The sequence below is a fragment of the Seriola aureovittata genome, chromosome 13, assembly GCF_021018895.1.
Source record: "Seriola aureovittata isolate HTS-2021-v1 ecotype China chromosome 13, ASM2101889v1, whole genome shotgun sequence".
Lineage (NCBI taxonomy): Eukaryota > Metazoa > Chordata > Actinopteri > Carangiformes > Carangidae > Seriola > Seriola aureovittata.
Window position 1 is genome coordinate 14,822,622 of NC_079376.1, and position 72,089 is coordinate 14,894,710.

Consider the following 72,089-nt stretch of genomic DNA (forward strand, 5'->3'; position numbering starts at 1 on the left):
TTGTTATTCTAGTGCACAAAGTTGCAGGTTTGCCTGAAACGGTAACTCTTGCTGGTAAAAGTGAAACCTTTAACTAATAACTATTGTTATTTTGGCTAGATGAAATATTTAACTTTAAACTCATCAATGTGTATTGGGTAGAATTAGGCCCATTAGCACGGTCTGTGTTGACATGACGACATGACAGACTTGTCTCAAGTTTTTGTTTGCTATCACTCATGATGTGTGTGTCTCAGTGTGTGGTAGCCACTGTTTGTATGTCTCCAGTGCAGGTACAGTATATTTGCAGGTTGACTCAGTTTATTTGTACAGGTGTTTGTAGTGTAACCTTCATTGTGTTCATGTTTGTATTTGGGATGCTTTGTGTCTATTGTGGCTAAATGGACAGAGTGTTTTTGCTGTTTGCAAGTGTCTTTCCTGTATTTAACGGACTATTCCATTGTCTTGGTGCTCATGTCTTTTGTAGGCGCACCCAGGCTATTGTACTGCCACTGGACTCAGCGCTGGCATCGCTGCTGATGTAGAGCTTATTGAAAGTGATTGTTGTTGCACAGATGAGCATTCATCTCCTCTGGGGTCTCAACAAAGCATTCAGACGTAGAGAGGGCTCTTTACCTGCTTCCGCCAGATGCCTGTGAGAGATAAGGTCACCTTAGGACCCTGTGTGGACCCCCTCCACCTTCATAGCATCCTCATCCTCCTTAGCCTGCACAACCTCACCCCTCTAAAACAAACCAAACAATGGAGGCAGATATGTGAGGGATTAGAGGTCAGAGGGTTGGGGAATGCGACATCTCCATTTCCAGGATCTATCTTCAACCGCTTAGTAATCTCTGGCCCCAGGCCCTGCATACCTCCAGTGGTCTGTCTGGTTGAGCGCTGGCATTGCCAGGCAGTAGAAGCTGGTACTCCTTCTGGGTGTGGGGAGCTGATTGGAAAGTGGGGGGTGGGGCTGTAACCTGATAGTGTGGAATGATGGAAGAGCAGAGGGAAGAGCGACAATAAGTCCTTCCCCTGTATCGCCTCACCTCAACAAACCTCACCTTAATCCTCACTGCCATGTGTAAATTCATGTGTATGTGTGTTTGCGCGTGTGAAATATTAGTCAATGTGCATGAAAATGCATCACCGTGCATCTCCGTGCTTTGTATGCGCACATATTTGTAAAGTTTTTTTTAATCTGTAAATTTGTAAATGTGAAATAACTTTGAGTTCTTCAGAGCAAACTGAATATTATCCCCAAGTTCCCGTTGTTATCTTGTGTACACACATTTGTTTATTTGATACAGCCCCTCTCCACTATGGCACTTCTGTATATCAAAGACAGCAGTGCAGAGCGTAATTGAAAATGGCTACCGTGGAGAAAGGTCTCTCTCTGCTTTGACTGCGAAGAGGCAGAAAAAACCCTATTCTCCGCTCCCTTCTTAGATCTATTTAAATAATTGAGGAGTAAACTGACAAATTAGGCACCTTTATGGACGCCCCTGGGCTCTCTCTGGGGTCCTTCAGTTTCCCCAATACAAGAAAGCGCCACCAGGCACAGGATAATATCTCTGTATGCTTTGAGAGGGGGGTGGGGGGGTGGAGGAGAAGGGAAGGAGGGTAGTGGGCCAGGAGGGGTTTCGCCAATCAAGCAGGCCACACTTCCTCCCCCAGGTTCTAATTTTGTGCCACATTAAAGAGCTCGGCCTCCATTTAGGACACAGAGAGGCATTTTCATAATTTGCCGGGTCTCTTGACTAGCTCGGGGTGCCTTTTTTCCTCTCTCTCCTCCCTCTCTCTCCCTCTCTCTCCCTCTCTCTCCGTGTCTGAATGGAAGGCCTGGGGAGGAAGAGGGGTAATTCATTCGCCTCCTTTCAACCAACCGGCGTCAGTTCTGCATAATGTTGCTGCTAGGTGTGTATAGCGGCTAATATTTATCTCTTTAATAATTCTCTATTAGACCTGAATAGTATATGCTGTATAAAAGCTAACACTGCTTATTGTCAGCCAATAGGAAATGGTCTCATTCACGTTTTGTTGACTCATTAAGGCTGATTCACATGCCTTTATTTAGCATCCTAAGTACAGCTAAAGACTATGGTGGATCTAATCTGACCATGCAGCCGTACAGCTGTGCTGCCTACATTGATAAAAATCTGTGATCCAGCATATATACAGTACATAATCTAGGTTAAAGTTGTTTCATTTCTTCTTCCTGACACCATCCATTCATGCAGTACGGCATGTGTAAGCATTGATTCATATGTGATTGGTCACATAATTCACAGTCTCAGGGGGCATTTCATCGCTGACAGACAAGCTAATCTAAAATCCCCCAATTTACAAATGAAAATCCCACCATCCAATTGAGCTAATAGAGGGACTTGAATGGGATAATAAGATGTGGTGTAATACTGTGTAAAAAGCCTGTAATGTTGTGTTGGTGTAAGAGCCTGTGTGACTGGATGTTTGACTGTTTGCAGTGATTACAGGGGCCTGCGGGCCTGGCGGCGGCTCCGTGGCTGGGACAGGGAGCTTCTCCCTGGGCAAGGAGATATGCTTGTCTGCCCCTTCTGCTGGAGCTACAGGGACCAGGATGTCAGGAGGGAGAGTGCACCCTGTGAGCTCCCTCTCTCTCTCTCTCTCTCTCTCTCTCTCTCCCTCTGTCTCTCTCTCTCTCTCTCTCCCTCTTTCCCTCTCTCTGTCTTTCTGTCTCTTTCTGTCTGTCTCTCTCTCCCTCTCATCTCGCTGTGTCTGTACTATTGCAGTGCTTGCAGATGTGCACAAACAAGGGAGGATTAAAGCAAAACGAATCTAAACAGACAAATGGAATTAGAGTGATGGGTGTCGGTGGGCTGGTTCACAGTGATAAACATAATGATGCTCTGTGAGTGTGTGTGTGTGTTTGTGTGTGAGTGTGTGTGTTCCTGTGTCTAGGGGATTATCGGTGGTTAGGTGTGTGGTGTGTATGGCTGGGTGACTGCTTCTGGGTGTCTTTGTGTGTTTGCCTATCTGTCTATGTTTTTGTAATTATGTGTGTGTATATTTACTCGGCCTCTACTTGTGTGTGTGATAAATGTGTTATTCCATATTGCCTCACAAAAACAAGTCTCTGCGCCCTCTGCATGCGTGTGGATATGTTTCTATGTTGTTCGGGGTCATACTTCCTTATTGTCTTTCATAGTGTCTGTTTGTATTTGTGCACTGGTGCTACCTATGCCTGTATGTCTCTAATGCACATGAAAAAAAAACTCTTCACCCAGTATTGACATACACCTAGAATGATAAGAGAAGGTTTGTGGAATATGAAGGCCTCAAACACCAAATTTTCATAGCAGTCTGCAGTTTATTTGCAGATGTTTGTGTTTTCTTGTGGCAGGGGTCTGTTTGTATGTGTGCTGAGGAGGTCAGGAGTTTGGTGGAGCCAGCAGGGGGGCGGTGATCAACAGTCTGGGGCTCCCCTGCCGAGGGGCTCTGGGATTAGGGCTAAACCCTGCCCTGCCAGATGGGCACAACACATCCTCAACATCGTGCACCAGCACCTTTAGGACTGCACTCACCCTGCCCCCCTTCTTCTGTGGAAACAAGTCGACTGGAACCAGGGTGATACTCACTGGTAGGCTTCTCCACTTGCTCAGAAGTCAATAAAGCAGTGCTGACATGATCACAACACATTCTAAATAAGTTGTACCCAATATTTGAAAAAAAAACTACCTTTTTTTGCATTTAGATAATATCATACACAACCAAATCATATCGGTGTTAATATAGGAAATAATCAATGGGTGGGTGGGTAACTAAATGAGACACATTTGTTCAGAACAGCCATGTTAGTACAGGTATCGTCCGTCATATCTTCTCAGGACCACACAGAGCGGCAGCAGGAGAGACGATTGAGATGAGGTACTCTTCAAAGTTCCAGCTAGTGGACAATATGACCAGTCAGCAGGTTCAAGGGTATCGGAAATGAAACTTGCAGGTTGTTTTGATGTGCTGTATTTCAGAGCCACAGGCAACACTGAAATGATAAAGTGTGTGCAGGTATGTGTGTGTGCGGGTAGATTGGTGGCTTGGGCATCAGCAGTGTGCTGATTGCTTCCTGCTTGACTTTCATCGCACAAAACTGGCACTAAATAGTCTCACATGTGGTTCATGAATCACTAGAGTTGCATTCCTTTCTTTTGTTTATTTATACGTACTTTCATTGATTCCTGAAATAAAATTTGTCTGGGTTGATGACCGTTTGCCTGCGGTTACAGGGGCATAAACTAGGATTTTAATATCAGTAGAAGGTCTTATATTTACTATGTTAACTAGTTGTTGCCTGATACCATTTCAGCTTAGCTATTATTATTCGTTTAGTAATAAAGTGAACAGGTGTTTAAAAGCCCTACAATAATCCAAAGAGGCTATGCGGCTTCTTATATGTAAAAAAGTAATTGAAACTAATCAAGCAAGGGACTGATTGACATTGCCATGCTTCAAGTCCCACACCTTAAACAATTAACATATGTGTCTACATTTTAAAATTCAGTAGTATGCAGTGTCAAGTCTTTGTGCTACTACCCCACCTGGATATATTATCCACTGGTTCCCCAGCATGACTTAGGAAATCGTCTCTGTATTACTAGAAAGCAGATTACACGAGACAAGTGTACAAACAAATAAAAGATTACAGGCTGTGAACATGTTTCAGTCTAATGCCCTTTCAACAAGCAGTGCTCAACACAATGATTTTCTCTCCCCAAGCTAAATTTGGATTTCCCCTCTGATGTGAAGGCCTGCTGGCCAGCAATGTCTTCCACCAAGTGCACAACCTCTGTAATGACAGTGTTCCACACGACTGGCCTGTCTCCTCTGCTGGTATTAGTTAGGCTTTGGAGTTCAAGTGACTACGGGGTTTAAACACGGATTTTTTAAAAAAAGGGGGGAAGAAAGACTCGCTGTTGTTCTTGAAAAGCTGTGTTTATCCAGGATTAGAGACACCAACATGTTAATAATTGTTTCTCACAGAACTGCAAAGAAGCACTTTCCTGTAATCCCCTAATCAGGCATTACACCTCTGAGCGAAGCCACAACGCAGGCGCGTGGTGTGTGTGACGCAGCACGCCCACACTGTGTAATACGCCCGCATCTTCCTCAACACCACACCCACTATGTACAAAAGCACCTGCTCTTTTCATTTCCTTTTAAATCTACTTCCCTGCACCCAGCGCATCCATCCACTACCCAACATCAGTTGTTACAATAATACATTTTCCCTCCAGTGCTGTTTTTATGATCAAGCATGGTCTGTGAATATTAGAACTCAGATGTATAAAACTTGTGGCAAGCATTTAGCTTTGTTGTTATTGTTCAGCATAGTAACAGAACATGTAGGTGTTTTAACACATAACAATGTGTTGACATTTACAAAGGTAGAAAAACTTGCTCACCAAGTTTGTTGATATCTTCTTGCGCCCCAGAGGTAGCGAGAAAGTAATGTCTTTTGCTTTGGAAGATGATTTTATGGCCAATTCATGGTTTCTTTTAGAATAAAAAAAAAAAACTGGGTTGTTTTTTTCTCAGACCAGTTTCAAAGTAATATCTGCGCCCTGCTTGTGTGATACGGTGAGGAGGTGGAATGCATCGCCTCTTGTGATGCTGCCAAGGTCACATAGTTTGCTAGTAGTTGGTCAGCGTGTCAGCTGTCCTCTGTAGTACAGTGGCACAGGGTCAGACATAAGGTCACTGTACACGCTGAGATGATGACAGGTCTGAGCCTGGTGCTGATGAGCACTTGGTCACCACACAGTCCTGGGAATGTGAGGGCACATGGTAGGCTTTCGACCACGGAGTTGTTGGTTAGCTTTAATATGTAGTTTCAGTAAAGCCTTTAATCAGCTGCAACTTTACATTTTTTTTCTCAAAATGATTTCATATCATCTAAAGGAATATATAGGGTGAAGATGATGCACCACGAGTTTCTTTGCATTAATCTGCACGTTTGTCCGGTGATGTTTGTGTGTCCTGCCTCACAGTTTGTCCACATATTTGCTTGTTGAAAACACCCCCACCCTGTGCAGCGATTCAGTCTTTTCATTGTCACATCCAGCCTCCCCTTTTTGTTTTCGTTTTTTTTTTGTTTGTGCCCATTGTTAATGCTGAATGTTTGTTTGTTGTTCCCCCGGTCTCTGCCCCGTATCTCCTTGCAGGGCCTGGTTGGAGAGTGCGATGAGGGGATCGGCAGGGATTAACCTGGGGAATTTAATTAGTGGAGCTGTTGTCCCTGCCCTTAACATTTCAATCTCACTGGGCTGGCTGGTGGTGCTGGGGCTGGACCTGTGATGGCCAGCAGCTGGGGAGGGAGAGAAGGAGGGATGTGGGGGTGCGGGTGTGTGTTTGTGTGGGTGGTTGTGTGTGTGTGTGTGTGTGTGTGGTGTGGGGGGGGGGGGGGGTGCGGTGGACGGTACGTAGGGTGCAGAGACGAGACACGCGTTTGACAAACAGATTAGTCTAGCACCCTAGTGGAGTGTTCCTGGCTGAGAGAGGTGATGGATAAGGGAGAAGGATGGAGCACAGAAGAGCTGAAAAAGCACAAAGACTCCCTTTTGGCCTAAACACACCTAGGAGAAGGAGCATCATTAATATAACTAAACATCTTCATTTTGAAGAATCACAATTACCAACTATGAACATAAGCGAGAGCGCATGTTTTTTTTATCACTTATATAAACTCAGCGACTCATAGCTTGAGATTTTAGGACAGCACTGTTTATTTCATTCCATTTTTGATGAATGCATGTTTTGTAGTATACATCTGTTTTTTAAGGTCAAAAACATGTTGGAAATTTTAATTATTTTTTGACAAACTGTCAATGTATAATATTTTTTGTGATCATTTTGTCCAAAAGTGTCTTATTTGTACATACTACCACACCCAGCGGTAGAGTTGGTGAGCAGTAGAAGGGCATAGCCAGTGTGAGCTTGGGGTAATCACTACTCAATCCATAGCCACACTGTTGCATTGTAATCCTGATGCTAAACTCCCCATTAACCCATCTGGGACCCTACACCCCCCGCCCCCACCCCCCTCCAACCTGCCCTGCAAACACACACACTCAAAGTGACTGTGGCTGTATGTTAGAAGTGGTATCTGGGGGGTGGGGGTGCGCGGTCATGTCCAGCAAATTAAAAAATCTGCTGTAGGAATGTGGCCAAGTCCCACAGGAGCAACCAGCACCCGTCCCTCTTCCAGCGCTGACCCACTGGTCACTGGTGAATCCCCTGTTTGTATTCCACACACACACCCGGCTCTGGGGAGCGGTCCCAGAAGCCTCCTGTGGGAGTCCTGATAATTTAAGTCAAACATTATGTCCCTGCTTGTTTGACACCCATTTAAAGCTTTTCAATCACACGTGTTTGCAACAGTACATTGCCTAGCCTCGGAGTGCTATCCATGTCACACCCTTTCAAAGACTTAATCAATTTTGTTTGATCAAGTTCCTCGTGTCAAAACAATTGATTTTCCTCTGAATCACTTTGGTGGACTGATAATTCAGAGTAGATATCCTTAGATGTCCCTTTTGACTTTTTTGAAAACATCCATTTTTATAAAAGTGGGCTTGTGGACTTCATGCCCCTCCCCCAGTGTGCATCCCCCTCTTCCCAGCATGCCCCTCCCAGTCTGTGGCCTGTCAGTGCCAGTGTGCCACTAATTAAGGACTCTTAAAGAGCTATGGAGCAGACTCATTAACGAACTGTAGCATCCTTACTGTCCATGGAGTGAGAGAGGAAGGGAGGGAGGGGCTGATTCAGTCTGAGGGTCTGCTGGCCTTGAGACTCACAGTTCAGTTGCAGTCCAGAAGGTCAGGGACCTATTGAGATAAAAAAATAATGATATGTTAAGCTATTTTTTTCTTGTGGATTTTTTGACAAATGTTTAGAGAGATGTTTGTATTTAATTAGTCAGAGCTTTATTTTATTCTATAGTGGCTAACTTTACTAAATTTTAGGTGGCATGTTGTTTGCGACTCGTTCTTATATGTTCTCACATATTTTTGCTATTGTTTGTGTTTTTATAACTTTTCTAGAATAACTATTTATTATGTGCTTAGATGTTGTTCTACTCGGCCATATACCGCCCCATTTAAAAAAAACAAAAAAAAACAAACAAAAAAAAACCTGCTCCAACTGCCCCCCCGCCCCCCTCACTAACATTTGTTTATTCCATTTTCATGGAAATGCAAAACAAAACAAATGGCTGTGTTTGTCTTTATGAAAGTAGGCCAAACAACCGCTGACAAACAAGAGGGGGAGTTGTAGGTCAGGGCGCCACAAGCCATGTGTAACCGTGCCTGTCGAGAGAGCATGACACGCTGTAGTAAGCCACAATAGACACAATAACATACAAACACCCCTGCCAGAATGATGTAACATTGTCTAGACTACACAAACCATACACATGAATAAATATTTTTTTAGATGTAGGCATACAAGGAGTGGACAAAATAACAGGAACACCACATCACTGTTTAACTTAAACGTTAGAACACTCACAAAAGATGCTTTAAAAACCAGTTCAACTTTATTTTGTACACTGATTTTCCACGTCATCTTTGACTGGTTTAATAAACTGATTTAGGTTTTAAAGCAATCTTTATTTAATAGAGATCCAAAGAAACCAAATAGGATTGCAGGTTGCCTTTAAACCTTCAACACTACAATATAAGTGTAGTAAAAGGAGTTTTTTTTAATGGAATACCATGTTTATTCAAGACCAACACACACAAAATTGGGACCTCTAGACAATCAAAAAGTAATTACAGGAAACATTCAGACATTTTTTTTTTTTTTAACACAGATCTACTGATCGTCCCTTTGTCAAACATTAAATAAGATGGTGCATCTGTGGTCATGTGATAATGCCCTCCTGAACATGCAGTCAGAATTAAAACTCCTTCCACAGGATCAACACATCATTGGTCATTACAGGAAGTTATGGAGCGCAAGCTATTGAAACAAAGAGCCGGTAGCCTGTTACATACAGTTCAGAGCTTGTGTGGCAGCATTATAAGGAGGATTAAAGTTGTCTAATACCTTTTATAGGTATGTGATGGTCGCATTTCGGTAGAGGAGTATGTCTCTGTTCATATTAGTCACATTTGTCATGATCAACAGAGAGAGATTGTCTTTGTGGAAGAAGTTGTCAGTTCAGCTTAAACATGTGAGATGTAAAAGCCAGAAAACAAGATGAGAAGACATCATGGTTTTAAAAGACCACCAGCCACCGTCCTTGTTGCCCGTCACAGTTTGAATCGTGTGTTATGTTACTTCATTTTCCCCGTTGACCCGGAGGTCAAGATCCACACAGCCTGGACAGGCTCGACTTGACCTGACCTCGGTAACCTTGCTGACCTGGCCCCAACACCCCTGCTGTGTCACCGCGTTGCTCTCCACTGGAGTTCATAAATCACACAGCAGCACAGTCAGTGGGGAACTAGGAGTCTGATGGGAGCGGCTAATCATTGCTTGCTTGAACTGGTCAATTTTATTGATCTGTGAACCGATATGTGTGAGCAGAGACTGTAGCAAGTGCTGACCGAGACGAAATGCAGTCAGACGTCTTTGACCTTCTTTGTAAGAAAGCTTAGAGATTGTTGAATTTTTTCTAGAGTACTGAAGGGATTTTTATGGATTTTTTATTTTGGCCTTGATTGAGCTGTTACACTGTTGTTCATTATATTGCACTTGAATACTGATTGTCATAAAGTAGCATTTTTCTTGCATTTTAAAATAAGATAAATTCATACATTATGAAATAAAAGCGTGTAAGTAGTCCAGTATGAATTTCAATTAGCAGCAGAAGTTGACCTGTTATTGGTTAGACCACAATGTATTCAAGTGTAGACCTCATTTAATTATAATGGATGCAATTGTTGTTAAGTACCCCCCGCTGCCTCTCTCGCACAAACATGCATAACACACACACGTACGTCATTTTCTTTGTTTCCTGCCACTTCGTCTGGCATAATATCTCAGGTTAGACACACGCACACACACACACACAACAGATGCCCCCTGACGCTCTTTCATATAAAGCGGGCACGTGATCGGCGGCCCCAAGTCTACAGGCCTGCCAGCCTCATGGCATTGTGTTCCCCTTGGGCAGGCAGCCGGCCTCCCTAAATACCCTTTTGTCTTGGGTGGGATAACAAAGCAGTGGCCAAGCCGCTGGTGTGGCACGCGCACAGCCACTCATCCCCCTGGTCTGTGACCCAAACAGGTGGATAGGAGGGAAGGGAAGGGCTGGTTGTGGCGGGTGGACGGGGGGGGGGGGGGGGGGGGTTAGGGGGAGGGGAGAGAAGAGGCTGCATCTGTCCCCACACTCAACGACTCCCTGGGTCAGCCACAGCTCCATATGCTCTCAGGAGAGAGGGAGACACGCATGCAAAGCCAGACTAACAGGTGGAGGGGGGAAAGGGGGATTAAGAGAGGTAAAATTGATCAGATGATGGAGGATAGAGGGATTTTGAAACTGTCAAATTAGCCGTCTAAGGAGAAAGAGAGAGATTTGACTATCCCTGGAAGATTTCACTTAGAGGAGATTGTTAACCCTTAAGCCATATTAAATGTTTGGCCATCAGCAGGAGAGGCAAGTTTTTGCCTCTGCCTAACGGCCATTGTGGTTCTCAGGCTCGGGAGCATCATCTCTGCAACAGGCAACTGTTGCTATGTTTGTGTGTTCATGCAGATGGTTCTGTTTTCAAACCAGAACCTCATCTGTGCGATAACATGTGAGGCTCTCTTCATGGCCTCGTACCATGTTGTGTTCTCAGGCACTGTGTCGTGTGTTGTGTTGCATCTCTGTTAATCTGGTAAATTTAAGCAAAAAGTTATTTTCTGAGGTCTTTTAAAGAGAACATGGTGCTGCTCTATAGGTTTGTTTGATGTGACTCACAGAGTATGAATATGACTCTCCACATGCTGTTCAATCATTTTCACCTGCTGATAGACAGTTGTTATGGGCCACTGTTATTGTTATCATGCTTTAGAAAGCTTTGACAAATCAAATTCTCAGATATTGTAGGTTACTATAGTTTCAGACTCTTCTCTCTTGTATGAAACACTACCATTAAGACAAATGTACATCAGGACAGGAGATCATAACGTGTGATGCGGCATATAGAGGTACTGTGTCGCAGGTGTGTGATGGCAGCCGCACCAACTCTGTAAAAAAACAAAATCAGGATCCTCAGATTATAATAGTAAAGACATGAGAGGATACAGTGTGCATACTGAGAGTGGCATTATGACACACAGCAGTATAATATGAGGATAAGTATATAATGTGTACTTAGTGTGGAAGTGAGACACCACTCACTGTATGCCTTCTGTCTGTGCTTCGTCATTTCATTGACATCCACTGTATTTTAATGCTCAACAGTGTTGGGATCATTTTTATAACCAGTGACAAAACCCACCTCTGAGTGATTCTCTCAGACATTTAATTGAACGAACAGTATTTAACCACTATGAAAAGTTTCTGTGCTGCTCAGCTCCCTGGATGTGCTGTTTCCAGAAGTTGATGTATGTCTTGAACTTGTGTGATGGAGACGCCTGCTTTCATGTATTCAAGGCACGTTGGACGAAGGCATACACTTGCAGGCCATGAATTCAAAAGGCTTAGCTTTTGCGCGATGACACCCTGAAACAGTTCATTGATGTATAACACTCAATGAAATATTGAAATAAGCAAAGAAGAGATTCTGCCTCTGGAGCTGATTTGCCTTTCCTCCCTCTCTGCACTGCAGTCTAACTAACTGCTGTCCATCTGGGAGGGTGTGTGTGTGTGTGTGTGTGTGGGGGGGGTCTCCAAGCTCTAATCTGTTGGATGCAGATAATTAATTTTTTGTTCTTCCTATAGGCCCGCTGTCTCACAAGAGAACGGTGTTTGTGGGAGATTAGAAGATAGAGTGTTTGTTAGAAAGGTGTAAATTATCAGTGAGGCCTCATCACATGCACCTGTTTTAATTGTTATAATGAGGAGTCTCATGGGCTCAGCGGCCTGGTGAGGAGGAGAGAAGTGGGTCTTTCACAGGTAACTACGGTTGTGGCTTAGTGGAAACGGGGGAACCAAATGTACTAATGTAGTCTAAACAAATGCTAAAGAAAAATCAGACATCACTTGCTTATTATGTCCCCGGTAATGGTGAATTACTCTTGGAGAAGGCTTTTCTTTTATGAATTAATTCATTGACATTGCTGAATTCATGGGGCCAGGGATTAATGCGAAATTGTTGCACTACTTTTTCTCTTTTGAGATATACTGTCGCTGTTTTTGATATACCGTGCAGCCTGTGGTGAGAATACTGGGAAAATGGAGAGAAATTGGCTCCGTTCACCATGAAGTCATTAAATTTGTAAGCTATTTGTGATCAAAAGGTGTGTTTCAGGCCATTAACTATGGAGTTTGATCATGGCTTACATGTAATGTCAAATGTCAGTTGTTCCTGCTATTTCTCCCAATTTCAGTTGAAAGTAAGTATTAAGCCAGAGGAGAATATCAAAAGCCGACTATGTAAATGTTAAATACCACTACTGAAGTTTATTATATAGTGTATTGTTTCTGACTCACGTTTGATGCTGGGAATCCTCACTTTGCTTGCACTCTGTGGGTTTTCAGATGGGTGCTACAGTGAGTTATGTCCATCAGTTCTTTGGCTCAGACGTCACGCTCTGGTATTGTACATCTTATGGACTAAACCACGTAGAAATATTTTCAGTTTGAAGGTTCATTCTTGACCTTGGAAGCGGCAGCCTGACAAAAAAAAATCTTATATTTCGAGTTGAATAAAATGCTGTTTTGTTAACAGGAGTGTTTTCTACATATTTTCATTGCAAAAATAATATTTATTAAGTAGGTCTATGGATTTGGATCTGTGATATGGCAGAATATTTCTCTTAAGTCGTGGCCCTACATGCTGTGTATGTAGAACAGAAACCTATAATAATAATAATAATAATAAAAATAATAATGATAATGAAAACTCCAAAGGCTCCATTCTTGGACTTCAGCGTAGTCAACAGTCAGGGCAACTAAACATGTGATATTTCAGCCCTTTACTCGTGCTGCTGTGTGTGCGACGTCACCATCAGGACGATGTATAATCCACTATGAAAATATTTCCATTTGTCTCATAAAGAGATTTTTATTAATGGCCGAGGACCATTAAATGCAAAACCTGCAATCTTAGTACTTTACCACCAAATGTCACCATTTGAATGTTTTTACTATCTCAAACGATACTTTGGTTTATACTGATGATCATGAAACATTTGTTTATTAACTATATCTGTAATGTTTTTCTAATATTTGCAAAAAAAAAGTTGATTTATGGCATTTGTGGTGGCATTGCCCAAGCCATCACAATAAAACATAAATTCTTCAGCAAAAATATCCTTTTAAGTGGACAGCCTCTTTAGTCCTAACTAAGTGAGCTTTAACTAACTAGGTATTAACTCGACCCATAAGCATAGTAATAATGTGTTTTTTAACATATGCTGAGATCTGGTAATCTTCTTATGGGTTTGAAGGTTTTTTTTTCCTGCCCCTCTGAATAGCTTAACAAAATATGCCTCAGTAATGGATGGTTGTATCCTCATCCATCGCCCTCCTCCCACCTACTATAACTTGAAATAGGCCATCAAGTGGCTAATGAACTGATAAGCCCTCTGTGTCCTTTGGGGCTTATGAACATCATAAGCCAAATGTTTAGGCATATTTGGTGAGACAGTTTTTTTTGTTTTTTGTTTTTTTAAAAGAGCACTTATGTAGGCAAAAGACCCTGCTGAAAAAATAATGTCTCTACAGTTGCCACAGTGTGAACATGTCCCTTCATGTGGACGTGTTTTCCTACAGGAAATAGTCGTCCAGTCGTGGGACAAACGGAATAAATCACTGCAGGTTATGAAGGAAACTGAAATAGTTTGAGTTTTGTTTTTAGGTTAACTTGTTAGTTCTCTGATTCTTGCTGCCGTGGAAAGAATGTGTGGCCCTTCGCTGTATCAGACCTCCAGCTAGTCAAGCTGTTAGTATCATTATCAGTTTTGGATCTCTGTAAATCCATGGATTTGTGTGAGCAGTCTGAGAAATTAAAATAACATGCTTTTTACTGCGCTTACTTCAAATCTCTTTAGACTTCATTTTTTAAAACATCTAAATCTGTTATTATGTAGGCTATACAAAACCCTTTTAATTTAATCTTTGACAAGATTATCAAATTCATTGATGATGTCACAAACTTAAATAATTACAGAAAATGTCGACTAAGCCTGGATAAGCACTTTCAAGGGGATACTGCTGGATTAGCTTAAAAAATTATTTATTTTTGTTTTTTATTAGTTGTTGGCACATTTTTCCACATCATTATGTTATTGCTTTTATTTTTATTTTCATTACAATGTTTAGCAATAAATACACATGCATACTGTATATATAAAGCAGCCACCATGCACACCATTAAACAAGTTGTAAGAGCTAATAGCAGTTGGCTATGATAATTTCTATCCAAATGACAGAGCTGAGAGACATCAATTAATTTTTGCAATTTTAACTGCCCCACATTCCTGGGCACTTCTTAGAATCGCTCTCTGTCTGTCTGTCTGTCTCTTTTTTTTTTTTAATGATAGACTATTTTCTTTGCCTTTTCATGACAGACACTTGTGTGTTAATTTAAAGTTCCAGTAAGTGAATTGTTTCGTTTAGTGTGAAAACACCTGCAGGCTTTTGCAGGGAAAACCATAAGATAGCCTTGCTCTCATAATCACACCATCCGATAATTGGCTTTTGATTTTTTTTAGTTTTTTTTTTTTTTTTAGTTTTGTAAATAAGATGGCTGGTTCAACCTACTCACATATCATTTTCATAATTGCTGGTCAGACCACAGGCCCCAGTGAATAATCACTCGCTCCTCTTGCGGGCGTTGCGGCCTTAACCACCAACTTTGCGCAGGCCGATGCTCGCAGAGGATGAACTCGTGTTTGTGACCGACCGGACAGCGACCAGACCAGGGGACAAGGGGCGCAGAGCAGCCCGCTGTTAGACAAAAAACCAAGAGGGATTAATGCAGCGTCTGTTGGTCCCATATGCTCCTTAGCACTGCTTTGGTCTTGATTAAAACTCATTGTATGTATGAAGTATTGTGGAGGCCGGATGTCTAATCCTCCTCATGACTTGTGCACTTTGAAGACACGAGGCTCCAAGGTTACAATAACAAGCGGGACGAGGCCATTGTGTGTGAGTTGATGCTGGCTGTATCAGAGAGCACTGATCGGAGCCGTGTATAAGTCTAATGTTTAGACTGGAGAGTCAAATTGACAAGTTTGGTGACTCTGTTACATCTTTATATGATTTGGCTGTACAGGGGCCACATCGCCCATATGAATACTTTCTATGGTAGATATTATAACATACTCACAATTAAGTTGTGAAGTTTGTATCGGCTGTTGTTTTCCATGGAGGTCTGATGAGCATTTCAAGAATAGCTGCTGTTATTGGTTCAATCAGCCGAATTTATTCAGATAAATTCGATAAAAGTCTTTTGCTGGAGTCTAGATGATTCCCGTCCCACTCTTATCTTCTCCTCCTCAAACTTCCTCGTGTCAGTCAGTCATTGCTTCATGCACATTGCTTTTTTTTTTTTTGTTCCTGCAGCTGACATTTCAAAGTGACCCTGCAGTCTGAGACACTTTGTTTCTCTCCCTCCTTTACTTCAGCATTCTGGATGGAGGAGTTGTTGACACTGAGAGGAGATGCACCTCATGAATATTCAGGCTTCTGCACAGCCCATTGTTTCCAAGTTCAATTGTTTCATTGTTTATCTCCATAGCGATGTATATGTGTGTTGTTCAACTTGGCGTTGCATTGCACGATGTTATAACTGATTTTTGAATATTATAAATTATAAGTGATAAATTAATATAGTATATGTGGATCTGAACAGTTATTCCTACTTCACCCTTGAATAAGTTATGGATAGGGGCTATTGTATAATTAAGTCTTTCAAAAAAAAAAATTACAGCCAAACCTCCTAAAACAGACAGACACACACACACACACACACACACACACACACACACACACACACACACACACACACACACACACACACACACACACACACACACACACACACACACACACACACCTATTTCTTTGTCCAGGCAGGAGTGGAATCAAAGTCGCTCTTCTCTTTAACGCTTCGATTATTTCAAGCAACGCTTTTAATTAGTCTGCTCCTTTAGCGGAGACTCCAATGAAAGAGAGATTATTGGCAATGTCAAGGATGCTAATTGAATGTTGGACTTCTAACAATTAGCCCACTGCAGAGCCATGTCGACTCATTACAGATCCCATAGCCGCTCTGACTTTTTTCTTTTTCTTTTCTTTTCTTTTTTTTTTGTCTCATGTCGCCAAGTTGACGGTGACGCTGGACCAGAGAGAGTTGGAGCAACAAAGGTAAATAAAAAACAGCACCGTATTTTAAAAGCAGCTCTAACCGTCTGACTCCTCACGTGTATTTTTAGAAGCTGTAACATCTCCTGTGCACTTCAGTGGAGATACAGTACAACTCCATTACCCTTACGAGAAATAAATAATTTCAGAAGGATGCCCTCTAGATAAAGCCTTTCTTTTAGATATGTAACGTCATCCACACACTTGATAACCCATATAATAATTATACATAAATATTATGGAGTTCAGGTTTAAAAATACAGCACACAACGTTGCTTTAAGCAGTAACAGCTTTTTCGCCTCTTTACTATCTGATACCATTTTTTTCTTTATAACCCAGAATCGTATTTACAGAAATGATGAGCTGCACTGTCAACTACAAAAATGATCAGCAGATAAAACTGCAGTGTTTTTTTTTTTTTTTTTACTCTAGTAGGCTCCTTTTCCTAAGGATTTAAAGATCCATATAGTCCTGTACACGACTTGTGATTAAAACAAATCAGAGCGGTTTCTTGATAGATTAATAAAAATGTTTCTGTGTGTTTACCGTGTTTTTTTTTTCTTGTTAGATGAATTATTAGGCTTCATATTAAAGCGCACATTTGGGGATCAGGCATGTAAGCCCATGCGGTGGGTTTGAATGGGACCACTGCTGCCCTGCACCCCAGAGAAACCCCCGCCGGTAAAATATTGGGATTAACATCTCTTGGAGGCCGGGATTAAACACTGCTTTCTCAAACTGCACACCCTCTTTGTTGAGACTGCCTGAACTGAACCACCGGAAACCAAGAAAACAAAAAAAAAACACAACACCACCTGAGCAGCATTAGTTTGTCGTTTTGTTTTTCGTTAAAAGATCTGCTTCATATTTTAAAGAAGTTTTAGTTCATGTATCTTGGCTCTAAAACTGTATGAATCCATGTTAAAATAGTTGATGAGCTTCGATATGTGTTGATGCATGAGGAAGCATTTATGTTTACTACTCACTAAGACGGTATTGACCTAATGTTAAACAGCTGCACTCATATATTCGCATTAAATCCGTGTGTAATTCTTAATCCCCCTCCTATAGCTAAATGTTAACATTATTAATTTATTTTTAAATCTAGAATATCCTCAAACATATTGAGTCATCTTATTGTGTTATGGGCTCTTTGTTTGGAAAATGGCACCAAATGATTTCGTTTCAAAGTTAATATCTAACATGGAAATAAATGGAAATATTCCTGCAACCAAAATAAATCAAGTAGGGGGAAAAAAAATACCCACAGTTACTTTTGCACACGTTGCCTGACTGTCACTTTGTTCATTCTCCATTTTCTCTCTCCAACACGCGCACACACACACACACATGCACGCACACACACACACACATGCACGCACACACAGATCGTTCCTTGATGAAAGAGTAAGCTCACAGGACCTTTATTCATGTCTTTTCAGCGGTGAGGTCACACCATCTTTGGAGCCAATAAAGGATCCACAATCACCGTGTGTTGAGATCAATGGAGGGGAGCAAGTGTGGAGCTCTCAGCAGCCGAGAGTCTTTTCCAGTATGGCTAACCCTTGATTATTATTACTACCACCGTGTGCTTGGAAAGTCTCGTCTCTCTTTGTGATGCCGGTGATTTAACCATTAGCATCTTTCGTTGTTCAAAAAAGTTAGAAATCTATTAAAATCACAGCAGAGAGTCTGATGCGAGGGGGGCTCACAAATTGCATACAATACAACAGATCACAGTTTCGAAGGCTAGCACAGATAAAAAAAAAACACATATGTACCATTTATATAAGACACACACTGATTGTCTCTTAGAAACTACATATTGATTCCTTATAAACACTTTTTTTCTTAAATAAAGTAGTGCATCCATGTCCACACACCATCCTCATGTCCCTCTGCCAGCAGGTCGGCAAAGTTGTGTAAGAAGCTTAAAGGAGGTCTGTCCATCCCGAGCACTTCACCAGAAGAATGAACTTGAGTTTTGTCCTTGGATAAACATTAGTTCCGTGGCTGAGGTGTTCTTTTCTCTCAGAGTTCACTCTGTGTTTCCTCAACAGGTGTTTTTTACGCATAGAGGCACGCACTGACAGACATGGATGAGGGGCTACAACCTGTGAATGAACGGAAAAAAAAAATCTCTTTGCCAGTGCTAAAATAAATTAAACCTCTCCTCTAGGAGGACCAGAGACCATCATGCCAAAAAAAACACTCGAGGCCCCCGGGAGCCCTGCCTCGCCGAGCCCGGCTCACATTTTAACCAGTCTGATGTGTTTTATTGAGGGATGGCAGCACTGTGTCTGATGTGATCGTCACTGTTTGTGCACTTTTTCTTGACAAGCGGATTGCTCTGTTCACAGGACCTGGAATTTCCACGAGGAAGTTTGATCCTTATAATCCAAGCAATCGGCATTGAAGTTCAGCTTCCACGACGCCGCCGCTTGGTCCTTATAATCCAAGCAGTCTGCTGTGGAGTTGAAGCCCAGGCCGGACGTCCCGTAGCCCTGGGTGGAGAGGGACGCCGGGGACTGGTTCAGATGGCTTGTGACCGCGTTCGTGCTCATCGGACTGAGTGTCGAGCCCGGGCCTGACAACTGGTGGTGCATGGGAGTGAGGTAAGAACCGCAGTCCATGCCGCCGAAGTAGGACGTCGAGCCGGCGTAGCCCTGGCTGTAGCCTGAGGCCTGGGTGTAGGTCATGGGGTAGGACCTCTGCATGCAGGAGGAGGAGGTAGACAGGGGGTCTGAGAGCGGAGAGATGGACGCTGGGCTCCAGATGGACACTGGGGCGGTGCTGGTCGAGATGGCGGGGACTGTGGTGGTGCTGGTGGGGGGCGTGAACTGGCCGCTGGCCCCGCTCTCTGAGCTCACTTCCCTGGTGGGGGAACTTTTCTTTTTGGCAGGTCGCACCTTGTTCTGGCCCCCGTTCTGCTGCTGCTGCTGCTGCTGGCGACACTTTGCCCGCCGGTTCTTAAACCACACCTGGAAGAAGCACATATTGGTGCATGTTACTCAAAAAAAAAATCCCTTCATTACAGCTTAAAAGCAACAAAATGCAGAACACACGTCAATAATTTACCTTCTACAAGTAATATCCTCTTTATTTAAAAAAAAAAAAAAAAACATCAGGTGAAAAAAGGCTGCATTGGTTTTCAATCGCGATAAAGACTTTTTCTCGAATGAAGTTATAGTATTTCGGTACCACTGGACTGATCCGTCTCGTTGTATTGCCTAAATTCTCGAAACAATTATCTGTCACTGTGATCTCAGCCCGCTGGCAGAACTTCTCCTCTTGCTTTAGGGAAGACTAAATATTCAACTTCGGTCACGGGTTAATAATAGTGTTTCCTGCTGTGCAGATATAAACTAGACCTTTGAAAAGTTGAATTTGAGCTATTTTTGTTAATATTTATCTCCCCGTAAATGAGCTCAAGCTATATGTGTGTTTTCAATCTTGTTAAATTTTCAGTACACTGTTCAATTAAAGTCATTTGTTTAAAAAAAATGAACCGAGGTTCCACTTCTGCTGCGGTGGTTCACAAATAATTAAATAGCACAGCATCGGTTCATTTTTTATTAATTCCAAAAATATGTGACGATATTCTTCAAGTTTTCAAATATGGCAGATCATCTGGTTAACTTACCTGCACGCGGGACTCAGGTAGATTGATTTTCAGCGCCACCTCTTCGCGCATGAATATGTCCGGATACCGAGTTTTGGCGAACAACGCCTCCAAAACGTCCAGCTGTGCGCGCGTAAAAGTAGTCCTTTCTCTCCTCTGCTTCCGTGGCGTTGCTGTGAGAAAAAGAAAAATGTAAATCAAATCAAATATTTCACTCGTGTGTCAAAAAAAAAACTATTTGTAAAAGCAAGTACAAAGATTAAAAGTCATCAAAAGCAGATATGTAACTCCCAATATATGTTTTTGTTGTTTGCGTATTTACGCACGAGTCCTTTGAGACTTAAACGCCCTCGGCAAATTGTAGCACTTCACGTACTTTACAGTCTAATTGGCCTAAAATTTAATGCAATTTGAAGAAAAATCAAATCAATTTTCCTATGATTCAGTCGGAAGACACATCTAAAAATAAAATCACACAAGAGGAGAACTACTTTACTAAGTTGTGTTGCGTCCGCGCAAGAGGTTTGGTGTGTGTGTGTGTGTTTGACTGATTGACCAACCAAAATATTTACATTCATGACTTGTGTTCCCTGTATATTCCAAATATCAGAAATCATTATTAGGTTTAAAAAGCTTGAAATAGGTGCTGTAACACACTCTAACACACCCACTCCATTTTGCTTTTAGCCTCAAGCCATCAATGTTCTGCCAGTGCTCCTCATTTATTCTTCACAAAGTTTAAACCCACCTGGATAGCCCACTGATGGATGCAAAAGGTCCATTCCGGAAGTAGTTAAGCTGAGGCCATTGACTGTGTAAGGTGGTTGCTTTAGATACGACATCATGCTAATATTCGTTTGAGGGCTGAAGTTGGAGAAAATTTTGAAAATTGATGGAGCTCCCGAGGTGCACTGGGTGTCCTCTGTTCGCCGTGCGGTCCGTGTGAGACAGGACACCTGTTCCAAAAATGACAAAGAAAAAGAAGACATCGATCAAAATGCACCTTGCTAAAGAGATACAGCAGTGGATCTGTTTACACGGCGCTGTCGCTTAAATGAGCCCTCTCCAAAAGACACGGCGCTCCTCAAAAAACATCCCCAGCTGTCCTCCTCTCTAACCCCTCCACCCCCCACCCCCCACCCCTCCTACGAACAGAAAGCAATGCACAGCCACTATAATTGCAACAAGTCACTTGAAAGTTCAATTAAAGTCACTGGTTCCTGTTTGCAATAATATTAAATACAAGAACCTTTAACTGCCACGAGCTGAAACAAAGGCTTTTAAAAAATTTTAGGTGAAAAACAAATAACACTCATTAAACCTCCCTTACCAAAGTGAACATGAGCCATTTCACTTCATTTTCACCTTGTTTCTGTTTCTTTTCTATATATATATTTTAATATAATTAATGTATTTAGTCTTTAATGTAAAGTTTGCTCTTTGAATATAAACAGAAAATCATTGGGATTGTGAAATAAGCAACTGAATTGATGTTCTGGAAAATTATTATATAAAGCAATCTACATAAATAATCATCTCTCAGAGTCATTTCTGATTTAAGATGATAAACCTATTTTCATTAAGTAATTTTTATTGTCATTTTTAAAAGAAGACTGATGTGGATTTTCACGACAATTTAGAGTAAAAAAATATTTTAAATTTAATTTTCAAAACACGAGATTATTTGATGCAGATAAAACTTTCATTCCATAAAAAATAACACATACTGACGTGTAATTGTTTTTTTAGTTCTTTAAACAGAAACACACGTGCTGATTGGTAAATGTGTGATTGCTGTCACTTCAACCTCAGTGACACTCACCCGTTATTCCCACTGTGCGTCTTGATTAGTTGCATTTTTTTTTCAATATCCAACGGTTTTAACCCCCTCATCCCAATCTGTCACACTTAAAACACACCCGTCTAACAGTTGCACACACCCGCTCAATAATTATTACCCTGTCCAAGAATTGATTATGATAAAGTATTTTTTTTTTCTGTTGATGAATTAACGAGATAATCCGAGTGGCATGTAGCTGGAGCTGCAGTTTGGTATCGACAAAGTCCAAAGTGCTTCAGGCTCCTCAAAAATGATGCTGCAAATCAAACGCGATTCTCGCTTCAATAATGTGCACATTGACGTGAGTGAATTGCAGCCATATTACATATATAAATATATATTTTAGTCTGACTTGAATAACCATCAGCAGTTTGCAGAAAAAAAAATTAAACTCCAGGGGAGAAATTAAATTCTTACATGTAAATTTAATCGAGCTAAACTCCCAATTTAAAGCTTGAACACAATCTGTCACTAAAACACAGTAAATATATATTATATATGACGTGTTGGTTTATTGTCCTCTAAATTATTCATCCCTGGAAGCAGAGGAGACCCAGCAGAGAGAAAAGGCCCCCAAACATTTTTCCATAGCAGGCCTAAATGTTCTGTCTTTATGCCAGTGCAGCTTTCAGGTTCACGCCTCCACATTTATCCCTTTGTGTTGCACTGGCTGTTATTTCGTTAGTAAATTCACACCGAGGAGAAGTCTGTGTGAAAATATGAGGCTTCGTTTTAGACTGAAACTTCACCGACTGAACGTGGAGTCGGTGAACTGGGTTGCGGGTTCTGGCTTCAGTCAGTGAGAGGTTTGAAACTGGTCAAATGTGACTTCCTGGAATCCTACAGTTGTGAAAAAGGCAATAATAATAATAATAATAATAATAATAATAATGTCAGAGAATCTTGAATTTAGCTTTGAATCAGCTTTCGTTTCCACCAGATCATCATGATGTAACTTCATCAGTTTGCTTCTGTAATTACCATTGTCTTTATATGTGCATTTACATCATTTAGCTCTTTCAGATTCATGTCGGTGTGAGAGGGTTTGGTGAAGAGACACACACTTATTGTCTCCGTAAAACAGGCTGAGTTTAAGACGCTTTACCCTCCATCTGCAGTTTGATGTCACTGAACAGCCTAAAGCTTCTCACTGCTGTTTCTCTGAGTCTCTGTGGCTTTTAATTCAGCAGCAGCGACACGGTCACACGTTTTCCTCACTATTTTAAACAGTATGATATTGTAAGCTTTTTAGATGGGACTTTATTACAGGTGTAATTTCCTATAAACTTCTTATTTTCGACTTCTTTGACTTTAATGCAATTGATTATTTCGATACTGAGTAATAATAATAATAATGATAATAATAATAATGATAATAATAAAAATGATAATAAAAAAATGATAATAATAATAATAGTGAACGCTAAACTTACCCTGGTATCGACGAGTGTAAAGTTCTTTGTCTACTTGGTTTCCTCCAGCAGAAATAGCCTAATAAAAGACAGTACAGATCAACGACGTCCCGGCGGATAAAACACACAAAACCAACCAAAAGCAGGAGCAGGAGCAGTCGCGTTCAGAGGCAGAGCAACAGTGCGGATAAAAGTTCAACGTTGAGCGCCTGCATCAGGTTTTGAAGCGGTGCGACAGCGGCGGAGGGATGGAGGAGGCTGCATGTACGCCTTTCGGATTTGTTGGTGTGTTGTGAGTGAAGTGGTTTGAGTTGGATTTTGTACAAACTGCCAGCCAATAGGAGCCGCAGGACTGAGCTGAGGTCTGTCTCTGTCTCCGTCTCTCACACTGGTGGGGAGGATTTTTTTTCTTTCTTTCTTTTTTTTTCTTTTTTTTTTTTTTCTGGGAAACAAATGTCTCCAGCTACTTTTTTGACGCACAGTCCTCAGCCAATGGCAGCGAGAGGGCGACTGACAACATCCCCATCCCACCGCAGAGAGGGCACATTGATAATAAATAAGCGGTATGCCGCCGCTGGATGACGAGAAGTGGAGTTTAAAGTCGGTCTACTCATCTTTTCTTACATTTTATATTAAAACTCGCTGTTATCCAACGGAAGCATTAAAGAGAAAGATATTATAGGCTAAAGGCTGAGAGGGGGAGGGGGGGTATATGCGCAAATAAAAATGTAATGTATTTACAGCATATTAGTGGCACATACTTCAAAACATTTTTCTTGTGCATCAAGTCTAAAAAACACCCAAAATGTTTTTTCCTGTAATACAAAATGAAATTTAATCGACGAACATTAAAAAAAGTTCCAGATAATTGCAAATAAATTGCATATTTACTTCATGAGGCATCTCAAAAAGAAAAACGTGAAGCTTTTACTGTTGTAAACAAGAGTTGTAAATGGAAGTTTAAAAAGAATAAATCTGTGACAAAAAGAACGTAAGAAAAAAAAAAAAAAAACCCGCCTGGACTAAAGCAGGGCTCTCCATGTGAAGGCTGCACCGTCCTCTCACATTCCAGCGCGTCGCAAAAAGGGGGATTTAGAGCGACTTATTTCCTTAAAACTGTCCTCCCATCCACAGAGCCAGCCAGTCTGCTCCCATCAGCCTCATACAGGCCTGCACCAAAAAAATTCACCCACTATATTTCCAGGGGAATTCCCACCGAGAGACACCGAGCAGCCGAGGACTTGCAGGCTATGCCGGACCTGCAGTGTGCACACACTCAGGAAGGAGGATAAATGCAAGAAGAAGAAAAAAAAAAAAAGGCAGATACACACAGGCCTGTGGTGCAGCTGGAGACAAGACGAGCGACTTTCACCTATTTCAGCTGAAACGATTTCTGCAAGAAGAAGACGTGACAGAGGATGAGAGACTTCTGGATATGAAGGTTGGCCTGTTTTATTTTATATTTAATTCAGAAGAGAAGTCCCTTTTTATAGGTTTTGTCTTGTGGTATTGTAATAGCGTGTAATTATAATATATAGTAATAATAATAATAATAATATTATAATAATTATTGTTATTCTTATAAAAGCCATTCGGTTCAGTGTATTAGTCTTATATGATATTTTATGGAGGTCCTGCGAGCTGCAAGGGACAAATAAGCCTCCTCTACGTCACTTGAATTTTGAACCTGCGTGCCCATCTCAAAATAATATGCCGAGGGTTTTTGTCACGGCTTGGTAAATGTATCATCTTAAGAGGCTTTGTGGAACACCTACACACACTCACACTCACACTCACACAGTCACACACACACATACACACACACACACACACACGCACACACACACACACACACACACAGTCACACACACACTGCGCGCTTGCACGGACACACCCGCTCACTTCAAACAGATTTGAATATTGATTTAGATTTATAAACACAGGCAGACCGTGGGCTTTATGAATCGTCATTCGCCTCTCTCCGTGGCTCGTGTGGAAGGCCAGAGTCAAAGGTGCAGTGACAGCTGCTGCTGGGGGAAACTGGTTTTCACTCAGAGCTGCAGCCTGCTGAGGCTCACACACACTGATACACTGCACGCTATATCAACTTTACAAACTCAGTGACATCTCTTTTGACAGATTCTGATCAGAGGAAGCGGCTGTGTTGGATCATAACCCTGGATTTCTTTTAACAACCGACCTGAGATCTGATAGAGCAAAAGTTTTGCCTGTTTGGAGGACAGGAGCTGCACCACACTCAGGTATTCCTGTTTGTTTGTTTTTTCTGTTAGAAAAAAAAAATGTTTATTTACTGTACAGACAGATAACACTCTAAAGAATTATCTCATCTAATATAGTGGAAAAAGTGGAGTGAATTAACATAAATCACCTTTTTGTGTGAACTAAAATAAATTCATGTCAGAGGGCATCTTCAGATGGATGTGGGAATCATTTCTTGAGTTATGGATTTTTTTTTTTGTTTGCTTTCTGTCCATTTCAGAAGTCACAGTTTAGTCCTGTCTCATGTTCTTCCACCAGACTCCATACAAAAATCATCACGTTTAACGCAGCATATAAAATGTAAACTCATAGACCTGCAGCTCCTTGAAAACCTGTGGTATTATTTTACATGGACGCCCTAAGATGTCAGGCCTTTGTAACTTTTATTGTATCTAAAAATAACACAAAAATAATCAGCCTGCTGCTAAAATATAATTTGGAAAAAAAAAAAAAAAAAAAAGAAGTGAATTTTTCGTCATATTTAGCAGCTGCATGGTAATGTTACTTAACGCGAGACTTTCAAAATGCTGCGTGGAAAATCATGACGTCTGATGCTGTTATCTGCTGGATCTCACCGTTTAAATTGCTAAATAATTTATTAAATTGTAAAGCCAGGGCCTCCGCAGGGACTTTGTATCTTAAAAGGACGTTTAAAGGGAGAAGGAGTTAAACGCCTCTGGCGAGCAGCGCTCCCACTGACTCCCGGCTAATTGACGACGACGGCTTTTATCTCCGCCTCTTCTACACTCAACCTGAGGGTGAGGATTTCACCAGGCCTGCTCCAACCTGTGATTTCTACCAGTTAATGCGTAGCCTATACATCTTTTCAAAAAAAAAAAAAGTGCACAGGCCTGGATGTTTAACCCCTCTTTGATAGCCTTGAAAAGAAAATGTAGCCTATGTCAAGACTGGATAATTAACAGGCAGGCTGCCCCCTTCTCTCCCTGCTCTGCACTTTATCCAGCCATAAGAAATAATCAACAAATTATATAATCAATAAAAATGTTTATTTTATTTTTTAAATGAAGTAGAACAGATAAAAACGCAGCAGACTGAGAATTTAATGTTGGCCCTTTTGCAAAACAAATCACAGATGTTGTTTGTTGAGTTATCTGAATTTAAAGCTGCTTATTTACATATTCATTTATATACATCTTCTAACTATCCAGGCAGTTTTCCTCTCCTCTCTTCTGCCTCTTTCCCTCCTTGTTTGATATCCGCATGGCTGAATATGGGGAATGTGTTGGTGGAATTCACTCAGAGCTTTAAAAAAAGAGATAGCAAAAAGGAATAAAATCCAATAAAGCCAATTTATATAGAAATGCAGATAATCTGTAATGTCAAGAAAAGCTTTTCCCTCTGCATGTGGGATTAAAATTTACCTCACTACTTATTGCCTTATTGCAATAAACAACCAGAAGTCACTTTAATCAGATTTATTTTTTTCAGTTGTATTTTTATTAACTTTGATTATTTTTTGTCTTTTTATCCTGAAACGGCAAAGTTATTATCAACATTACAACTATTAGCTGGAAAATTAGTTTATTTTACTCCTTCCAGACACTTTTAAACACAATCACTTATTTCCAAAATATGTGAAATTGTATTTAGTAAAAATGTTTTGAAATTTCTTATTATTTGATTTAGGAACATGTGTACAGCTCTAAGTGAAGTTGATAAAATGACTGGGGTTACATCCACAGTAATTACTGTGCTTTATTTAACACAGTAATTATTGTGGAGAGGTACGCAGAGTGTGTGTTTGGTTGTGAGTGTGTGTGAGGGAGAGAGTGAGAGCGAGAGAAAGAGAGATGAGCTGAAGTAGGATAATCACAAGCTGTATTTTAATTAGCCTGGCAGGTTTGATGGATACATTGCCACTGCTGCTGCTTTGCAAAAAAAAAAAAAAAAAGGTGCACTGCGTAGTGAGCAAGATGTCTAAACTGAGGGCTTTCCCCACGCTGTTCCCTTATTACAAAGGAGCTAAACCTTTGTGTAATGTAACATGTAACTGACCCCAGAGGTCATCAAAACACATTCAGTGCCCTCCCCAGGGATTAAAGCGGGAGAAACCCCATTCAGTGTCAGTTTGGGAAGAGTTTACTGACACAGAAGCTCCCAGGCAGCACTCTGCATCTGGGATTTTATCTCTGCAATTATTCACTAAATTCAGTTTAAGTTCTCCTCGAAATGATTATAGAAAACGCTCTGCTGTTAAATGAGCCTGGATTCTAGTTTTTAGGTTGTGCTTTTATTATGAAAAGGTGTGCTGATCATGAAATTATGGGTTTATTTTCCAAACGGATCTCTCCATGAATTCAAATGCTGCGGCTGTGTGTGTTTGCCAAGTTTGCTCTTGCCATTAATATGACATGCCTTTTAATTAGTGCTATAATTGTTTGTGTTGTGTTTGTGCAGGAGTTCGCCAACAAACAAATGGATCGCAATTAAACACACTCGCCTTCAGATCATCAATGAGGAGGCAAAGTCAAGACTGGCAGAAAACCGACAAGGACAAATAAAAGGCGGGAGAAGACTGTGCTGCCTCAAGGTTAACACTGACTGAATGAACTGTGTGAAGAGCTCATCTACACACAATCTGGATAGTTCTTGCTTCTTCTACAAGGACACATCACAAACTGTTTGTCATTGTAAATCTCATTTTACAACTTAATGTGTTAATTGTTATATTTTAGTATCTTTGCTGCAAAATTAAACCAAGTTTATTTATTCTCACATTTCTGTTTCTTTTCTGTCTCAGAATTAATTAAAGATTAATTTGCAAATAAAGACATCTACGTTGATATCATTATCAAACCACCACTCCGCTCTCCGTCTCCCGCTCTCCCCTCACCTAGCCATCAGTAGCCTTCTCCTCTGTGTGCTGAGGTGTCTGCATGGCGTGGTAAAACCTGCCCTGCAGACCGGACCTCTCAAGTCTTCAAAGGAGGAAGAACTCAATGTGGGGGATTTGTTCAGGCTTATTTGGTAACCTAGGATTTGAATTGGATTCTGGGAGGCATTCATAACACATTTGAAAATGTTACATTGTGTGATTTTGTGTGTAATCCCCATAATAAATTTTAGAAATGGTCACAGCACTTGCACAACTGTGACTATTCATGATTTATCAAATGGTTTTCTTGTCTTGCCTCTCAGGGGTGAGGTGTGTGTTGCCGACGGGGAACAGGACGATCTCAGCCGCTGGTTGGGAGAGCCGGTGAAGAGACGATTCTCCCATTTTAACCTTTCTCTCAACACTGTTTTGTTTATTTGACCTGAATATGTGATAGGGTCAGCCACCGTGCTTCCAGAGGGATTCTCTCAGACCCCCCAACAGCACTGGAGCATTACAACCTCTAGTGGATTATACCTCCCTGGGAGGAGGGTTAGTGTACATGCACACACACTCACACACACTGTACAGTTTATTAAAGTGTGTATTTTATCAAAGCCATAGTCATACATTAATAAGCGGTTTTTATTTCTCCATCATGCCTTGCAAAGTGCTTCATACTTTGCATTATTATAGTTAAGTAGAAAACTCTGGTTTTAGCATTTTGTATTTATAACAAAGTATTGTAAGTAATATGCAGATCTAATGAGTCTAATTTAAAGACCCCCTCTAGACATATTTTACAACATAAAAATTCTCAGCTTTGAGTAATAATTTGTGTCTGCTGTGGTTTTCCCACAATAAAGTTCAATTACCTTGTTAAAGAATCTTAAAAATACATCTCTTCCCTTTCCCCTCAATGAAAATCCAGAATTAAAATCATGCAAATATTGTTCATTTCAAAAGTTTAACCTCTAGATAAAATGTGTCTCCTGCTTCACTGAAAAGTCAATTCTCGGTGTTTCTGCACATTGGACCGTGACAGACTTCAAGACTCGCTGTGATGTCACAAAATCTTCTTCTCACAGAGAAATATTCCTCCTCTAGCAAATGGATCTGAAAACAGCCTTCCGGTGTCAAAGTCTGCAGAGTGAAGGCAGTGAAGGTACAACATCTGAGTGAAGTAACAATGAGCAAAACAATTTTTTGAGTTGAGGAGGGGACTTTAAATATCATGTCTGCTTTCCCAAATGAGTGTTGTGTGTTTACAAAACCAATAATCGTTGACTAGATGCAAAAAGATAAGTCGCACTGCTGCTTGTTCACTTCAGATAGTTAGAAGGACACATACAGTGGACTAACTGTCCACTGGTGACTCCACTGCTTGGATTTCTTGTCTGGTACATGTAACTCTCCCGCCTTAGCTTGATAAGAGCGAGAGCAATGTGTGTGTAAATCAGTGTTTGTGCCCTGTCCAAACCCCACTTTGCTTTGAATGACACTTTGGCGATGCCCCCAGCTCCCCACTTCGACTTCTCAAGCGTACCCCCTGTTAGTGCCAACTCTGCCAATTCCTCTCATGTCTTTAATATCTCTCTTTGGGCCCTTGGGTTTAGCCAGTGAAGGCACCCCCATGACAGTTGGACATTGCCGTCACATTTGGGAGACAGCGGCGGGTGTTTGTAGCGTTCCCAGCCCCGGGCCTGTGGGGAATCTGTGATGGCTCGCCTGTCAGCCGGCCCCTCCCCTGTAATTAGGAGAGTAAACACAGCGCCTCGCTCGGCTTGGGGGGAAGAAGTAGGAGGGGAGCGGAGGAGGGGACCGTCCGGCTCCTGTCCTACTGCTACTTGAGCTGTCCAGAAGCAGCACCGGACTGACAGACTGCGAGATGCACCCCATCACATCCCTGTGAAGGACCGAGAAGTGGAGGAGAGTAGAGTCTGTTGATGTGCTGCAAAACATCAGATTTCTGTTTGTTCCTTGTTGAGCATCAAGGAACCACTGAGGAGGCTTTTCATTGAACTGAACCTTTGTAGAAAAAACACAAAGAAGTTGATCAGTGAAGATGATCTGAGAGCTATTCACAGAAGTGATCAGAGCATGTGCAGTGAGGAGCATGAAAGTGGTTTCCTCCAAGGTGTTTCATGTACATTTCTAGCAGTGTTAGACTCATGTCTGACTCCAGCAGATGATATAAAACACACCACCACTAAGCCTCCGTCCCTCCTCTCTTCACCTCTCTCCTGGTTGCTGGGGGGACTGGTCAGCGGCCGGAGGAATGTGTTGTGGGCTGGAGTCGTAACCGTAGCTTGGGACCGGCTCGGGGGGAGCGCCGTCCCACCCAGCCCCAGCCACTCCGCTCTGCCCAGGCAGGGAGGCTGGCTGCGGGAATGCCGAGACCAGGAGGGGAGGAATTTCACTGGAGGACCTGCCAGAGAAATGCCATGCGGGGAGCGATAAAGAGAGAAACCTAGACAGGGAGAGAGAGAGAGAGAAAAGGAGATCCCAGCCAATTGAAACGCAGCCTGTCAGTGTCATTTTGGTTTTGTAGGATGCTTACTGATGATGGGCCAGTTGCTGAATGAGCTGGTTGCCACACAGACACAGTGGCACCACATCTGACTCAGATCTTTCTCAGATGGCTTGAGGTTCAGTGGGTGTACCAGAGGTAGCTCGACCAATTTTAAGTCAGTGCATTTAAAAATAATATAATTTTTCAGTTTCAGTCTAAATCATCCATCTGTATTAACCACCATCTGTCTCCCCAATACATGAGCATGATCACATGCACTTGTTTTTGTGTAAGTACATTTTAAATCAGATGGTGTGCATCAGTGTGTGCATGTGGCGGACAGGGAGCGTACAAAGGGAGGGGTGCCTGAAGGCCCAGTGTACTTGCCAAAGTCTTTACAGCGCCCAGAGAGCCATGCTGCAGCATCATGGTCCACAGCATGGAAAGACATGGGGCAGATGGGTGCAGTGTAGCAGCACAACCTCCCCCTTCTCCTCCCAAATGTGAGGCAGCAGTGGTGGGAATGGCACAGTGTGAGAGGGAGCCTGGGTTCATGGCTGAAACAGAAAAGCTGTTGGAGGGGCATTTGGGGGCTGGGAGAGAGTGGGGGCTGAAAGCTGTTTGAGGGGGGGCTTTGGAGAAGCTGTTGGTGGGGCAGGGATCCTGCAACGGAGAGGGAAAGCCAGTCCCCCTGTCACATCCCTTTGAAATCCAAGTGCAGGGGCACGAGCCCAGGGAGGAGTGGCAGCGTGGCCCAGCGCCTGGGCAGACAGGCAGTCACCGCACTGGGCCACAGTCCAGCTCGCCTCGCCTGGCCCCTTCCCACCTCAGCCCACCCCGTCTGGCCCAGGCTTATGGGAGTCAGGCAGCCGACCCCCAGTGGACAGGCTGGAGCCCTGCACTACTGAGTCCCCATCTCAGAGCCTCTGCTGCGTCCGTAACAGCGGCAGCATCCACCGGGGAGAGAGGCCCTGCAGAGAGAGAGAGAGAGAGAGAGAGAGAGAGAGAGGAGGGGGTACCTCCGCTGCCTCACAGCTCCTCCTGCACCCAGGCCTCTGGATGGGGGCCCAGCAGAGTCTGCTGCTGATGATAACCCCCACCTCACCACCAGGCCATTCTGCCTTCAGGGCCTGCGCAGGTCCACACATCCCCATGGCAACAGTGGCAGGGCCGTCCACACAATGTGAGTGGGCAACAAGCCAAGTGCTGCCAAATTGGGATGAGGGAGAGACATTTTGGGAGAATGCTCAATCCTGAATCTTTTCACCTTTATTTTGTCTGTGGGTAATCGTGTTTCTGGCTCCAGTGATCTAATATCAGAGAACTGGGCAGCATTTCTTATTTGAACAGTGGTCAGCAGCAGCAGAGAGCAGCCACACTTTCTTTTGTGAGGTTCTCCACCGCTGCTCCTTAAATTCTCCCACCTCTCTTTAGGCCGTAAAATTTGAATTGTCAATTTCTTGACAGCAACGCCAGGCATTAATTTGACCTGGTACATTCAGAAGCATTCGTTGTGTGTTTAAAGAGACCTTGTCACGGCATTATTAAGCCTGCGTAAACACAAGTAGTTCAATGACATTCACAGCAGCCACCTAAAGTTGATTCCCCACCCACTCTAAGCCACCGGGAAGATACTGTATAAGTGGTTGGGTGGTGTTTACTGAAAGTGGATATCTGCTGTTTGTTTTGTTGTTCTGCTTTCCGACCGTAAACACTGCATAGATTTCCTTGAGTGGTGTTTGAAACGTGTGTGTGTGTGTGTGTGCCATGTGTTATATTTACTGATAACAGGATTTACTCAAATTGCGAATCACCAGTTGAGAAAGGTTAATTGTCAGTGCAACTGGTAGAATGGGTACATGCAATAATTATTAGTCTAAGTTGCTTTATTATTTAGGGACGCTAATTAGGCATTAACTGTGGTCCCCTTTTTGGATCACGACTTCAAATGCATGTCAAATTGCATTAAGTTCACTTTGACATTTATCAAACCAAAGGAATGCTGTTTTGTAGATGTCCTTAGTCTGTTTATTATTATGAAACCGATCTGTTCTTGAGGTATTGATCAGAAAATTAGCAGAGGGATTTTCAGAAATTGCTCAATGGAGTGCATCCTCATTTTATTCGCTGTGAGGACAATACAGTTTATGATTGGTGTGGATTTTTTTTTTGTTTTTTTTTTGTTTTTTGGGGTGCTGGCGGTTTTAGTGGTTTGGTAATTTAAGCTTACATTAAGAAGGATATTTGATACATGCACAAAAGCAGAGATTTGAAGTATTTTCTCTGAGCGCAGCAGTTATTACTCCTCTTAGAAACACAAGTCTTGGTTTATGTGCCACCCATGTGGATGAGGCTGGCATGAATCTGGCATTAAGGTGAGGGGGAAAGTGACAAGGAAAGAAAGCAAGAGATCAAGGCATGACTGCCAGTGCATGTCATTGCCCTACACTCTCATCAAATAGCCCCGTGCTGCTTATGTTGCTGCCCAGACGCAAATTAATTTGGATGCCTGGAAAGACTGCGGAGCCCAGGACTCATCTCTGCCCTTTAAAAAAGAAAAGACACCAGCGGAGAGCACTCTTCCAACAAGGAGGGGAGGGGGGCTACAGGGGCCAAGAGAGGGGTTTTGATGGATTTCAGTAGAGGGCAATACAGTGTCTGGAATAAGATGGGAGGGTACAGAGGACACGGTTGAATGTGCTTGTCCTGCTATGATGACAAGATGGCTCAGCCACCACTGTGCCACTGGCCTCCCCCTGCTTTCTTCCTCCTCTCCCTCCCTCCCCCTGGTACTCCCCCTCAGGACACCAATGAAGTAGTAGGGAGTGTTGAGGGAAGAGGGAGGTGGGGGGAGAGGAGTACTGACGGTTAGCCACCGTTTAATCTTCTCCTTGGCTCACTGCAGATTCTTTCACTACATGCCCCACTCCCTCTTCTCCCCAAATCTGTACCTGCTCATCCCTGGGCCCGCTTTACAGGGGGGCTCTTGATCAGTGAGGTGATGGAGAATGGCCCTCGTCACACACTCCAAATAGGATCGGATTGCCTGGGAGTAAAAGGTGAGAGCTTCATGGAGCCCGGTAAAAATAGAGGTGGTGGTGTGGGAGGGTGGGGGGCGCTTCAGCAACCAGACACTACCAAGAAATGAGCTCTGTTTGAGATGGAGTTTCCAGGACTTGAAGGTTTTAGAGGGGTTTGTGCTGGTGCAGAACAACCTCAAAACCCCAGTGCGTGTGTGCTGGTGAGGGGGTTGGCCAAGAGAGGAGGGGAGTGAGGCGGAGGTCTTGTTCTCCACTGGTATGTCGTTGGCATGTCGTTAACCTCCCAGGGCTCGGGGGAAAAGAATTGGGCCTCTGTGTGTGCTTAAAAACTCAGGGTTCGTTTGTAAGGTGCCTGGGGAGAGCTGGACCCCTGCTGGAGAACAAGGTAACAAAACAGCAGCATGCTGACTGAAGGAGGGATGGACACTGGAGCAAAGGGTTAAATAAAAACACATGCTGGGTCACAGACCAGCCCCCTGGGTTCAGTATAATACAGTTAAGTGGCTCAAATGAAGTGTTTTGGTATTCTGAGATGCCTCACTTTAACCCAATAATCCTCAGCAGTGATCTTGTCTTATTTCTATCAGCGGCGATGGAAGTATTGAGGTTTTTAAAAAAATAAATAAAAAGTACCAATACAACAGTGTGAAAAATCTCTGTCACAAGTAAAAGTCCTGCATTCAGTATCTAACTGACATAGAGAATAATCATAAACATTTACTGTAACTGTTAAAACCAAATGCTAGATACAGTATGGATCTAAAGGACTAAGCCTAGCACAAAGACTGGAAATAGGGAAACAGCTAGAACCTATATATTGCTTGTTTAATCTGCACTGAAGTCAAAGCGTAAAAATGATAACTTGCGATTTTAGTAATGTCAGACTACTTCTTGGCTGGGAGTGTAAATAATGAATTGTTTTTTTACATGTCAATTTTTGTTCAATTTAAACAAACTAGATGCAGCGTGTTAAATTAGTGAGCTTGTGTGTATTAGTGAGGCGCTGAAAGGCACATTTCGTTTGCACCAGACTGACTGTTTCCCCCTTGTCCGGTCTTTGTGCTCAGATAAGATAACTGGCTCGTGGCTGTAGCTCGATACTCACCTGGGACGCCCCCCCCCATTGTCTTGGAGGTTGTCCTCGCCCACATCGAGAGCTAGTTGGTTGGCATGAGAGGGTCGTCAGCTGAAGCTGTTCACCTGGGCCTTCCAGAGTATAAAAGCTGGCCCACGCGTTCACTTGTTCTCTCCCTTCCATCTGCTGACATCCATTTGTTTTGCTTTTGCACATGCAACACTGCCACAGCACATGTGCCACTCATACATGCACTGCTTTCATGACTGAACTTGCTGATTTCTAAACCTCATTGCTTATCTGTCTTATGTTTTAGTTATAATAAATTGCTTTTTTTTTTTTTTTGTGTATAACTTTGTGTGATCTCCCTTGTTGTCACGTTCATTGAGGCAGTTTGTGACAAATGGGGGCTTGTCCGGGATAAAGTAGTTTGGTAAGATGAAGCTTAGTCTGTGTGGTAATTTGACCCAGTTTGGTTTGTATTGCTAATTAGTATGTAGGCATTTGGAGTTCTGGTATGGTTTCATCTGTCTACTTGTTAAAATTAATAATCTGGGAAGTATCACACACAAGTATAGTGTTTTTTTTCTTTTGGGGGGAAAAGGTTTTGGTTTAAGGTGTCTGTTTGGTTACTGGAGTTTTTCCCCATTAGGTTTCAGTGCAGTCTAATCTACTGAAGCGGCAGTGAAAGTGTATAGAGCTACATGCTCTGGATCACATCTGTGGCTTTCTGGGAGTAACTGCATAGCAGGGACTTTCTGGACCCTCTCTCTCTCCCTGGTTGTTTGGTTTTCCTGTATTTTGTTTAGTGTTTAGACTGATTTCCTTTTTAGTTCTGCAAAATAAATGTAATTTTAGTTATAACTCGTGTGTGGTCTTCCTTCCTTTGTCCAGCCAAATTGTCCGGGAGAGGGTTGTCAATCTTCTCATCTAACTCTTCCTTAGAAAACAAAAGTGTATTTCCCAAAATGTTGAACTTTTTTTGCAGCATAAGAGTTTAGTATTCAAGCAAAGTACAAATATCTCATTTGTAGTGCGTACAACACTGTACTTACTTTCCGTCAATGAGTTTTATTTGTTCTGTATATGTTGTGATGAAATCAATAATTCACCAGTTTCTTGCACAACACACAGTGAATTAAGTGCTACTTTTAGTTCTCTCTGTGAACTTTGTATTCGTTATGGTAACAAATGGGATAATGTTTAATTATACTGCAGAGGGTTTTCAATATTCTGATTATTTTGGAACAGAAACAGACTATTGTACTTTCTGCAGCCTAACAGCTAATACTAATGCATGTTGCCAATGACACATAACAACAGTTTGTGAAAAGGAAAAATAACATGACATCTTTCTCTTTGTTTTGAGGTTCAAAGTGTGCGAGTTAATGAGATAGAGGCTGGAGTGCAGAGGGGAAAAAATGGGCAGTGAGAGTCAGAACAAGAGGTTGGTAACTCTTGCTTAGTCTTGTGATCAAACACCAGTGGTGACACTACAAACTTCTATCCCCTCTTTTCAGCATTTCTCCTTTCCACCCCCTTCTTTTCTACAGTAGTAATGCCCCTCACTATTTTTCTACATCTTATCCCTTTTAATTAGAAAGCAAATTCTGCAGCCTGGAGAGACCTAATCCCCTACTACCCAACAATGCACAGAGTGGCTTTGAACAGCCGACCTGCAACCCTCAACCCCCAGTGCCTCAAATTCCCCCAACACTGCTGGACCTTCGGAGGGGGGGGGGCTCTTTTCTTCCCAGAACGTTATTACTTAACGATACATGTGCTGCGGTATTTGCACAACCACACATTTGCATTTTAGGAATGTTAACAGTAATTAACAACTAAGTGACACATGTGACAGAAATGATACAAGTGTATGCCAACTCGGTCTATCTCCCCTGCGAGAGATGTAGCCTCAGCTGATTTGCATATATATTAATGTCTCTTATTGTATAGATTAGATCCCATTAGTTGTGGTGATTCTGGTAGAAGGTGCAGTGACTAGGATGCTAAAAGTCCCGTTATTATGTTAAAACCATGTTTAAATTGTTGGAGGGCAAGGAAATAAAGGGGTTATGGCACTGATGCAAGGTTAAGGATGATTAGACACCCTGACCATCCTGACAATGGACTAGATTAGATTCTAAAAGCCCAAAAAGGAAAAGGCCCTCTCTAAAATGGAACCCCATTAGCAGTCTGTGCATTTACACTGGGTCTATCTAAAATTACCAGCTTTCATTTCTTAATAAAAGTATATCTAGATGGAGCACACAGTCAGCTGAAATTAAATTCTGGCTTCATTCCTGGGTCTGAGTGCTTTACATCCAGTCTGGCAGTTAACACAGGGGCAAAGTGATCATTTACTGAGCTGTTTGTCAGGAGAATTATGAAGCTGTCAGTGTCTGCTCTTGTGCCATCCGTGCAAGAGAGAGGTCATCTGATAGCAGCGATGATGAGAGAGAGAGGGGAAGAGAAAATCGGGCACACACACACACACACACACTGACAATGGCAACAGTTTAATCTACTGATTGCTGCTCTTGATTTACAAGACGGAGAGCTGAAGCACTGCAAAGTTAGATTTACAATCTTTGTGCTGCACTGCCTCCGGTGGCCAAAGTTTTGCTCCACCCATCATCTACTTTCTTCATCATTATAGAGGCAGGTGGAGAGTCATTTTTAACAGTTTAAACACAGTTGCTAAATTTCAGATTTTGCATAGATATTGTAAGCAAGTGCACCATTATTGGTCAAACGAAGCAGACAGTAATATTAACTTTCATATTAACTTTATGAGGTGATAAGATGTCACTGTTATGTTTACAGCCTGTCACATTGTTCCTTAACTGGCATAAATCTATTAATGCTGCTTTAAAATATTCATAGCCACCGCTCCTACAGTCACGTCTCCTTACAACAATATAATGTTGTTTCATATGTTGCAGCCAATACTCCTGCTACTTCACTGGTTGTTATACAGTTTTAGGCGTCTGAAAGTGTTTTATTTTTCCTACAGGCAGTCACAGTGTCTGCTGATTTCTCCGTGTCACCTGTGTCAAAAATCACCTTGCAGAGACTTGAAACTGGCTTGGGGAAGGTTGTCCGTTACATCAGTTACATTGTCATTGTGTGATATTGCAGTTATGAGTGCAGACTGATTTTAAAAACAGATGTTATGAATGTAATGCATTGCTTAACTAATGCAGTTTTAAATGCAATTAATGTAATTTTATACTTTACAGAAATGCCAGACAACGTCTTTCTGGAATAAGAAGCCTAAAACAATACAGCATGCAGTATACATGGTATGTATGTGTTACATGGGCTAAAACATGCAAAAACACTTGTATAATCAGTTAAATAGGTCCAAATGTATCATTGCATTAACACTTTGTTAATACATGTGGAGCTTGACCTGGGTGCAAATACACAGCTGGAATAGTGACTTTACAGTAGTTGTTTTTGTGTGAATCTAAATTTATGCCTCTGTGACAATGTATAGAACACCTGCAGCAGAAACTGGCAAACACATGGGTATAATGAAGCTACAAGTACTTTACTTGTGTGAGCATTTATGAATCAGTGTTAGTCAGGGAGGAAACTGAAGAAGGGCATTTTAGTTCAAATGAAAGCGATGAAAGAAAATCTCTGTCATGAAAGAATAAATTGAGCCTGTGTGGGGAGCTCGATAATTTTCGGGCTGCATTCTTCATAGCTGCTGTTTTTACTTCATTTTCAGTCTCTCAGCTCCGTCACCTCTCCGCTCTCGCTGTAACAATGTTGTCTTAAAGGAATTCAAACAGAGTTTTATTGACATAATGAATGATCTTTCAAAGGAAACACTGATTACATGAAATAACTTCATTTAGCTTCCATATTAATCATTGCTCAGCTAATTAACATTGATAGAGATGCCCTAAGCAGGGATAGTGCTCTGTGTGTGTGTGGAGGGGTGGAGGGGAGACGGGAGACGAGGGCATTCTCCCACTTCCATGTACTTAAGGCTCAGAGGAGCTTCTTTGCATCCCGTCTCAATTAGTTACTCACGCTGTCACTCTGTCTGTCACTTCCTGGTGTGTCACACTGAAACAACTGTGGAGTGGGCTGCCTGGATGAACAAACAACAAGTCTTAGCACGAGCATTCAGTAGGAGAGCGTGGGTCACACTCTTCGCCTAAGGCCACCATATTCCTTTCCTACTCAAGGGTTCAATTTTCAGAAAGCTACTTAGCTATTATTCTAATCCCTACCCAGCTTCTTTTTTTTTTTTCCCTAGGCCAAAAACTCAGGTTACCACTTTGGACACTTGATCATGCGTAGTGCTGAAGTTTAAAGCTGCACTTTATGGTTTAGTTTGTGTGTGGCATAGGAAGCCAACAATGGCCGTTCATTCTCCTCTACTGAATCTGCAACTGTCAAAACTACAGTGTTAAGGAGCTGTCAGTGAATATGTGACTGTTTAGGAGGAGACACTGCTTCCAGTCTTTATCTGATGGAGTAGGCACAAACTTATTAATAAAACATCATCTCTTAATTTGCTATAACAACACATTAGCATGACAAAATCAATGGCTTTGATTTGATATTCATGTATTTCTCTGAGCATATTTGCTGTTCTCTGTGGCATGTGTATGCTCTAAGGTGGTGTTTCCTGAGGCTGCTGCAGATGGAGGTGGGGGGGCGGGGGGGCAGTGGAGGTCATAGTGAGGACTGTTGGGAGTTGTGGGGACGACCGCCTCTATGGGATGTTTTTTCTCTTGTACAGTTTTGTTGTCTAAATGTTTTACAAACTTAATTGGCATTCCCGGGGGAAGGCTGCCAGCTGTCTGCCTGATGGCGAGGGTTTCTAATTTGGTGCATGGCGAAGGCTAGCTGCCGCGGTAGCTAGCGGAGCGGAGCAGGGCGCGCAACACGCCGCACACTGCACATGGCCTGATCAAGCCCAGGGTTTGTTTGTTTTTCCCTCGTTTGTTCAGCAACAGACATTGCTTCACCAGGAAAGAGTGTAGCAGCTGCTATCTAACAAGCAGAGTGCAGAGAGTGCTGGGCCGTGATGCTGGGGTGAGGTTTTTGGAGAGAGCTGGCTGACCGCTGGTGGAGCTGGCAACAAACAGGGTCCATAAAGGTAATCATGGCTTGGTACATTATCAATGTTAACATGAAGATACTTCTTTATTCCCATCCAAGAGGTTTTTTTTTTTTTTGTTCTTTTCAGCCACAGTTAAAGTAGGATTTAAAAGTTACTGCCAGTGTTTCATCAAGGTCTCTGAGCTCTCGCTTTCTCTCCGCAGCACATACTGTATGTCTAAACTGCTTCTTACCTTTCACTCACTGACTTCCTTCTCTTCCTTTCAGGTGACGCTCCGACTAGGTAAGTCCTCTCCTTAACTCCAGCCACCCTTTGAATGTGACAATCTGATGCCACTGAGGGATTTCAAAGGTCAAGGTACCAATTTAAAAAGTCAAACTAAGCTTGATTTCTGCTTTAAGCACTAATTCATATAACATAGTGGAATAAAGAGCTTGGAGCATTAAAGGTTTAGTTAAGGAATGATGGTGGATAAGAAACTGCTGACGCTAGAGTGCACTTTAAACAAAGGCTTTTATTTACAGAAATGTAATTATACAGAAAAAGACATTAGATCTACAAATTGTAAAGAGTGTCCATGTTTCAGTTGCAGTATGTATGAATTCCTGTCAAAGTTGTAGAATCAACTTTCAAGAATCAGCGCTGTACATTTCAGATGTTGCTTTGATATGTACTGATGTTATGTGTTATAACTGCATATCTGAAATGCATGGGTGATAAGTTGCTTCCAAAGTGTGTGTGTGTGTGTGTGTGTGTGTGTGTGTGTGTGTTTGTTGGAGTTGTTGTGATGTGTTCAGATCCCTACACCTAACAACCTAAACACACACTCCTACACACAGATCCATCCACAGCCTCCCTCCAGCTTGACTAGCAGAGGTGAGCAGTGCTGTAGTGACCTGTGTGGCAGGGCGGGATGGGACTCACTGAGGCCAGCCCCTGCCAGCGAGCTCAGCCTGTAGGACGTGTTGACTCTGCTCACATTATCACCAATGCATGGCGCTGCATAGTCACACAGGATAATTGGCCTGCGGTGGCGGCACAGCAGTGGAAAATGTAAAAGTTGCTGGTTTTTCAAGGGTAAATAGGACTCGTCTGCTTGACGAGGTGGTGACAAGTGAGCGATTTATAAACACGCTCAAGTGAAGAATGTCTATATTCATGACTGGATGTTCACACTCAATGATCTGCACCAGTCTCTTGTTGGTTCTGCATTAAATTCTGCGAGATATGTGGTATCTTTATTGCATCTCATGATTCTGAGAGGTATAAACCGTGAGAAGAATAGCTTATGTTCAGCAGGAGCGGCATTAGATGCTCTAAATGTGGGTCCTTTGGTGGTAAAGTGCTGACGTTCTGTGTTGTGGAAAATATCCCACCTGATATTCTTCTTCTGTGCCACTCCCTCTCCATGTTCCTTGTGACTCCTCATTTGCAAATACGGACAGTAAGGGCCGGTGAAGTGTCACTGCTTCTTAAAAAATGTTCCTGTGGGCCCGTGTGGAGTCTTTCCTGTGTTATAAATCTAATAGATATTGCTTGAGGACCATATCAGGAGATGACAAACAGCTGCAACCTCTCCACTATAGACGGGCTATTCTGCAAAGATCTTGGCTCTTGGCCCATCAGTTTTTGTTTTTTTTTCATCCACTTTTTTTTGTCAAACAAGAGGCCGGATGTGGAGGATGTAGAGGATCAAGGGATCTAAAGCTTAGTAAGAGCGCTGCATTCATGATGCATGTGGCTGGTGGCTGGGACTGGAGCGAACATATGCTGAGGTCTTTATTGGCATTCTAGAGGAGATTGGAGGGACAATCAATTAGCCATGAAGCTGTGAGTCACCAGGGGCTCTTGGGATATCCAAATGACTTAGTGGCCATATACACACCAAGATGCTAATCGACCGGGCTTGATTTCATTGGCAAAAGCCATTGGTTGAATCCTATCCATACACTGACTTTCTCTATATAATTAAAGGATGATTCATGTATTGGCAGGTACAGCTGGATTAAGTGAACATGCGGAAGGGTTGTATCTGAACCTGGGTGGTACAGGCAAACCTGGCGTTAGTGTAGCTGCTCTTGACTTTAATTGCCCTTGTAATAGTCTAATTGATAAGTGTTGTGAGCAGGACAGGGAGGGGGCAAAGGGTTGCACTGCACCCCCGGCTGTGGTGCAGACTTGAGAGGAGCATGCGGGGGCACTGCTGATTATTCAACATGTTTCTCTAATCCCAGCCCTTGTGGTAGGAACCTGTGAAAGAGCCTGGTCTTTGTGCTGGGGGGCTAATCGTGTTTTGGAAACGCCGATCGAGGCTAATCTTCTGGCCTGCCTCTAATGTGGAGCCGCTGATATCCTCTGCTGCGATAAATTAAGCTACTTATTAATCTAATTATGGTACATTCATCCCCACAAACTTTCATGTGACTTGGAAAGCCCCCTTCACCATTAACTCCCACACCCCTCCATGCTACCCCTCTCCAAACCCGGATCTTGAGACTGACTCCCCTCGCTCTCTCTCGCTCTCTTTCTCTCCCTCTCTCTCTCAAACTGCCTGGCCCTGGCCGGCCCAATTAGGAGCCCTCAGGATCTTGCCTCTAACGAGCCTCCAGGCTCCAGTCAGCCTCGCCACACAGACTGGGGGTCAGTCTTACTCATTCTCCACCCCCCTCCCCATCAAATCTCCACCTGCTTTATTCTGTCTTTCTTTATTCATTTTTGACCCCCCCTCCTCTATGGAGGGCAGTGGTCTCAATAGTTTTCTTTTGTATTTTAACTTATCACAATTGTTGTGTTCATTTGCTCCTTTAATGTGCAGAAACCACAGCTTCTCCACCAACCATCCTTTCGGACCTTTCTGTGGACCTCTTCTACATTTTGAATCGACCATAAGGAAACTTCTTAATGGCTCCGTTCCAGTGGAAGTGAATGCGGCCTCTCTCTGGCCTGCTTCAGACCATGTGATGCCTTAACTCACTGCTGCTTGCAGTGCCGCTCGCAGCTTTGCCCTGATGTTGCTCCTGCTGTGTTTGCTGTGCTTTCATGGGGTGCCGTGGCTCCGTCAGGTGGGAACTTTAAGGAGCTGGGAAGCTCGCTGTGGGGAAGTGAGAGCAGGATGACAGGACCCTTCCCTTCGTGGACAGTGACCCTGAAGGGAGATGAAAGAAGTTCACGTCTGCACTTTAGCAGCTCAAACTGGGTTGCAGTCATCCGTGAAGGCCCTCTTACCCGTCCACCCCCGCTGTCTCTCTTCTGTACCTCTCCCCTACCCTGCTTTCTTTGATTTTAGGTGAGGTGGAGGAGAGTGTCAGTGTACCCTGGTCTTTGGACCCCTCTTTCTCCTTGCCCCCTCCTCATGTCTTTCTCATGCTTTTACTCTTGTTCCTTGTTCCTGAGGCCAGAGGGATTTTGGTTTCTTTTAAGTATTTGACTTGCACTAGCAGAGCTGACTTTGTTGTTACCAAGAGCTGTGTTAACTATCTCATTTCTACCACTCCAAATACCTTGTGTCTTTTTGCTAAAACATGAGCCTACGTAGCACACCTTCCACAGGTATAATCAGTGTGGCATTAACCTTCTAGCGCTCTCTTTCTCAAGTGATGATGTGGATGTGTTCTTTCCTCAAAGCCAAGTGGATGGGCGAGACAACCGGGAGGCGCTCGCTGTCATTTGTTCTTCGAAACAAAGGTTCTGTTCTGCTATCAAACTCCCATTAGATATGGAGAATTGAGTGTGCGGTCTGCACCACGTACCAAACAGCGAGGTGATAACACAACGCAGAGGCAGGCCAGGACGCTAATTGCATGCCGAATATTTATAGTCCAGACAATTAGCTGTTGCCTTTTATATGCAAAATAACAACAACAGCAGTGGCAACAGAGAAAGGGATGGTTGTGTGTGTGTGTGTGTGTGTGTGTGTGTGTGTGTGTGTGTGTGAGTGTGTGAGTGCGTGTGTGTTGGGGGGTAAGTAATTAAGATGCTCAAAACAGGACAGGGACATGCAGTCTGTTGTGCTCTGATTTGTTGCTAACAAACACAATAATTAGCCTGTTATTGTGGGATAATGAAGTTGCCAGTGTCCTTTTCCCTCTGCCAAGTGCCATCCTGAACAAGGACGTTTCCACCACCACTGCTCTTACTGTGGACAAGGGACCTGAGGATGAGGGTGTTCAGAAGTTCAAAGGTCACACAGGATGTCATGGGTCTTTTGGTGCCCTTTTGTCAGGGAAAAGTCTGAGCTACAGTAGTATAAGGTTTTACAGACTGAGGACAGTGTAACCATATAGTAGAAACAATAAATGGGCCTCCTGCTGTGAGTTTTATGCAGCTTTGCGTCAGAATTATAACAGTTTGAATCAAGACAGGACATGACAACATGAGACACATCGTAGCTCTCACCTGATGCAAAGTGAACTGCTGCTATCTGTGTGAACGACCATGTTTATGTGTGAGAGTCAGGGTGTGTACCTCCTTTGCACATATGGCTGTGTATGTCTCTGACCGCAGGTTCATTGAATCAACAGTGCTGTCTGGCAAGATTAGGTGCAGCTAGAGCTGATTTGATATTTGTGGCTGATAGTGCTTGTAAGTACGCCTTTGTTCCCTTCCATTGTGGCCGAGATTAAGGCGAACCTCCTCTTCATCATCCTGCTTCAGTGTAGTAATAACCTAGATAAAGCTACTCTTTGATTGAATCATTTCTGCCTGCATTCAGGACCTGCTCTCTCTCACACCCCGTCAGCTGTCGCTCATACATCAGACGCTTCGTCTCTACTCTTTCTTTCCCTTCGCAACTCTGTCACTGTGTCATTCATCTCTGTTTTGATTTTCTCACTTTTTATCTATAATACCTGTCAGTCACTGTGCTAGACGCTAATGAGAATGTTTGTGCATGTTGATTTCCACTAATGACGACTTGAATATGTTTAAATATTGCTTTTTGTTTGGAAATGTCTAAATTGCATCTCACACAAAGGGGAAAAACTTTTGCGAGAACTTTTAATAGAGTCTCGTAATTGCATCAAGTCTCATATAGGTTTGTTTGGATGCAGTTTTGATCCACAGATACTCTGAGACACACCAACTAATTTGAGCAGTTATGCTCAGGAATCTATAAAAGCAGGTTTAGTGTGTAGCTGAGTGTAGGTACAGTGTTGTGTAGGCGTCTTTAGCTGCGTTTGTTGTCGTGTGGGAGTCAACAGGGACTTATTGATGATCCCTCTAGAAGTGCTGTGGGTTCACAGCAGCATTTGTATTGATAGATGCCAGCTTCATAAATGACATACCCACACTCACACACTCATATTCAAATTAGGCAGCCAGGAAATGGTATTGTATGCCTAACAGTCTTTTAGATGTGAGGGGAGGTTTTGACATCTGCATTGGACTTCTGTATGAATACTAACTCAGAATTATATCACTGGATGACATAATTTCATTTAAATGTGATGTATAACGTTAAATTCCAGTAGAGTTATTTGAGCAGCTGATAGTAACGATCCTCCCATATGCAGGTGAGGTGTGGGTTTCACATAATCTTGCGCAGTTGAAATGTTTCATTACAAATTCCTGAGAAGTTTGGTGCATTGGATATAGAGATATGAGTTTGATACAGTTGAAAAAAATGGATAAAAATGTTGCCCAGAAAAATATATTTTGTAGTGCGTTTAACTTGCTACAGAACATTATTATATACATTATTTCTAAGATTAAAAACATTATTAATTAAGGTCCTTTATGGCACAGTCACAGAAATATCAGCCCATTACATTTCAGGTTAAACCTACTGTGAAGGATGTGGATCTTTGGGATTGGCACAATGGATATTTATGATGACCCTCAGCAAAATTACTACAGGTTGACATTTTTTGAAAATATATATTTTTCAGAGAAATGTTGTAGTTACAATTTGCTCATTCATAGAACAGATATCGACTGTACATAACTATTAACTAAACTCACTCAGTTTGTAATGTTATGAATAATAATGGCTACTTTTTAGCAACTATTGAATAATTACCAGTGTGTCAGGGCTCATGACACGTCAGTGTGGAGTAAAGACAAGTCTAAAAAGTATAAAGGCTCAGTTGCAACCATTCGACACCTTTTAATGAAGTGATGGCTGCACAAAACAGGAAATTTAAATCACACCTGACATTCATTGTGTTTGTGCAGTTCTGACCTGCTGTCACTGTGTCTCTCACACATGCTTTTTCTAGTGGGGTTACACAGACAATCACAAACACACCTTTCCTGTTTGCTTACCCGCTGAGGGTTGTCACATGACAAAAGGCGTCCAAAGTCATTTATATGATTGTGTATCCTTCTTCACTCACTCACTCACTCACTCACTCACTCACTCACTCACTCACTCACTCACTCACTCACTCACATGCCCGCGCTCGAACACACACACACACACACACACACACACACACACACACACACACACACACACACACACACACACACACACACTAATCTCTACAGGTATTTCTCCTCGGCTGCTGTTATTAGAATGCAGCAAATGCTCTCTATTGATGCATGTCAGAGCCTCATTCTTTCATCTCCAACATTTAATTTACCGTCCTGTTGTGCCACTAATCCTGTGTCGTGCCATTTCCTCCGCTCCTCAGATTGCTCTCTCAAAGCCCCCTCTCCGCCAGATAAAGAGGAAGGTAATCGCCATTGTCTGGCTACAGATACACCAGTGCCGGCCCCCCTTCTCTCCGCAGCCCCAAATTAAAGGGCCGTCCTGCCCTCGCGCCCCCTTAATCACTGGCCTCGTCTCTCTGTGCGAGTGGACCCCAGGGCTGCTGCACTTTCATCCACAAATAGGCTTTCAGTGAGAACCACCCAGGGCTGGCCTCCTCACAGGAGATCCCCACACACTCCTCTGCTCTGCTCTGCTCTGCTCTGCTCCATCTTTCCTGCAGCACTCTCACTTCCAGCCTCACACACTCGCTCTTCCTTGGGCCCCCCTCCAGTGATTGGACATGAAGAGTATTCTACTTTCACTTCTATTGCACCCTGATGAATTGAGTCTTTCTCTCTCCTCAGGAGGTCTGACCCACAAGTCTGTTGAGGAACTTCAAAGTGGGAGTGCACAGAATCATTTCAGCAGTTTCAACTGTGAGTGGAGCCAGTAACACCTTCCACTGTGTTCCCTTAGATACCGCAGCTATAAATACTGCTATGTTTAAATGGTTTGCCTTGAAGTATTAAACTTTCAGTTTTGTTTAATATTACATATATATTTCTAGTGTGTGTCGTACACAGACATTCATGTGTATGAGGCCAAAGTGTGCATCATTCATTAATGTAAAAGCATTTCTATAAGAGTCTATACTTCCATCTGCTCATGGTGAACTGATGATGAGGCAAAAAGCATCCCAACTCCAGAGATTATTGCTAACAGCTACTCGGATAATTGACTGATGCTCACAATCATGAAGTTGGCCTGTAGCAGTGGAAATATAATTGATTGGCAACACAGTGTAGGGTTGTTAGGGTCAGCGCCCTGCCCTCAAATACGCAGAACCACTCAACAGCATTTAGCTAATTTTCTGTTAATTGTGGCTCTTACTTTCCTCGGCTGAATTGACATAACGCCGGAGGGCTCAGCCAAATCATCACCATTATGACATTAGCAAGGGCTTATCCAGCGCTAAGAGCTTGAGCTGATACTAACACTAAGGAGTTTAGGATGCTAAGATGAGACCAAGCAATCGCAGTAGCTGCCGTAAGACTGATGGACAACAATGAAAGTTTACAATAAGGATCAAAGATCTTCGCAGGGTTAAGGAAACTATCCAATTAAGAAAGCACGCCTATGTTGGAGCCTCGCAAGCAAGGCAAGAGACACTGCTCAAGCTAATGCAGGAAAGCTACACCCCCCATCTACTAATAACAAGCCGTTTAGCTTGAGCGACTGCTGCCATGTACAAAGGAACGACTGCTCTTTGCTACACGGTTAGCCTCTCTGCCCTGGACTTATTAAGACTCCTGTAAGAGGGATTCTCCTCTTTGACTTGGGTGAAGAGGCTGTTTAATACACACACAGCAAATTAGTGGGGAAAAAGTATTGTGCTTTTCATGAAACAAGGATGGGGGGGGCAGCGACCAAGGGTTTTGGGGCTGTGGGGGGAAGATGATTGCTTGTGATGTATCCCAGGTCGTAATCCTTGGACAAGAGATTGTGGGTTCCCTTTTAGCCAGCAGAGGGGCTCTGGCTGGGGAAAGGCGCTGGGCTTAATTAGACTTGTCTGGGGAAGAGATGGGCTTTAGGTGTAGCTAATTAAGATCATAGCTGTGGCTGAAATGGCTTAAACTGCACTGCAATACCCGTCCGGTCCCAGAGGAACAGAACAATGCCAGCGTGACACCATCTTTTTGCAGCCCATGAATGCACATATTGGTGATTAGGGTGAAGGCAGCTTTAAAGAAGGGTGCTCGGAAGGCAGGGTGCATACATTTTTCTTTACATTTAGCGAAGTAAATGTGTACCGGTGTGATGATGCTTCATGTAAAGTCAAGGTTGTGATACATGCTGAAGAATTTGAGCACATAGTAGCTTAGCTCATTCAAATGTTTCTATTTTAAAATGGCAAAAAAATAATAATCCGAGTCATTGCAATTCAGTCTACAGTAGGTCAATGTCCAAATCTCTGTCAGTCTGTCTGCTATTGCCTGGGCCTGTTAGCGCCAGAGACACTTGACAATAAGAGTGGAACTGAATCAAACTGGAGCCCTCTTGTGTCTTCTGGCGGGCGAAATGGTTGGAGGCCAAACAGCCGTTCCCATAATCCGCACTATTGACAGGGTCTGCTCTGTTCTCCGCCTGATCTGTTTGGTCTGTCAAGTTAAGGGAGCCCCTCTAGTGCGTGTGGGAACCAAATCTATAAACAAACCCTCAACTGATCTGCAAGCCTTTCCTATGTATTGTCCTTGGCCTACCATCATCCCTGCTCCTTCAGTGGGAATCATTATTTAATTGGCTGCTACAACAAAATGCTCAATTTTTTGTTCTATATTGGAGTGGGGAGATTATATTTCAGCACACACGCATTTGAGGTTTGGCGGTAGCTCTGTAATAAAGTTTGAGGCTCACTACATATTGTCAGAATGTGCCTCGGACCAGAATAAATGTGTGAATGAATAGAGCGGTAGAGAAATACATTAGATATTTCCCTGGAGCTTTTCGGGCCCTTTCATCATTTCATTCATCTTTGTTAGGACCAGACATTTCTCGCTGTGACTTTGTTAAAATTTCAGCATTTCCTCTCTTGTTCATTTCAGCTAAGGGTGAAAAGGGGAGGGAGCTTTCCAAATGTAGTCGCATAGCTGTGATAACCAGGCTCTCTCTCTCTCTCCCCTCTGACCAGCCGTCACCTTTAAATCTGCCTTTTCATATTCCTCTCAAAGTGTCTTGTCCATAGAAAAGGCGCCTGCCAAACCGGATCTCTGGACAAACAAGAGATGTGGAGAAAGGGAGAGATGAGAGTCCTATTGGAGGCAAATTATTTAACCACTGGTGAAGAATAAAAATGCCTCCTCTTATTTCTGCCTCATTCTCCTACTTGTTCTTGTTGCTACTGGTCTTCACTAAAAAAGAGGGGAAAACTGACTAACTTTAATACCATAAAGGTGATAGGCTATTAAAAAGGCTTCTGTGAGTCAATAACTATCTTTACTTAAAGACTCTTCAAATTGTAAAGCCTCCATCACACCTGAAAGCATTTACGGTATTTGTAAAAGGCTACTGATGCGTGTTTCACTGTTCTTCTTGATGCGTCAAGCTTCTATAGGGTGTGAGTGACAAATCCAGACAGCAGTGTGAGCTAAAGAGTGCAGCCTATCTACCTGGGTGGTTGTCCGGTGACAGGCTGTGGGAGAGCACTGGCCGGCTTGACCGACAGGCCTGCGATGGGTGACGACAGCCCGGCCTCCTCACTCATGAATAGCTGGAGGCCCAGCATCACCTAAAACTACATCTGCCAGCGCTTCGGAAAAAAGGAAATATTCAAATGGTAATCGGAAGGCCGTGAATCATAAGCCCAAGGTAAGCTATGTAATGCTGGTAAGACAGTGAGTAGTGCTTTATTGGTGGAGAGGGAAAATCCTTTTTGCCATTCAGGAGAAGAATCGCAACAGTAATACCATTAACTTGCACCCTGAATCGCCAAATGCCATTTAATTGCCAATAGCGGCCCATTGTTTGGAGTGGGTGAATTTAGGCTTCAGTGCGGCTGTGTTTATACGTGTCAGGGTGAGAGGGGGTAGAGATGGAAGGGTTTATGTTGCAAGGGGGGTTGTAGGGTGTCATAGTGTAAGATGTCTGAAGAATGATGGCCCCTCACACATGCACAATCACACACAAGCAACCGACGCCTAACTAAAGCTCCGCAGTAACTAGCTTAACTAAAGTCTTTAGGGAAAGTAAATTCGGACAAACTCCTCTCTCCTTAATACCTGATTTGTTCAACAACATGATTTGGGGCGCGTCTATTCAAGACCCTTTTGGGCCAAGCCGAGGTCTTAAGGCTCAAGGCTTGTACCTCGTGGTTATTGTGGGCTGTTTAGGGTTTGTCTCAAATCTCCTTGTGCGGGTGCGTGGACGCTCCTAATGCTGGCTAATGGGCTTCGGCAGAGTAACAGTCTCGTAGCTCCCATTGAGGACCCCATGGAAAGCAGCATAAGCTCCATCGAATAAAGGCTCTGGCCAGACCTTTCTTTTGGAGTTTTTTATTATTGGGAAGAGGCCACCCTCCATCACCCCCATTTTCACCCCAAATCTCCTGTCCATTCTCCTTGGATCTTCTGTCCCCGCCAACCTCCCTCCAACCTGACCAACACCAGCACCCCTTCTCTGGACTATGAGCCCAAATCCATCAGCATTGTCATTACACCCCTCCTCCCCTTGAAACCTGCCACAGTTCAAGACATTGGCCTCCACCCCCAGTCTTGTCTCATACCGCCGATGCTGACCCTGACAGCCATGTCCCGGGGAGGGCTAAATTGAATGTGAAATGCATGGTGGGTCCTCGCAGACTCCATTGTGCAGAGGGGGAGTCTGGGAGGCGAGCAGCGTCACTGCTCCTCAGTGCTGATCGAGTTTGACAGCACGACGGGAGGAGGCAAGAAAAACGTTCTCTTGCTCTCATTCAAAACTGAAAGAGGGCCTTTTTCAGTCCCCACCCGTGCCCCCCCTGCCCCCAACCAGCTCTTCCTTCCCTCCTTTCCCTCCATCATCTCACCTCTCGTCTTCTTTTCACCCTGCAATGAAACAGACCTTAGTTTTCTTTGGACCACTAGCTCCCCTGAGATCACACTATGTTTCACTGAGCTCATCCTTGGAATGACAACACAGGAGTTACAACTCAAGATACTTTGAGTTGTCCATGATTTCTAGCGTCTTCCACTGCAAACCTTGGGCCAACCCCATCGGCCAATTTCTAGAGTGCTCTATAGATCTCAGACAACACCTCACGGATTTTATTGAGTTTAACTCTTGCAATCATACAACATAACCAACTGTGTTTGGTGTTTGTCATATATATGCGCATCAAAACCAGTGTGTGTGCTTGTGTTTGTGTGTGCACTTGTGCATGCAGGTGTGTGTGTGTGTGTCGCTCTCAGTGCATTATGGAAAGTGCTATTCAGTCTGTTCCGCTTGGTGTCAGGCAGCCCCTCTCCCCTGGATGCGGCAAACCCCTCATTTAATGCAAATGACAGTCATCTAGAATCCAATGCATCTCTCATCGCTGCACATTGCCTAATCAATGTGAAGTGCTGTGTAAAAAAATACATTGCCTTCCTGTAATGGTTGTTTTTGACCGAGTCAAGTGCAGCTCCTAGAATTAATCCCAACCTGAGATTCAATTATGGGTGCCTGGCTAAGCAGAAGAGGGATAGCACTGCAAGCAGGGGTGAGGGGACTGTGCTTGTATGTTGGAGCCTGTCTGTATGTTTCTGTATTCGTGTGGAGGGTATGTATGCGTGAACATTCCTGGTCTCGGACCTCTGGGTGAGTTGTATATGAGGGCTTATAATCTGGTGTTGGTCTTGGCTGTCGCTGACTTGAACCAGGGGCAAAAGGCCCTCCGATCTCTTTCTCCAGGAGTCTGGTCGTCATTTAGAGGCAGCCCACGTCAGTCTCCTTGGCCATGCTCTGGGTTGCAAAGGGAGATGTGTAAAATTGGCTGGTGGAAATTCGGAGTTGCGAAACCTCATTGTCACCTTTTTCTAATGAGTTCCCTGATCGTCAAATGTGTTCTCAGTTCTAACATTGCTTGAGGAGGAGGAGGAGGAGGCGAAGACTTATAGCCTGGTTGTGGGAAGCGAAGGGGAGAATACACTGTGGCTTCATCAAATGTGCATGAGAGTCAGGCTTCCGGAAATTCATTTCTGCCGCCTGTGCCAGATAAGCATGTTTCAGGTCAGTGTTTGTGCAGTGTGTTTCTGAGGAGACGCATTGTTCATTATAAGGTGTTAGAGTGGCTCTTGTAATTTTCATTCACATTTACATACTGTTGTTGTTGGGATCCATCAACACCTCAATTGTGTATAACGACCAATTTGAAGATATTAGATTAGCCCACCCAGCATGCACCTCCTCAGAAGACAGGTGGGAATTTAATTCAGAAGCCCAGAGTGAGATTAGATTTTTTTTTTTTTTGGGGGGGGGGGGGGGTAAATCTTAGCATTAAAGTGAGCTTGCAATATCTGATCACTGCAGATGTTCATGTCTGAATGTACATATACTTGAAAATACACGTTGACTTACTTGCCAGGCATGTACTCGCAACACACACACACACACACACACACACACACACATTCGTAGTTTATATGCCATTTACTATATACTAAAAGTTGATCTTCCATCCAGCCCAAGGACATTGCTGCTGTCTCCCATCCTCCCCCTCCTCTACCCTTCCCGACAGTGGGCCAATGACAACGTAAACACAGAAAAGGCAATTTAGCTCCCTCTTTTAGAACTACTTTGAAAATAAAGGAATTTTAATTATGGACACAATGAAAAAGAAAAAAGGACTAAAAAGGGAGAAAACATTCACGCACAGTAAACAAAGCTGAAACAATTATCTTCTGGTGACCAGTCGGTGTTTTTAGAACAGTCATTTTAATCTTTTATTTACTGCAAAGAGAGCGAGGGGGAGCGAGAGAGCAAGAGACAGAGAGAGGAGAAGAGGGTGTAAGAGAGAGAGAGAGAGAGGAAGGGGGGGTGATGGGAGAGAGAGAGGCTAGGGTGAAAGAGAGAAAGATAATATGCATATATTTAAAATATCCCCACCCTCACAATCAAAAGATGCATTTTTTTTTTTTTTATTAGAGAAACAATTTTGCCACACACCCGGGCAGAGGAGGGGGTAGTTTGTCATTTGTTGTTGGAAATTGCTCGCCGTCCACCCCCAAAGACTACATTACATTTTCCCATTCATCAGTGAAAGAGAGCGGAGTGACATTGTGAGTTTCCTCTGGTGGGATAAAGCCAACCAACAACAACAATACAATGTGATGATGGCAGGGATGGCGGGGTGATTTTTAGAGCCAGCCATAATTGAACCTAGAAGTAGCCTTTTGTTGTCGTGTTGTGGAGTCACAGAGCGGCAGGCGGGTTATAATAGTCAGGTGATTGACATTCAGACAATCTGTGTGATGACCTGGGATTCACAATACATAACCTTGCATTTAATGGTCAATTTCAGATGAGAAGCACCTTCACTCCCCTGTGCAGAGAATAACAGTCCTGCACTGCTATGTGAAATGATGAGGAAGAAATCGAGGCCTGTTCAGTGTCTTGGACATGCTGACTGTTGCCTGGGCCTTGTGATTTGCAAAGGAGCTGTGCTGTGGGACGCCAGTGTAAGTGAAATATAATTAATCTATCACATCTATTCCAAATGAGCCATTGACACCTTGGCTTTGAAGCTGTGCTGCTGCATGGATGTAGATGCGTATCAGCTGTGTCTGGCCCCTGGGTGCCTCAGATATAAACATTCACTCCACCGGATGCTGTTATCCTCTATTGAGTGACACTGATGCGTTATGTGGGACTGGCCAAGATAGCAAAGCAAAAGCTACAAAATCTCCATTTGCAATGAGGAGAAAATTCCATAGGATTAATTTTCTGTATAAGACCCCTGCCCAGGCCCCCAACCCCCGCCCTGTCCACAACTTCAGCTGTGCAGCCCGGTGTTAAAAGACCCAGAGGAATACTGTCTTTGTCATCCTGCCGTTTGGGGCCGAAGAATAAGAGAAGTTTTAATCCCCCATTGTCCACGAGTCTGGGGGGGGTCGGCGGCTGTAAGATGATCCAACCGGCCACACTAATCCCTCCATACCACTTTCGCCTTCACATCAAAAACACCCCCACCCTTCCACAAAGCAGTGGTCTTGTGCGTTGGACCTCAATGTGCAAATTCTAAAGAGGAAAATGGAGCAAAGAAAAAGTTGCAACAACAGAGCAGAATAGACTTAAAGACAGTTGCACAGAAGATAGGGCGAGCTCTGGGGTGAGGGTGGGGGCATGGTAGGCTCCTTCGCTGCGAGAACACACGCTCCCTCTGCTGCCACTCTCCCCCTCAGGTCGGGCCCTGATGCTGCTGCAGTTGCTCTTTTATAGGTCTCCCTGGTAACCGAAATATTTCCCGAATCCTCCGTATTTTCCATTTTCTAGAAAGACTACAAGCCAGGGGGAAGGGGACAGGTGCCACTCAGCCGAATGCACATGGGCTTACCGTTGTACACAAATACCGACTGTGATACACCATATTGTTTCTTTCTAAATCCTGCTGGATTAGCCAGTAAAACAAAAAGGCAGCCAAATGTGAACAACTCAAAAAAGTGGGGATTGTAGCTTCCAAGGACTCTTTTTGCTGGTGGATCAAAAGTGATTTTTAAGAAATGATCAAGAAAATGTAAATCTCACTTCAGAGTCCTTAAGGAAGATTTCACCTACTTGTATATTTCCATATGCGACAAATTGGTTGTATGCTTTGTAATCAGTAATTGCACTAGGCTGTAAGCTTTGTCCAAATTTGATGTCTTTAGACTCATCTCTAGGAACCAAATCTCATCAGAAATCTCCAAAAAAAAGCAACTTGAAAGACGTATTGCACAAGCATCTGATAAGAGTCACCATGACGATTTTGATGATGAAGATGATGAGACTTGAATATGAATTGAGACATCTCAATGAAGTGGGGTTCCCTTTCTTATGATGGTTGGAGCCACCAAAGCAAGAGGAGTGAGAAAGTAGACGAGAGATGAGGGCTGAAGCTCAAGGCCACTGAAGTCATTGAGACGATCCACCATGTGGCCTCTGGGGGCACACACACACACACACACACACACACACACACACACACACACACACACACACACACACACACACACACACACACACACACACACACACACACAGGAGCTGCTCTGATGAAGTTCACTGTAATAGAGTGTGTGTGAGGAGTCAGGGTGGGGGCAGGGAGAGAAGACACAGGGGGGTTGCTGTGTATGTGTGTGTGCATGTGTCTGTGTGAGGGAGCCAGGAGACAGCCGTTTAAAATTCTGTTTCCTGCAAGTGAGGAGGCTAATCCTGCCCCCATAATTCCCTGCAGCCACAGCACCCCTCCTTCCTCAACATCACCACTCCCTTTTTCTCTATCTTGCTCACCCTCTATCTCGCTCATTCTCTCTCTCTCTTAGTGCACACTCCATGAGTGACAGCACAATGCCCAGGCCCTCGCACGCTTATCTAACTCTAGCAGATGGTCGACTTGGATCAATGCACACACGCCACGATCAATGGCTGCGATAAAGAGCGGCGGGGATGGTACCCTCTCCCTAGCTCCCTCTCTCCTTCTATCTGCCTCCCCTCATGCCCAGCCCGCTGCCCCCTGCCCAATTGTTTCTCGCCGACGCACGTTCATCTGCATCTGCACTGGCACCTACCCGGAGGCAGGCCCTCTGCCGGTGCCGGGGTCCCGCTGATGGCAGGGGTGCTCGATGTGCTGTCTGCCGCATCCATCCACCTCCCTTGACCTGCTCCCTGAGAGAACTCTGAGCCCTCTTTCTATCAGGCTTATCATGAGATCACTGCTTCATCTCCTCCTCGCCCACCCTCCTCAACTTATCTCGCTCTCTCTTTCTCTCCTACACTGGCTCTGGCTGTATCTCACATGTTAATCTCCCACGGCTGTACTCACTCTCTTCAGCCATACAGGGAGCTTTCTGCTTCTGACCTTCTATGCTCTCCTTGAATGCACCGTTTACCATGTAGTTGCCATCCTCTGATGACGCAACCTCTTGCTCATCTCTTCATTTCCCCCATGGGATATCTCCACAGAATATTTCTCACTTATGTATCCATAATTCCTTCGGTTTTGTTTCATCCAGTGTCGCCATGTTCAGAGGTGGTTCTAATGGGACACTGAGGAGACTGAAGTGAATCAAAGTGGGTCAAAGACAGAACTGTGAGGAGAAAGTGGAGCAGAAGTCTGACTGAGTGAATCCCCAACAGGAACTATGGGTGGAAGTGGGCCAGGGTGCATGCTGCTAAACAAATTTAAACACCATAAGCAAAGATTGTATTCAGATTGTATTCAGAAGCACATTCAAAAACCTCTAACAACAAAAATACTTTCTTTCTGTCATTTTCTTTTTTTCATTACTGTTATACCGTTATGTCGCTGCAACTTCAGCTTTACTTAAAGCCCACACTTTCACTGGCATGCAAAATGCAATGTAAATGTCACAATTTCACTGTGAAGTTCTCACAAAGTTATTCCACTGATTTAATATTGCGCTTCTGTTAACATAGGGGACATACAAGATACAGGTGCAAAAAAAAGTTTAGTTTAGTTTCTAGTATTGGTCAAGCTCCTAAATCACAGGATCCTACACTTCTCATAAGTCAATTGGATTGTTTCTTTCATTACACTCTCCAAACTCCCAAACCCTAGTCTGTCACATAGACTTCCTGATAAAAAATTGACTTCTCATGCCAAGCTGAGATAACCCTGATGACATCATCTTTATATTAATCAACTTCCCTCAGAGCCAAAGAAGGCAAATGTTTTTATAGTTAGATTTTTTATTGTAGTGGAAAGTTTGTTCACTCAAATTACAACACAACATACATTTTGTCACCAATGGTGATATCTCCAATGGTATCTAACCAGGCAGATAGTTTTGGTTTTGTTCTCCCAGCTTTTATGATATCTCACCATTCATCTCTCTGTTGCCACCTTAATATAATGCATGTAATTGGAATTTCATTTGTGGAACATGTAGCATTGAAATATTTTAATCTGAAAAATTAAAGAACATCTCTTTCCAGAATCAGTGTCCCAGTTACTCTGGGTAATCCGGAGACACACACTGTCAAGAGTTTTGAGAGGGACTGTCTCTTCTGTAGTTCCACTGAAAACTGTTTACAGTGAGGTCTGTGGGTTAGCCAGAGTAAAAAGGGCATTGCTCCTGGAAAGTCATTGTGTAAACATCACGAATGAAATTCCACCAATCCTTATGGTATTGGGGTGGAGGCAGAAAATTCTGAGATCAATATTTCAAAACTGGACCAATGTAAGATATTATAAACACATTCAAGAGTTGGTTACAAGAGTGTTATTATAGTGCATAAGGTATGCGTTTTATTATATTCTTATGATCAACCTGTAACAAGCGTTCACGTCAACAGCTACTTAAACAAACATTTCTCTAGAAACAATAGAGCAAGATGGTTTTACATTACAGCTATTACAGGTACCTACAGGACAAATGCATCCGCTTTAACCAAAACATGAGCCATTTGACTTGTCAGCTGCACAAACTTTGCCCAAGAGTAAGCTCTCCCTTTCCTTCTCCCTTAAGGAATTTGTAATTGGCCGTTGGTGATGTAATGCGGTTCATAATAAGCCCATTAAAGCCTTTCTCTGTGCTGATGGAAAACGCAGTGGCAATATGGACACCTCCGCTATTTATACCTCTCAAATCCTCATGCATATTCACACAGTGCAGAGACGGGGAAAGAGCAGGCAGACACCCTGACAAATAAGTGCCTGGATCTCATTTCTTTTGGAGCCTAAGCTATTTCAGCACACTGGGGCCTCCTCCCCTCCTCACACTATGGCCGCAGCCTCATCCATTCTCTGGGTCTGCCTGCTTTCATTTGCTCTCGGTCAACATGAGCAAGGGATGTGTGTTTGTGTGTGTGTGTGTGTGTGTGTGTGTGTGTGTGTATGTGTGTGCGTGAAAGAGAAAGAAAGACAGAAAAAGAGGGAGAAGGAAGGTAATAACGAGGCTTGGCTGAAGAGTTTAATCTGTTTTGGTTGAGGCACAACTGCCCCAAGTTCTCTTACTCAGAAAATTATTCTATACTCAACCATCTTTAAAGCACACCAACCTATAGGTGTCCTCAAGCGAATGTTTGGTCACACTGAACATCGCTGGCTATTATGTACAGCTGTTGCCTTGCACTAGCCATTCTTCAAGCTGCCTTGTACTCATTTTTTTCTTTATATACTTTCAGGATTAGCTTAGCTTCAGAAAAAAAAACATGGGTATGCCTAGCTTTTAGACATAGTTAATAACCACTTTTATAATCCTATGATATTCCTATAGGGAAATAGCCTGTACGTGTATGTGTTCCTCAAGATGGTGACGTAAATGGATTTAATGGTCCTTGGGAACGGCATCACAGCTCTGTTTGTATCTTTGCAATAATTGTAGAATATTCCTCAAGGAGCAACAGTTTTTTTTTTTTGCCAGGAGAAGATGGTTGTGGTGGTGATAATGGTCGCTTGCTTCAGCCATTGTGGCGTTAACAAGATGAGAGGTTGGAAGACACCTGGGTAGTGCCACTTCTCCATCCTCTCATGCTGGACTGAGGGCAGACTGGACACTACAGTGACTCCGTATCGCAAGTACGAGATGGGATGTGCCGGGGCTAGCTGGTTAGCATGCTAACTTCAGTAGAATAAATGAAGTGATAAAAAGTTAAGACCTTGGTGGAGGAATGAAGTTTGATGCTGAACTCTCAAGCTGTTAACAGTGGCTGTGTAGCAATAGCAAAACGTATGTATACCACCTTTAAGTGCCTGTGTTTAGTGGGAAAAGGGAAAAGCAAATGCCTCTTTAAATAAGAAATGCGCTAACATGAACACAGAAATCAGGTTGAATGAGTTAAGTGAAGCGAAATGGCAGTTCAGTGTGATTATCAGGGTAGGTTTCAGACACTTGGAGAATCTTTGCCAAGGTCCATTGAAGCTAACAGTGGCCCAGAACCTTACTGAGACACTTAATGTCTGTTTTTCTGCATGTGTCACTGCTGTGAGCGGCTCCCTGTGTGCTAACAGAGGGCAAACGTACAGCTCCCACGACTGCTGGACAGATAGTCTGGCTGACCACACTCAGCTATTGTCACATGAGCTGTGGTCTGAAGAAGCCGGTGCTCCCCCTCTGTCCCTCTCTGTCCCCCTCCCAACATCCCTTAATCCTGCTTAATTTGAGTGCAAAGAAATTCACATGTGCCAGTAAGAACATTTACAGAGTACACTGCCTCCATTTTCCTCCCTAAAATAAAACAGAGCTTAAGCACTAAGCTTTATTGATCTTACAACTTGATAGTGTGATTAAGGGGGAAGATGGTGCCTCTAAAAAAAAAGTGCACACGTTTAGATTACAGGCTACGCTACACTGCTTTTAATTGGCAATTCATTAGCATGGCTGCAGAACCTTGGCAGGGTAGTCCCAGTGTATTTCAACATGGACACCTCCCTGTTTTGATGCTTAAGTCTGTGAATGTGTGTATGAAGTTTAGGGTAGGGAAGAAGAAAAGAAAGGTAAAGAATTGCACAGCACTTTGTTTACCCCTCCAAAACAGTTTGGAGCTTCTTAAAAGGATAATCTGTAGAGGTGGTGCTAACTCTGGCTGCCATCACCACCACGTACCAGCCATCACTGGGGAGGAGTGGATCTTTGTGTGTTTATGTGTGAGTGAGAGAAAGAAACAGGGAGAGAGGAAGGAGAGCTAGGGAGCCGTGGGCCAGAGAGATGCAGATTTATCCCAATGGAGATTTGAACACCTCCATACTGTGGGTGGGCAGACACATAGAGCGACACAGAGCTAAGGGGCTGCACGGCCACCCGGTAGGAGAAACGCTACACCCCGGCGATGGTAGGCATTAGTTCAGCACCAGCTCTTCAGCTCACACACATTGACAAACCCAAAGGCTGCAGAAGTAGCAGCTTTGATCACTGAATCACTGGCAGTGACGACATGAACACATCCACCAGTTCCATTTAACCCACTTCCAATAAATCACAAAAACTCAAAATCATTTTTCCCCCCTCTCAACATCAAAGGAATTTAAACAGCACGAGGTTGTTCCGCCCCTCTCTCTAAAAGGACAAAATACCATTCAGTGTTTGTCTATAAATATCACTTTGGAACTAAAATAAAAAAAAAAAATCGTATATTAGATGTACTGACAAAACAAACAAAAGAGAAACCTGTTCCATATTTTCAGAAGATTTTGTATACATTAAGTCAAAAGGTAAGAAACACGAGACGAAAAATCCTCAGCTGACAATGGCGCTACCTCATTGTTTGTGATACTGAATGTAATGTCTCAGATCTCACTGGCATCTTCCTCTGGCAGCCTCACTCGCTTTCCTTTTTGTATTTTCATTGTGGATTGTTGTTTACTGGCTTCAGTGTGTTATATCAGTGCCTCTCTTTCCTCAAAACACCTACTCATTTGAGGACTGATTCATTCCAGGCTAATTCATATTCCCGAGGGATTAGAGACATCTAATTTGGTGATATTTCTGTCATGCACACTTTGGATGTAGTATTCAAACAGTCTTCCCCTCCCCCTTTGCCACAAGCACAAAAACACAAAAAACAAATACACTGCAACACACAGTGCAGTTATCTTGCTTGCCAAGCTAAGTATCTTCTCATGTGCTTGAAAGACTCTCGGTTCATGTCTTTATTGGACATCTACATTGTGGTGTGTTCGGCAGATAAGGGTTCAAAATAGGGACAGGAATAATAAAAAAAAAAGTCTCAGAAACAGAGAGATAAGTATTTCCTAAATAAAATCAGGGTGTGGAGGCACAGTGGAGCACACATGTGTTAATGGATCCAGATAAAAGGGACAAACAGAGAGGCTGGAAGATTTGGACAAGGCCCCAAACTATGCAATAAACAGATTAGAGATTCAGATTAAATGTATAATTTGTGTACCTAGTACAACCATATACACACAGAATGTCCATTAATATCTCCTATATGCAGAAACCTCCAACTGCCATTATTATTAAAAGATCTTTTAATGGTGGTAGATCTAAATTAAAACAATTGAATTAGTTATAATTTGACAGAAGTAGACAAAATTTGTACATAAAGGTTTCATAGATTGGGGAGAAAGCAGGCCTCCCCTTCTCCTCATCTGTGAAGTGACAGTAGCCATGGAGATTTTATTGGGGGGTATGAGTGCATTTATCTAGCCTAAACTCCAACACCCTTAGGGTGTGAAAACTAAAACAAACATTTGATGTATCAACAAATTCACTTTGCTTTCTGTCAATGGAGCAGCTCCAGGCTATGCATCAAAGTAACATCACAAATCAGAGTTATATTTTTCCCCACTTAGAGAATTGTTTGTTTTCACAAAATCACAGCAAAGTGTCCGCAGGCGCAGGAAAGGGTTTGTGTTGAGCTTTCAGGTTTAAAGCTCCCACCCTGCAGACAGTGACTTCTAGATTCCTAGAGCCACAAGTGTTGATGCAGTTTCTCCCCAGTGTGCCCTGGTTTTCGGAGGGTGGCATGACAGTGATGGATAGCTGTAAGCTTGGTACCAATAAGAGCCTCCAAGTGGTCGATTTGGGGCCCATGGCTCCGGTAGATGGGCCCTCCAGGAGACCCACTCTAAATTAAATCCTCTGAGGCTGCCAAGCTACTATGACGCTTTCCCTGTGCCCCACGCCCATTCTCGACCACTGCCTCCAGCCAGCCTCACTTTTGTTCCCCAAGAACAAGTTTTTCCTCCTTAATTAATTCAACAAAAAGTAATTAAACCTTTGCATTTCGCCGACATGCCTTGTATGCCCCCACCCTCAGGAGACACAAAGAAAAGGTAGGATGGAGAGTGGGGGCGCAAGAAATTAAGAACACTCAGTGCCAAATGACCGTCGGAAGCAAAACAATATTAGCCCCCTGAGTTAGTGGCCAGGACTCATAATAAAGGAATAACAAGACCAGGCATAGAGCTGAGATGAATGCTCTGCGGTGGTAGTGCAGGTTGTATTGTTCAGCAGGGAGGCGGAGGCTGCTGAGGTGGACGGCCCCAGCCACAGAGCCCACTCTTAATTTGCTGAGTGATGTAAGTCCTCAGGGGTGCGTGTTGTTTGGCCCCGAGGGGTAATAATGTACTTGGCAACTTCTCCTGGTCTCCCCTGCATTCAGCACTTTATGTGGAAATTTTGAAAAAAAAAAAAAAAGGAAAAAAAAGAAAGATGTTTCTGCTTTAGCTGCCTTAGCAGAGTGTCTCCAGCAGTTCAGTATGAGGCTTAGTTACCTGAGACAGAATAGACTTTTTTAAGTACATGAAAACACAGCTATATAACTTTCTCCTTGAGTACTTGTGATTATATATATATATGTATATACAGTATATATATGTACTTTTTGATATCAGTGCCACGGTCTTCCTCATTATGAACAAAGGCTAAATACCATTTATTGTATGTTGAAATGAAAACACATAATTTGCCATAAACACACGCTTGTGTAGTAAAAGACATATTAGGTTTTTTAAATGATTGACAAGTACTATTAAGTACAAGTAGTTAAAGATATTATATGTAACTTTTCCACTTTGGCTAAAAACGACTAAACCGTTGTCATATATATTGTTGAGTTGTGTATTTACATTATCCCAAATGTTTTCAGCAATTTGCAAACCTTTTTTTTTTTTTTATCATTTTAATCAACATAATGGTCCATTTCACTTGGTTGCCTGTTAATGGAGTCATGTCCCCTTTGTGTATGCATCAATACTGTGATTATCTGCCAGATCAAAACAGACTTTTGATCTAAATTTTATGACATGCTTTTAAAATCTTGCTGGTTTTTAACTATATATTTTAACTGAGTGTTACGCTGCTGCATTAACTATAGGTTTGAGATTTCTTCATAAGACCAGCCAGCCTTTAGCTTGGTGCCTCTCTCTGCATGTTGCACTGTGTGACCCAGGCTTACCTGGGTGAATACAACCTTTCTTACCTGGGCTGTGTGTGCAGTTGACCCACCACTTGGTCACTGGTCTTATTTCCTGGGACCAAGTCACTTGGTCCAGACAAACGCTCCGGAAAAAGGCCACGGGAGTTGTTCTGTTGGTCCAGTCTGATCTTCTTTTCAGTTTAAAAGGTGCATATCACACAGTTTGTGGTGGCGTGTGTCAAATTCCATTTTCTCAGTCTCTTTGTCTCCAAAATGTCTTGCCTTTGGCGTCTCTCTCGTGGTGTGTCCGATCCCACTCAAACCCGAATCACACTCAGGTGCGACTCCTGGCGGCAAATGAGCGACAGTCACCACTCCCTTCAGATGTGACGTCTGTTTCCTTCACCTGCCTAAACCACACCCATATCTAGACAACAGTCTCCCAAAAATAAACCAATAAAACTTTACAATAAAAGATTTTAGTCATCAGACATCTGGGGCCGTATTACACAAACTTCCTATCAGTCTCAAGTTAAGATAAAAAGAGTATAAGATACGATTGTTCCCAATTTGGCATCACAGAAGCAAATCCTAGCTAACTATCCTATCTCCTAAATACTCAATCTAACGTCGGTTATCAACTTTTATGTCTATTACCTAACAACCAACGCTACTCTTCTCGTCTCATCTCGCTGAGGTATTTTTATAACCCATTCGATTTTTCATTGAAACGTACAAAATAACGACGGGCACTACAAGACAGACGAGTTAGAAGTGTTGCAAAAATCCAAAAATGTTATTTTTCGGAAATTTACAACATTGCTAATTCGGGGGAATTTTACATGTAGATGAGTATTTTACATTGTGGTTTTGAAGCTTTTGGTAAAGTAAAAAAAAAATCTAAATACTTCTTCCATCACTGCACAAGGTTTGTGTTTTCCTGCTGCCACTGAGAATCTGTTCGTAGTAATCCACAGTATACACGCTTATGTTCTTTAGACCCCTAATTACTAGTTTCAGTGGGGCACATGATCCATCAACACTTCACTTGCATTCTCAGCATTTCAGCTCCATATGAAATACACTCAGCAAATATATTCACTATTTAAATACAAGGTTTTACAATTAAACGAGAGTAATTATCATCGTTTTTACTGAACTCTGGAGGTTATAAATGATTCATGGCCTGTGTACTGGGTGTGGTCCGGGATGTGTTGATGGTTTGTCAAGTAAAGAGAAAAGTTGGTTAAGCCCATGTCTTTGAACTATGATGTTGGGTCAGACAGCCAAAGCAGATATTTGCCCAGCAAATATTTTAATCCCCAACTAATCACTTGGTGAGTCCAGTGGGTGGAGGTTTGGGGCTGTGGGGGTTGAGGGCTACGAGGGGGGCTGCCGCGGTGGCCTGGCACATTCTTCCTGTCAGTAACACGCCCTTTTTTCCAAGGGGATTGTGGGAGGAGTCAAACAGTGCGACCTCCGGAGTGAGCCACCGGATGGCAGGAGGCGTTGACTCAGGTCCTGTAGAATGGCCACGTGGGTGCGTGCATGTGGCACCCTCATCCATGCAAGTAATTACAAATCCACCAAACTCCCGTGATCAAATGCTTGTAATTAATAAGAAATATGAATCTATTTGTCACTGATCTAAATGTGAAATCTGAGGTATAAATGAACACTGTGAGTGTGCGTCTCTTTCATCTTCAGCATAAAGAATCTGCCCTCTAGAAGCCCTCTCTTTCTGCAGTTTGGATTACATTTGCTTTGAGTGAAAATGCTGTGCATGCACTGCTCACTCTAAACATTTTTTCCACTGATGCAGAGGAACACACTCTCTCACGCTGTTGCACTCCAGATTCCTCAGCCATTCGGTGACTCTTGGCATTTGCTTATTATCAGAATATTCTTAATCATAGTGGAGACAGTGCCAGTGGAGAAAGCGAGCCGAGAGAGACACGTCAAAACATCTTCAACCGTAAAGGACCAGACAGCAAGCGTGATGGGCAAATTAGTCAGAGGCGCTGCCTAAATGGATGGTGAGGGCACAGGGGGAGAGATAGGGAGTACGAGTGTGTGTGGAAATCAGCGAGGGAGCAGAAAACAGAAAGAGAGAAAGAGAGGAACCTTCTCCATTTCACCATTCAGCAGTGCCTCCTATTCCCGAAGCACTTCGCCAGATCACAACCCACTAACTGATAGAGAAATAAATTAAGGAAAGGCTGCTCAAATAGATATGATTCTGAAGGAGATTTAAGGAGTGGAACTGATTGTGCATGTCTGATTCCTGCGCTTGAGAGTCCTCACCCGGGGGGCTTGGCTTTCAAAGCTGAGTGACTTGCACGGAGAAACACTCCATTAACAAAGTTCAGCTCTCCTCTGAGCCCCCCCCCCTCCACCCCCCCCCCCTCCATTTCCCCCCTCTCCCTCCACAGAAGACCTCTCCCAGGCAGCACAGCTTCTTTTTTTTTTTTTCTAATGATGTTTCAGGATGCTCTGCTTTAATAAACAGGAAGAATGTACATAAGAGAGCAAGCCCCAGGCCTGGTTAGAGTATTAAAGGATAATTCCAGTTTATTACAACTTGGGTTGTATTTTCCTAGTTATGGCCGTTATTTCTACCTCTTATGATAACATTGTACTCACCAAGTTAATTGCTGAGATCTAACAACATGTCACTATAAAATGAAGTTGTTGGGGCAAGAAACAGAAGACATCAGATCACCTAAACAAGTGAAGCACCAGTATGACCCTACCCTCAGATACGACCCATAGGAGCGTACCAGCAGCAGGCTGATCTTTGTCGTGGTGGTAACAATAACGAACACACGGCTAAGGTTGAGGACCGGCCACAGTTTAATTAGGTTTCGGCACAAAAACTACTTGGTTAGGTTTAGGATAATATCGTAGTAACACAAGTACTTCCTTACGATTAGAAGATCTTTGTTGTCATGGTTATAAAAAATAAACACACTGTTAAAGTCACGGGAGCCTCACGGATAAAAGAAACAACTTTGACTATCGGTGTTACACGGAAAACAAACGATGGTTTCCTGTGTGAAAGTCCTCTGTTTTGTCGACCCATAATACAAGTGTTCTCGCTCCAAATTCTATGTTACCCGACTTCCTCCTCTGCTCCTGCCACAATTACTACGGCCACTAGAGGGCCATCAGGTTTTTATTGCCACAACAATCCCTGGCATCATGTTAGCTTACATAATTTGTGAGGACGGGAGCACTAGTTTTGGATTGGTGTATTTGTGGACACCCTGAATTGACGTATAAAAATCGTATTGGGAGAGAAAAGGTTGGATTCTCTGCTCTGTTTAAATGGCAACTAGTGAATGTCAGTCTGCGGTAAAGAGGGATCTTTCTGAAGTTTCTCCCTTCTTCTCTCCTTAATGCGTTTTTGGGGTCTGTTTTTCTTTACTCAAATCAAGGGTGTAAGGATAGAGGATGCTGTATGTTGTATAGATTGTAAAGCCCTTTGAGGCAATTTTGTGAGCGTGGGTTGTATATATAAAATTTGACTTGGCAAGTACAATATGTCAAACATTTTACCTGAAAGTTGGTTTGTAAACTGTGATGGCTGTTCAGACAGTTAGGGTAATAATTTTACTGTTCATCTTTGTTTTCTCTCCCAAATGAGTTTGACAGTCGTCGGGTTGCAACCTGGACAAACCTGGAAGTTTGTTTAAAACACATCTGGACTGGAACATCACAAATTTGATATGATATAACAGTTAACAGCAAACTTTACTGATTTATTTTTCAACTTCAGACAAAGTCAGGCTAACCTTTTTCCCTTGTTTCTAGTCTTTTGCTAAGCTAAGCTAACCGAGTGCCCTAGCTTCATATTTGATATACACATATGACAGTGGAGTTCTCATTTAATTCTGGGCAATAAAGTGAATGACTATGTTTCCCAAAAAGTTGAACTTTAAATTTGTACAATCTTCTTATCACAGAGAGGAATGATGACCAGAGCTACGAAAATAAGACCCAAGTTGTAATAAACCGTAATGGCAATTTGAATGTATTTGCTATAGAATTTGCTTTAGCCCTGTCACCTTTATTGGAGCTAAACTATTCATTTGCATTCTTAAATTGTGGTAAAGGGTTAACCTCAGCTGAGGCAGTTCAGAGAGAGACAGAGGGGCATTGAGCAGGCAGCATGGAGGAGAGCAGTAGCTCGGGTCCCGAGTCCCAGGATTAGAGTCATGGGACTAGGCAGAGGCAGGACCATTACCTCTGAGTGGAAAGGCTCAAACCCAGTGACTCCTTCTCTGATCAGATGGAGAGGAAAAGACTCAGAAAAAGAAGAGAGAGAAAAAGAAGTAGAAAGGGATGGAGGGAGGGGGTACACGTCCGAGAAGAGGATTGCAGAAGTGCAGAGCAATTAGGTGTGGTGGGATGGGGAAGATGTGTTTTTATGGTCAGAGAAGAGTCTTGTGATCGTTTTGAAAGAATGTGTTCATAATCTCTATGGAGGGGTTACTGTCGTGAGAATGATTGTGGTAATGGAGGTCAGATTCTGGCTGAGGAGCCTGAATGGGCCATCGCCACTAAACTTCATTTAACTTAGTCCCTCTGAATCCATCTGATACCAGTCCCCCTAAAACCTGCTCATAAATCCCTGTATTATTCCACTGGGGCTGTTATCACCTGAATGTGTTGCAACTGTATCACTCAGCTCATGTCTACGACTGAGCTCTTGACCATTAACCCCTTTAACTCGTCAATATGGCATTGGAAATATTTGACTTTTTTTTTTTTTTTCTTTGCATGGGTGAGAAGAAGAAGAAGAAGTAGAAGCTAGGTGAGTGTGGATAATTGAGCAGTCTGCAGGCATGGAGCCCAGAGATAAGTGAAAGAGTCAGAAATTGAGTGTGATGCTGAGGCGAGGGCCGGGCCCTTTATTTGATGGAGAAAAGAGGAAACGGGAAAAAGGAGAGGAGGATGTCTCTGAGGAGGAGAGATAGACAGCAGCAGAGCGAGGGACTCAGAGACATAGAAGGGGAAAGATATGGATGGCAGGCAGCAATTACTGAGACTGAAGCTCAGTGTGAACACTGCCAAGTGTGTGTGTGTGTGTGTGTGTGTGTGTGTGTGTGTGTGTGTGTGTGACAGTATGCGAGGAAGAGAGAGGCACAGAGCGAGAGGGGGGAAGAGGCAGAGGGAGGATTGAGATCTCTGCCTGCCTGGGCCCCTGCTGACTCTCATACAGGCAGATCACAGGCTCATCATGTCAGCTCTGTTTGTGGAAATCCTCCCTCATCAAATGACAAATTTGCTACACGTTTACCTTTATCAGATCTGGGAAGAGAGGCAGAGGAGATGAGCGAGGGGAAAGGGGTGTATGTGTGTGTGTGTGTGTATGTATGTGTGTGTGTAAGTGCCTCTCTCTGTCGCCGCTACTGTCGAGGGGCCAATTACTTGCTCCTCCGAGAGCAACTCTGCCATCTCAGGCCTTTCATTCAGCCACCATCCCTCCTCCTCTTCCTCCTCGGAAACATCTGTCTCTGAATATGCAATGAGCGTGTCAAAGAGAATACACCCACGTCCTGCACAAAGCTAATATTTGCTAACATCAAACCTGTCTGTTCTACCCCTAGTGCCGTGTACGCCGTGAGAGCAGGATGCCACCGGTGCTGCTGGGAACCTCTCCCCCTCCTGCTGTAAGATTACTGGCCTTGTTACTGACACCATGCCTCGCTGCCCTCCTCCTTCTCCTCCTCTTCTTCCTCTCCGCCTCCCCTTTGGCCATCCTCCTCTTATCATCCAGCCTGACCCCTTCATCTTCCTCATCTTCTTCCTCTTGCATTAAGGCTTAATTAACTGGACTTGGGCCTCATCAGCCTTCTTGAATAAACATCAATATTGACCAAAGTTTTGCTTGACAGCTTAAGTTATCTGGATTTTTATGGATCATGGATGATGAGTGCATTTAACCTGTCTTTACTTGCCGGTCTTAAATAAGAAAACACTCAGTATCTTGTGGTGTTTTTTTGGCTTAATCATCTACTTTGAGGAGAATCCTAAAATCAATAGACAGATATGGAGATTGGATTACAGCTGTATTGTGAAAATGAGGGCATTTAAGAGTCATTTTCTCATCTTGATGTTTTTTTTTCTTCCACATTCTTTTGGATACACTGACTCTGTGGTTATTTATTTTATTTGTCAGTTTATTTAACATGGACCGTTAAATAAGTAGCTGAGGATAATTTGCAGCCCCTTCCATGGTTAGGCTTTTAAATTTAGGTTTAAAAAAAAAAAAAAAAAAAATCGCTGCAACAGATTTAGAATAAAAACAACAGAACAGATTTTGTGTGTGTGTGTGTGTGTGTGTGTGTGTGTGTGTGTGTGTGTGTGTGTGTGTGTGTGTGTGTGTGTGTGTGTGTGTGTGTAAATGATTGTGTATCTGGCATGTATGCAAGAGTGTGTGTGAGAGTGTAAGTAAGTGTTCATATCTTTATGATTCTTACTGCTTCAATTGTATTTAATTTTTTGAAATATTAACTTCATAATACCACAGACCATGGATACATAACACATGATGGCAATACATGAATATTGGAGTTTGTTCAGCTTAGTTTCTGTGTCATAATGTGTAAACAAACACCTCCGTTATTCTCCATGCCATCCCTCAGCCTATCCACCTTCCACCCCACTTCCTACTTCCTACCTTCCGTAATAAACTTCACAGTGGCCATTTTAATTAACTGTTCATTTATTGTCTTTTTTCTTATTTCACGCATTCTTCTTCCTTGCCAAAAGCGGGCACCTACATTACCCACAATTCATCAGGCTGTGATGAGGGGCAGGCTAGCGAGGGATGGTAAAGCTCACTTTTTTCCGCTCTTCTTTCCAAACCCTCGGATTTTTTTCATTTTCAAACTTGTAGTCTTCAACCAGCACTGCCTCAAGTGACATCATCTGAGGCAGCGTGTAACAGATTTTGCACCGCTCCCTCTGGAGCGTCAAATGGGTTCATACAACATTTTTTCACATGTGCAGTAGTACTGCTCAAGACTTGTAAACAGACTGTGATGTGTGAAGTCGGTGGAACCGCTCTTTAATAAGACATCACGTGATATCACAATTAAAGCATTTAAAACATTTACTTGTAAAGTAAAGATTCAGCTGCCTCAAGGCCCACTTCCCTGGAATCCAGCTGATCAAGTGATAGAGAATGTAAAGGTTTCTGTCTAGCATCTTTAAAAGCTTGATTTTTTTATTAGGAACTGTGAGAGCAGGATCCCTCCTCCTCCTGACCTTTAATTTTGCTGTTGTAGATTTTGGGAGCCAACACTTTGGAGAGAGGGGAGAATAATGAGTCGGAGGAGACACTCTCTGTACACTGTCTCTGTCTCTGTTGACTGATGAAGATTAAAGAGACAGAAACAGAGAGAGAAAGATTATAGGAGGGCAGAGATTGACTGCTAAAGAGACAGAGAGAGAGAGACGGAGAGAGAGAGAGAGAGAAAGGGGTGAAAGAGGGAGGGAGGAAGAGAGCATGGATGATAGCAGGCTATGAGAGAGAGAGGGGGAGCATTTGCATAATGTCCTCCACCACAGTAAGTCCCTGAGGCTAGCCATGCTGGATAACAGAGGACCAATACTCTTAATTCAATCTCTTTATTTTTCTAATACTTCATAAATTAATAATTCGTCCCCATTCCACCCCCAGCCACCCCCTCTCGTCCGCAAACCACCGTGAGCGTCGAGCTGAGCTGCCTAAGTTTGTAACTTTAACCCAAGAAATTGATGTGAGCAGGCCTTGAGGCAGACCTGCTAATGAATGGATAGAGAGAGAAAGAAGAAAGTTAAAAGATGGTCTTTTATAAAGTAATTTAAGAAAATCCTGTTAGCTGGATCAAGTACAAGAGTATAATTTCTCAAAATGGGAAAAAGAGGAGCTTTCGCGCCTCTCCCGCACACTTAATAACAAAATTAAGGAGGTAAAAAGATAAAGAGAGGGAATCAATTAGGCCAGGGCTGGTAAACAGTGCTAATTGTAGAGAGGGTGGGATGGCCCATGGAGGTGGGATGATGGGTGCGATGCTCAAGTGCTCACACCCTCGGGCGACCAAATCTCACGCCACCTCCCACACTGACATCCAGGAGGAGAACTGGGCTGGGTGAGGCCAGAGGTTCGAGAGGCTGAGGAAACTCAGGACAGGTAGACACGCACAGCTCTGTCTACGCACCTGCCCTCATTGCCATGCTGGATTTATTGTCAGAGAAGGAGAAAAGTTTTGTGGCACATTGTGGATTTCATTTATCCATTAATTCCCAAATTAATCTTCTACGTTATTTGTTGTTGTGTAACTCCTGCTCAAAAATATACGATAAGATTACATTTTCTCTACTTAATTTCAGTTTCCTTCCTCTATTTTTTCCGCCTATCTGCTCTGCTCTACTGTAGCCTTCACTGGAGTGCTCCTCTTTTCTTTTTTTTTTTTCAGGTTCATGATGACACGATCATTCCCCTATGGCGGAGGCGTGGAGAGACACCCATCACATAGACAGCCTGTTAACCAGGCACTAAACACACTGGAGATAAGAGGAGATTATCAGACTGTTATTGTTCCAAAGGGGAGTCCTCTGTCACAGAGACCTGACCAGGCTCAGTCAGTCAGAGAGGAAAGAAGGAGGA

The 72,089-nt window shown here is 43.1% G+C and overlaps 1 protein-coding gene and 1 long non-coding RNA gene across 2 annotated transcripts; one reads left to right on the top strand and one right to left on the bottom strand.

Moving 5' to 3' along the window:
• Positions 1-17,886: 17,886 nt before the first annotated feature.
• On the bottom strand, positions 17,887-23,639 carry otx2b (orthodenticle homeobox 2b). The gene is made up of 4 exons (XM_056394482.1): positions 23,374-23,639; positions 20,849-21,056; positions 20,122-20,273; positions 17,887-19,459 (listed from the first exon to the last, which is right to left on the bottom strand). Exons 2-4 carry the CDS (start codon positions 20,943-20,945, stop codon positions 18,833-18,835), a joined length of 876 nt encoding a protein of 291 aa, XP_056250457.1. The 5' UTR covers positions 20,946-21,056; positions 23,374-23,639; the 3' UTR covers positions 17,887-18,832.
• Positions 23,640-24,161: 522 nt separating this feature from the next.
• Positions 24,162-28,723, top strand: LOC130180752 (uncharacterized). The gene is made up of 3 exons (XR_008829450.1): positions 24,162-24,793; positions 25,492-25,613; positions 28,051-28,723. It is a non-coding gene; the product is annotated as an uncharacterized LOC130180752 (long non-coding RNA).
• Positions 28,724-72,089: the final 43,366 nt, after the last annotated feature.

Bases quoted from the DNA above. Each gene is read 5' to 3' on its own strand.
- otx2b (XM_056394482.1), bottom strand. From the start codon at position 20,945: ATGATGTCGTATCTAAAGCAACCACCTTACACAGTCAATGGCCTCAGC. The intron at 20,274-20,848 runs GTGGGTTTAAAC...TTTTTCTCACAG, and splicing joins TCCATCAGTGGGCTATCCAG to CAACGCCACGGAAGCAGAGG. The intron at 19,460-20,121 runs GTAAGTTAACCA...TGCTTCTTCCAG, and splicing joins TACCTGAGTCCCGCGTGCAG to GTGTGGTTTAAGAACCGGCG.